Raw genomic sequence first — 56,509 nt, 5'->3', positions numbered from 1 at the left:
GTAAGGGGTCAAACAACACACAAGTTCCTAACTCACAAACTCTAAGGATTTTCAATTAAACAAGTAATCGGGTTTTCACGAAAGACGTGTAGCTCAATGGTACATGATGTTTGATAAGACTGGGTCCCAAATGATGAGGGATCATTCAATTTCTTATGTGAAGAAGGTGGTGAAAATTTATGGGTATGTTAAAGGATGTTTGAGTTTGTTGTTCAACAAAAGTGATATGGGTTTCAAGTCTGGCATGTTTTTTGTTTTGCTTTTTTTTTTCTATTTCTTCGTGTTAACTTTCTCACTTTTACGAGTTTACACTTTTGCTTGTAGTTCCATTATCTAAGGTCGAGGACGGGGATAGAAATAACGTTGTCGAGAAAGGGATGGAGCATTGGGAAAGGTTGCATGGCTAGAAAAGTTAGAGAATGGGTATCTTGATGTTTTTGTTGTCGAATTTTCCTGTTCTGTGTGATGTTCTTTTGGCAGCTAGAACGATGTTAGACGCTATTATAGATCCGTTTATCACTATAAACACAACTCAACAACCATGTTTACATTCATTACTGTGTAACACCCCAGCTTTAAACGAAATACGTCCGGGTGTAACGTACAGATCAATCATAAAAAATTAACTTGTTTTTTTTATTATATAAGATTTACATTGCATTTTTGAGTTTTTTATTTAAGGGTTTGGAAAAGAAAAAATAAGAAAATTTTCTTTTTTTCATTAAAAGAAAAGAAAGATAATGAAAAGAAAAGTTTTTCCTTCAAAACTTTTCAGCCAAATATGGTCTGATTCGGAAGGAAAGTTTATAGTCATGTATGATATTACTAATTTACCATATTTTTTCCTTCCTATCTAACTCAATAATAAGGACATAATTGTAAAGTTACAATTTTTTTTCTATCTTTTCCTTCCTATATAACTCAAGAATGTAATTAACACTTTCTTTTCTATTCTTTTATTTTAACTCGAGAATGTCTTTTAAATATATAATTTATTTTCCTTTCTTCCCATATCCAATCTTATCATTTCTTTTCTTTGTATTACAAACCCGAGAATGCAGTGTAAGTTTTATATCTTTTTTAACATGACCCCGCCTGATTCGAACCGGATCAACAAAATTATTATATAGCGATACATAAACGACCGCTATATATCTATGCCCCCCCCCTAAAAAAATTTATAGGTCCGCCATTACTGGACATATGCTCAATGATGAAGAAATACTAAAAGAAGTCCAACGAGTGCTGTTATTTTTTTCAAATATGTTAACTTGATGAATTCACTTTTTTTTATTTACTTACCAACCGAATTCAACGCACAACAAGTGTCGGGAAGTTACTAGTTTAAAACCAAAGCCGTTAACCAGCCCGCATCTAGTTTGGGCTGTTTGAGTTACGGTTGTATCTTGGCTGGTGTCTTAGAAAAGACACGTAGTAATAGTATATACTCTCTCAAATCCTATGCTAACGATACAAAGTTAAGATTTGTTGCTTAACCAGAGAAGCAATGCTCGCCGTTGGTGCTCTTGAACGTCACCGGACACGAGTTTGGAGAATACATGCTCGGGTTTTACAAATATTTATAGATGGGTCTTCAAAACGTTAAAGAACATCAAGTTTGTTTAACCTCAGTTGGTGTGGTTGGTGACGTATGTCGGGTTTTGGGTGACGAAATATTACCGTATTGTGATAGCATCATGGCACTTCTGCTTACGGATCTTGCTAGTTGCGAGGGTCTGTTAAGCCTCTAAGCTCATTTAAACTCGGATAGATTTAAGTCCAGATGTTTTTTATTCTAACCCTACCGAAGAGGCTCCTAATTTGGAATAACTTAAGTGTTCGCGAAATAGCTAGAAAACCGGACATTCTGAAGAAACAAGTACAACATTAGCAAAGAATATCGAATGTTGTTTTAAGGTAATGTCCTCTTACGCAAACCCGAGTCCTATGTAAGATGTTCATTTATGCATGCATGCTTAGTTTTTATATAGTTTTATTAAAGTTTCGTGTAAAATGGTTTGCTTGATATTTGACTTTCCTATAATAACATATTCAATAGCTTATAGTTTTTTATTTCAACTGAAGTAAGCATTCTGTAAATCTCAGGTTTATTATATGAAATTTTTACATATTTCCTCTTTCTAACCCTTGGAAATTACATATATTGTTTGGCCCAGGATGTTTGTTTTTTTTTTAATAATTTACCTACCTTTGTTTCAAAGTCATTATATCCCATTAAACTAAAACTCTATACAACACTACTTATATATGGACATCCAAATACAAGATAAAACCAATGTTAAATATATAACCTGAACAATTTTACTATATGGTTCTAAAAAGATGTAATGAAAGAGAGAAAGGAGGCTAAATGGTTACCATAACCATTGTATATTTGTATGTATCGCATTTAAAGCAAAATATGTAAATTTTTATATAGTTGGGTTTGTATTGAACCTTAGTATACCCAGGTAAAACTTGTGAATCGTATGATCTAAGGTCATATTGAAATATTTAGATAGGTTATATGAAATCTCATTCAGACAGTTAAGAAAGTCTAGACTATTACTATGTGTGTTTTCGATTTAAATTTGAACTTTTAACCATAATTTGTATACAACAAATCATAGCCTCTTTTGGTTGAAATGACACACTCCATCATAAAGTAGTGTTTCGCCTAGGCAACTAAATCAGTTGGTGCGAACTAATACGATTATTTTGTTGTGACGGGATATTTATTGTGGGTGCCATTCACTGGCTATTGAGCGAGACTAGAGGTGCACAAATCGGTTTTTTTAAAAAAACCGGTTCGGTTATTAACCGGACCGGTTTTTTTGGCCCGGAAAAAAACCGGTTCGGTTAATAACCGGACCGGTTAATAACCGGTTTTTGTATCTGAAAACCCTAACCGGTCTAACCGGTTAGGACCGGTTTAGAAACCGGTTAGAACCGGTTAATAAACCGGTTTTTTTATTAACCGGTTTTTTAATAACCGGTCTAACCGGTTAACCGGTTTTTTTTTTTTTTTTTAAATAACCATTATTTTTTCACAGTATAAACAAACCGGTAACTACAAGGCAAACCGGTAACTACAAGGCAAAACGGACTGACTCCATTCTTTGCTTTCGTTGTTAGGGTTCTTTGCTTGGAAGATTAAAAACACATAACTTTCATTTATAGCTTTTACATTAAAAATACAAACATTAAATCGTTATCGCATATTCGTAACTCAAAAATACAAACATTAAAGAATGCTTAGACACGATTACATTAACAACTTGCTGTTTCTTACTCATTATTTGCCTCCATGTTTGCTGTTTCTTTAACTAATTTTCTTCGCTACCTGATCCCGAGCTATTCCTTAGGTAATCGTCGTACGCGGCTTCTTCATCGGTCATTGGTTGAGTGTGTCCTTGATTGACCTCGTCTTCATACAAGCCCGCCTCATAGTCCATTTCCCCCTCGAGTGAGCGTTGATGTTGTGCCCTATCTAAAGAGTCCAAGTAATCCTTGTAGCAAATCGACATCTCTACAGCTGGTGGAGTGAGTCGAGTCCTCCTAATCGATATAACCCTGCCATAAACAGAAAAAGCAGACTCCGAAGCTACCGTGGAAGCTTGGACCGTTAGTAAATCTTTGGCCATGGCGGCGAGGATCGGAAACTCATCCTCCTTACCTCTCCACCAAGCCAGCAAATCAAGACTTCTAAATTCATCCGGAGTCATGTGTTTCACAAAGTTGGTACCACCATACCTTCCAAGTTCACTGCTTGGGGTGTTTACCTTTTGACGTTTACCGGCGTCTTCCCAAATCATGTAGTACATCCCCATTTCAAGGTCGGTTTGGGATTGGGATTGGGATTGGGCAACAGCTCTTAACGAGTCATGAATTTGGGAAGACGACCCGTATTTTGTAAGGTAAACATCATACATGTTTGACAAGGTGGTGTTGAAAGCATTCTTTAAAGTTTGGTTATAATAGGTGTGACATCTGCCCCAATCCGACCCGACCCAGGTACCCGTTTCTCTGACCCGATCTCTCTTTTATTATTTAATATTTATACTTGTATTTTATTTTTAATAATAATATATATTTCCTGCCTGCCTCTTTCTCCCTCTTTCTTTCCGCCGTCCCCTCCCTCTTCCTTCTCTCTTTCCGCCTTCTTTTCCCTCTTGTCGCCGTCCCGCCCTTACGCCCTGTTTCCCTCCTCTTTGCTTGTCCTTTGGTTCTTTCCGCCTAAGGATGTCTGCAGCTCCACGCGCCAGACTCCTTACATGGAAGCCTGCGTGAAGACATCTTGTTCCTGCGATGCGTGAAGAGAACTCTTCTCGCAGCGCGCTAAGAATGCATGTTCTTCCCGCAATGCGCTAAGAATGTATGTTCTTCCCGCGATGCGCTTAGAATTCTTGTTCTTCACGCAGCACGCTAAGGATTTGTGATTCTTCCCGCAGTGCGCTAAGGATTGTTGTGCCAGCCTTCGCGCTCGCGCACTCAGCCTTCCCGCGCTTAACCCTTGTATCTTCTGTTTAAATCTAGCCGTTTGCTTTTGTGTTGTCTTATCTTTTGAGCTGTTGACCTAATCTGCTTTATGTCTGAATAGTTACTTTCGGCGCAGCATGCGTACCAACCCCCATTGGTTGGTAGAAAAAGTGACTGACATTATCTTTTGAGATCTGCTTTTGCCAAGCTTTATCCAGTACCTTTATCTGAACCGCCCATGCCTGTTACTGTTCCCTGTCAGCTTTATCTTGCCCCCTGCAGCTGCCATATCTTTTGATATCTTTTGCTTTTGGATTCTTATGCTTTTTGATATCTTTTGCTTTTTGAGATCTTTTCCCCTTTTCTAGGATTGTGTTCCCTAGGGTTTCTCTATAAATAATAGTATTATTTTTCCTAACACATCACACACAAAACACTTAATCTCTCCTGTTCTCTTGCTCCTTGCTTTCTCTGCCGTCTTCCTCTCTGCCTCCGTCTTCCTCCTTGTTCTTCCTGCTTTTCCGGTAATATATATTATATATAATAGTTTACTTATTAATTATGCTAACTTATAATCAAGACTTAAAACAAATCATTAAAACAATAATCTTATTTATAGGTTAACTTGTGCTTGTTTAAAGTTGGTTCTTGCTTTATCTATCACCGCATCGTTTATCATGTGAGTTATCTCGTATCTAATCCCTTTTTATTTTAAATGCTTTGGGATGTTCATGTGTTCATACAAAACTTGAGTCTTAAACTTGTTTATGAACTTTAGTCGCGCAGTATCCCATGTGTTGAGGACGTTTACTTGGCTGTTTATTTGTATGTGTGTATCATTAACCGCTTTGTTCGGCCTATTCCGCAGTTCCGTTGGTACCATTAGTTGAACACGGGAGACCTATCGTTTACGGTTTTCTTTGTTTACACTTGCACAGATGTTTTCTCGTTTTTATGCTCAATTGGGAGCATGGATTGAACTATGATCTATGAACTATCTTAGGCTTGATCACAATCTGATTACACCCTTGTTAAACTCTAGACATACACGTGTTGCGCGCAGATTTACTGTGATTATCTATGATTATCTATTAAACTTGATTTCTCACCAACACGCAAGTGTTTGACGTTTATTTTAACACATGTTCAGGTTTGCAGTAGCTGTTTTGGAGCTTGTGGACACGTAGGACGTTTTTACTTTTGGACCTAGAATTAAAATGTATCAAGACAAGTTAATGTTGTTTGAATGTTATAATTTATAATATATTGATTTATGTTTGATTTATGTTCTTTATTTTCCCCGCTGCGCGTGCGCGATAAAATGTGTATTAATAAATATTGACACCAATAGTGTCGCGAGTAATGAAGCAATATGTGGCGCCCCGATGTATAATCCGCCTTTGGTCGGGGTGTTACAATAGGGGTTTTGATCGTCGTTTAACTCTAGCTCATCACAAATTTTTTCTATTAAAGCTTCAACACCACCAACATTGATGCAAGGGTTTAACGCAGCAGCACATGTCAAAACAGCGGGTAGTTCTTGAAAATATTTTCTAAATTTTTCTTTCATTTTTACACCCATATCAAAATAAGGTGCACCCCTACAATGAAGTTCACTCAACTTTGTGCACATGACAACAATTTTTGGTAAAGCAATGGGGCTTGTTGGATAGTAAACCCCGGATAAACTGGTTGTGCAAGATTTAAAAATTTGAAGGACCTCCGTAACGATCTCAATCAATAACCAGTTTCTAGGATCGTACGGTGCACATTTACCCCTACTTGACAAAATTTGATGAAACGCAATTAATGATTCTTTTTGTTGGATGGCTTTCTCAAACATATCACAAGTCGAGTTCCATCTTGTTGGACAATCCCAATTTGGCCCCAACCATTGACAATTAGCTTCTACACAAAATTTTTTGTATCTTGAAAATGTTGTATTGTTGCTAAAAACATCTCGTAACATTCTTTTAAAATTGTTTCTTTGCGTTTCGATCACGTTTAACCCATCTTGCACGGCCAAGTTGATAATATGTGCAATGCATCGGCTATGAAAAAACGCTCCATCACAAATAGGTTTATACTTTAATTTTAAATGGCCAACCGCGGCCGTATTGTTGGACGCGTTATCAAACGAAATTGAAAAGATTTTATGTTCAATCTTGTATTGTCGAATGACTTTATCCAAGAGTTTAAAAATATTTCTACCCGTGTGCGGGTAATCAAACAATTGAAACGCAACGGTTCGTTTCATCATTTGCCACGACTCGGGGTCAACCCAATGAGCCGTCACACAAATGTATGAGTCGGGCGAACCATTAGGTACCGACCACACATCCGTTGTTAAGTTTACACCAGTTTGTAAGTTTGAAAAGTATGAAATTAGTTCGGATTTAGCGTTTTTCCATGCTTTAAGACAATCTCTTCTAAGGGTCGAACGACTTACGTGTTGGTAGCGTGGTTGAACATACTTTTGCATCATCTCCGTGAATTGAGGGTTGTCGAAGTGGTTGAAAGGAAGTGTTTGTTGAATCACAAAGTTTGAAAACTGTTGACGTACCGCTTCAAGGTTGTACGTAAACACCGTTCCTTGATTCGTCATCTCCGGCTGCGAACTACTTCCCGATTCGTCCTTCAAGGCCTTGCAAAAGGGCCTTTGTACATGCGCTTTTAAAGTGGAGTTTGCATCTTTGCCATAAAACTTCAAACAATGTTTGCATCGAGCTTTTTGGCTACCGTTAGACATTTCGCATAGGTCGAAATGTTGCCAAACATCTTGGTTTCGTTTCGTGGGGATGACCCGAACGACCGTTTCTCCCGTGTTCGAGGCACCCATGTTGACGGATGAAGCAGCACTTTGGGAGGCCATGATAATCGACTACGAAATAAGAGCGTATGGAGTGGTAATGTGGTATAATTGAGCGTGAGATAACAAAATAATCGCGTATGAAATAAACGTTTAGAGCGTTTGGAGTTGTATAATCGAGTGTGATCTAACCAATACCCAACCTAAACTATATATAGATGTTTTTGGGGGTAAAATGGTAAAAAAAAAAAAAAAAAAACGGTCAAAAAAAAAAACGGCTATATAGCCGTTATACAACGGAAAAAAACCGGTTTTTAACCGGTTAACCGGTTATAAAAAAACCGGTTAACCGGTTTTTTTTATAACGGTCAAAAACCGGTTTATAAAAAAACCGGTTAACCGGTTTTTTTATAACCGGTTATTAAACAAAACCGGTTTTTTTTATAACCGGTTCGTTAACCGGTTTTGGTTCTAAAACGTGTAACCGATATACAAACCGGCGGTTTGTAAACCGGTCAAACCGGTTTTTAAAAAACCGGTTTTCTTAAAAACCGGTTTCCGGTTTAAACCGCCAAACCGGTTCCCGGACCGGTTTTTTTGACCACCTCTAAGCGAGACCCCCCTTGTCTTGACCGGTTAGCGAGACCCTCACTTCGGGTGTTACCACAAACTAAGCCAAGGGGTGTTGTGCCCTTGCTCCCTATTGTTCACCAAAGAAGGAAATAGAATTAGTCACCGACGAGTTTACAATCCGCACCTTATAACTCACAACGAAGCTTATTGGATATTCTTTTGCGTCTTAAGTAAATTATAATTAAAGAAAGGTTTATTGCATTTTAATAATCCATATTGACTGATATTGGCCGATAATAATCCCTATTCATTTTATCACCACTGGCGGTCCCAAATTTTAAAAAGTTGGCCCCCAATGGTCCCCGTTAAAAATGACTTAACGATGTTATAATTTTTTCCAAATTTCAAACTAATATTTCAGGGCTTTTGACCGGAAGGAGGATACGAGTTGATTGATGTAAAACTTCTTTCGAAACGGTGCTACAAAATGACGAAACAATGCTTCATTTCGGGTGTTTGAACTTACAATTAACAAAAATTAAGTCGTCTGGATCACCATTTCGAGTTAAGTTTTACATTAATTAACTCGTATCCTCATTCCGATCAAAAGCCCTAAAACATTGGTTTGAAATTCGGAAAAAAATATAACGTCGTTAGGTCATTTTTAATGGCGGACCATTGGGAGCCAACTTTTTTAAATCTGGGATCATCAGTGGTGATAAAATAAATATGTATTATTATCTGCAAATACCAGTCAATATGGATTATGAATTATTAAAATCCAATAAACCTCAAATAAATTAAGCAGATAACATTGAAATCAACTGCACACTTAAAAAACTTTACCACAGCAGCTTGCATATATAAAAAGTTGATATTAATGCAGTGATAAAATTAATTAGCAAAAAATATCGAATGTCAGAAGTGGGATTTGAACCCACGCTCTCTCACGAGAACCAGAACTTGAGTCTAGCGCCTTATACCACTCGGCTATCGTGACATTTGGGTTAGATCTACATAAGTATAATTAATGTTTTGTTTATAATGTTTTATGGTAAAAAAGAATTACTGTATACAACTCTGAATTATTTGCTTTCATTAAAAAAAAAAAGAAATTACATGGTTATATCGTTACCATTGCATAGATGGACTAATTAAAAACAACTTTTTTGTTATTTTTATGCTGATTAAAACATGTTACTATGCTAGCATATACATGATATTTATAATCTTTGTTCTAGATAGAAAAGCGAAATAACATGATTTTTATGATTTGTTTATCACATAACTCAGGAAGTTGATTGCACAATTAGTCGAGAGTTTATGGGATAAACATGACAAGATCGATTTATATGTTTCAAGATTTATAGAGATTCACATGGATGTTAACAATTCCATTCTACGTTCTCTCCTTGATTCTCTAATCGCAAGTTGCTCTGCTAACATTTATGTTATCCGAAAGAGATCACCGATACGCCAAGCGTCTCACTAGTTGAAAGGTGGTGGGTAACTTTGTACAGACATTAGACTGGTCAAAGGTAGTGACCGCCTTGTACATTTCATTTGATATTTTTTTTTACTTATACATAACTAAGCACACCCATGAAGTTCTTCGGGTTGCCTCCCATATAACACTAAAGTTAAGGTTTGTAACCATTCGTTTATGGTGGGTTAGTGTATATTTGCCTGCCAGATTTCCCACGTAAGTTCAGTACTTCACGCCTATCCAAACTTGTTTTCCCGTGGTGGGTACATCGATTGAATCATTGCAAGCCAGTTTCTTACTCAAATGCCCAATATCCTTTATCTTCATATTCCTATTCTTCGAGTTCAAACCAACATCCCTGACTTTGTTATTTGGATAGTAACACATGTGAGATGAGTGTCATGATACTTTAGAAATGTCTTAATCACTAATTCCTTATGAGGTATTGTGTTTTTATTTGGGCTTAAACATCCAACTTCATGCTTCAGAAGATTCAAAACCCCATATTCCATGTCATCATCAACCATAATACCAGTAGAATACTTATAAGGATATGTGGTTGCCACATCTATGCTAATTAGCCTATTCATGCTTTTAGTGTTGCGTGTGCTTTCTCCCGTAACTCTGGTGTAACACGCTTTAAAAATGTCATGACATCATCAAGGGTTGTTGAAGCATTCTATTGTTACCTTAAGACGGGTTATAGCTCCCTTAATCATAATTGCCATGTAGACTAACACTCTATCCATCATACCATAGAGTAATTTTGTAGGCTTCCAGCCTTCCACTATAAAATAAATTGATACATAACACATCGTTTTTAAACAATTACAAACCCTCTGAGGAAGCTACTCGTGTGTGGTTGCCCACCCCACATATAGGTATGCCTGCCCCTGCTTTGTATCATCTTTAGTTCACAACCGTTACAATCCCAATCTTGTCTAATATGGCAACCTCCAAATTACTCCTCAGGTTGATAATTGCTTTGATAAAAGCAGGGCCAACCCATGAACTAGCGGAATGAAGATATGGCTTTCGGGCCACACTTAGTTAAGACCTCTAAATTAAAAACAAAAATAACATCATATATAGATATATATTTAATTGTCGAATTAAAAACAAACATATATGCCTATTAGTCTGGTGGTAAACTTGTGTACTGTTATCTTGTAGGTCACGAGTTCGTAACTCTTAGAACTTTCTTTTGTTTTTTTTAAAAACAATTGTCATAAAAGGCCACAAAATCTCATCTTGATTTAGGCCATCAAAATCGTTATGCCAGCTCTGAATAAAAGTATCCTAGCTCACCATCATTTGACTAGTAATAGTCTCGGGAGTTTAACAAAGGCGGCTAACTGACAATGAAAAAAAAAAGATAGAACTGCCATCAACTAAATTACCATTGACATATTATTATCGACTAATAGGTTAGACCATGTGTTGTCGTTGAAGCCGACGTGTGAATTCATCCAATCATATTATGCCATGTGACGCTGACTAGACCCAACCCTTCAACCCTTATCGGTCGTGTCACCAGTGAACTCACCCCGTTGTCGTTCGTGCTCGCTGAATTCATCCATTCACAAGCGAACCCATCAGTTTTCTCCCTTTAGCCCAAACGAGCACGCTCACGGCGAGTGACGAAGCAAGGTGGCTCACGCCACTCGCTAAAGCCGGCCTCTCGCTTGCCACAACACATAGTCTTGTAATTGTAACGAAACTTAATAAAATTCCACAAACCTTTATGAATTTGAAATTTAAATCAACAAAGCATAATAATGGGCTACAAAACAAAACCCAATAACTTAAAAGCACAACCCATACACCTACCTACCTACCTACCTACCTACCTACCGATTAAGCCCAAGCAAAAGCAAAAGATCTTTCTAGAAGGTGATTTATGGAATACATATTCAATATTCTGAACAATTCTACACAAACAAAACCCTCCTCCACCCCATCTTTTTCAGTCCACCGCAACTCGATCTGCGCCTTCTCGTGGTACGATCTCTGTCCCACAACTCGTCAGATCGTAATTAGATTCAATTATTTGTGTAATTACTTCTCTTTCATTTGATCTGTACATGATCTGATGGATAATAATAATATAATGTTTTAGGTTTTCACAGATTCGTACAGATTTACCAGGTGCTTTAGGTTTAGCATTGCTGCTGTGATATAAACGAAGATCTAATTGTTGAATTCTTGTGTTTGATGTGTTAGTTAGGGTTACTGGCTGAATCTGAATCTGAATCATCTGATTAATGTAGTGTATGTGACGTCATGGTAGTTTGTACGGACTGAGGCTTTTTTTTTGTTTTATTTTATAAGTTGTTGATATCAAATTGGATCAGCCGTAACAGTAGGTTAGACTTTTAATTTAAACTAAATACCGAATCCGAAGGTAATGATACCGAATACATGAAAAGCCGGTGGTCGGTAAAAAATGCTCATCCCTAATTTAAAGTGCATATGTTAGAGGTGATAGTAGATGTTAATTTTTTGCTGTATTAGTTACGGTTATTGATAGTGTGTGTGACGTCATGGTAATTTGTACAGACTGAGAAGTTTTTTTGTTTGGTTTATGAACTGTTGATATCACACTTGGATTAGTCGTAACAGTCGGTTAGATTTTAATTTAAACTAAATACTGAAACCGAAGGTTATGATACTGAATACATGAAAAATCTGTGTTCGGTATTAAAATGCTCATGCCTAGTTTAAACTGCATATGTTAGAGGTGGTAGGAGATGTTAATTTTTTGCTGTAGATTTTTTGATGTATTAGTTACGGCTATTGATAGTGTATGTGAAGTCATAGTTGTTTGTACGGACTGAGAAGTTTTTTTGTTTGTTTTATAAACTGTTGATATCAAATTTGGATAAGCCGTAACAGTTGGTTAGATTTTTTTTGATTTAAACTAAATACCGAAACCAAAGGTTATAATACTGAATACATGAAAAGCCGGTGGTCGTAAAAAATGCTCTTGCCTAATTTAAACTGCATATGTTAGAGGTGGTAGTAGATGCTAAGTTTTTGCTGTATTAGTTTACGATTATTGATAGTGTATTGACGTCATGGTAGTTTGTACAGACTGATAAGTTTTTTTGTTTAGTTTGTAAACTGTTGATATCACATTCGGATCAGTTGTAACAGTCGGTTAGATTTTTTTTAATTTAAACAAAATATTTGATTTAAACTAAATACCGAAACCGAAGGATATGATACTGAATACATGAAAAACTGCTGCTAGTTAGGGTTACTGGCTGAATCTTAGTCATCTGATTAATGTAGTTAACAGATGGTTTATTGATAGTGGATGGTGACGTCATGGTAGTTTGTACGGACGGAGAAGCTTTTTTGTTTGGTTTATAAACTGTTGATATCAAATTTGGATCAGTTGTAACAGTCGGTTAGATTTTTTTAATTTAAACTAAATACCAAAACCGAAGGCCATAAACCGAAGGATTATGATACTGAATACATGAAACACCAGCGTTAGTTAGGGTTACTGGCTGAATCTTAGTCATCTGATTAATGCAGTTAATAGATGTTTATTGATAGTGGATGTGACGTCATGGTAATTTGTACGGACTGATAAGTTTTTTTGTTTGGTTTGTAAACTGTTGATATCACATTTGGATCAACCGTAACAGTCAGTGGGGTTTTTTAATTTAAACTAAATACTGAAACCGAAGGTAACGATACTGAATACATGAAAAATCAGTGTTTGGTAATAAAATGCTCATGCCTAATTTAAATTGCATATGTTAGAGGTGGTAGTAGATGCTAATATTTTGCTGTAGAATTTTTGATGTATTAGTTAGGGTTATTGGCTGAATCACATTAATATGCTATGCTTGATTGTGTACGTGACGTCGTGTTAGTTTGTGGAAAAAATAAAAATTTTAACGCAGATTGATGTTAAATTTGGATCAATAAAAACATTGCTTACATTTAAACCGGATATGCCATAGGCAACGGTAGATGTTATATTTTTGCTGTAGAATCTTTTGCTCGAGTTAAGTAGTTAATAATGCAAAAGGCCAGGATTTTGACGCTGATTGTTTTCTACGGTTATACAAGGCTTTACTATTTGCTTATATAAAATAAACTTTAATTTTCAAGCAGCATCATTTGACAATCTACATGAATAAATGATTGCACGGTTGATGACTTGATGACATATCTTTATACATTACACGAGACTTGGGTTTGTGTTCTACTTTTATGTGACCTGTACTTATTTCACGTGACATTCAGGCTGATTCTTGTTCTATAGGGTAACGCATTGAGTTAACAATTTACGCTACTTAACAAAGATGAGTGTGGTCGGATTTGATCTTGGAAATGAGAGTTGTGTTGTGGCAGTTGCCAGGCAAAGGGGAATTGATGTTGTTCTTAATGACGAGTCAAAGCGTGAGACTCCTGCTCTTGTTTGTTTTGGAGACAAACAGAGGTTTCTTGGAACAGCTGGTGCTGCAACCAGTATGATGAACCCAAAGAATACCATCTCCCAGATTAAGCGGTTAATAGGCCGTCCGTTTTCTGACCCCGAGTTGCAACAGGATCTCAAGTCATTGCCCTTTTCTGTAACTGAAGGACCTGATGGTTTTCCATTAATCAATGCACGATATCTTGGGGAAACACGAGCATTTACCCCAACCCAGGTTATGGGCATGGTTTTTTCAAACATGAAGACGATAGCAGAGAAGAATTTGAATTCAGCAGTTGTGGATTGCTGCATTGGGATACCTATTTACTTCACTGATCTTCAAAGAAGGGCTGTTATGGATGCAGCTACGATAGCTGGTTTGCATCCTTTAAGGTTGATGCATGAAACAACTGCAACTGCTCTAGCTTATGGAATATACAAGACCGACTTGCCTGAAAATGAACAGATCAATGTAGCCTTTGTTGACATTGGGCATGCTAGCATGCAGGTGTGCATAGCAGGCTTTAAGAAAGGCCAATTGAAGGTTTTGGCTCATTCTTTTGACAGGTGTCTTGGAGGTAGGGATTTTGATGAGGTTTTGTTCCAGCATTTTGCTGAAAAGTTCAAGGCAGAGTACAAAATTGATGTGTTTCAGAATGCAAGGGCTTGTTTAAGGCTTCGTGCTGCATGTGAAAAGCTGAAGAAGGTACTCAGTGCAAATCCCGAGGCACCTATGAACATAGAGTGCTTGATGGATGACAAGGATGTCAGAGGTTTTATAAAGAGAGATGACTTTGAACAAATTAGCGCCCCAATATTGGAATGTGTGAAGAAACCTCTTGAGAAGGCTCTTTCAGAGGCTCAACTTACAATTGACAATATTTATGCTGTTGAGGTTGTCGGTTCTGGTTCTAGGGTGCCAGCTGTCATCAAGATCTTGACAGAATTCTTTGGGAAAGAACCAAGGCGTACAATGAATGCAAGTGAGTGTGTATCCAAAGGCTGTGCTTTGCAATGCGCCATTCTTAGTCCCACCTTCAAAGTTAGAGAGTTTCAGGTACAGCAAGTGACGTTTGTTTTTGTGTCAGTTTTGTTTTGTATGAAAGAACCGAACCTAATTTGGACTTTTGGATTGTTTTTCTAAGGTACAAGAGAGCTTTCCTTTTCCAATCTCTTTGACATGGAAAGGTACCGCCGAAGATTCTCAGAATGGAAATGTGGAGAATCAACAGAGCAGTATTGTATTTCCAAAAGGAAATGCAATTCCTAGTGTGAAGGCATTGACTTTCTTCAGGTCTGGCACATTTACAGTTGACCTACAATATGCAGATGTCAGTGAATTACGGACTCCACCAAAAATCAGTACTTACACGGTAAAAGTTGATAGAAGATTCAATTGTTTTGATCTATACTCCTATTCTAAGTTATTATATGCAAATGGCTTTGCACAGATTGGTCCTTTTCAAGCAGCTAAAGGCGAGCGCGCTAAGGTGAAGGTTAAAGCTCGTTTGAATTTGCATGGAATTGTGTCTGTTGAATCTGCACAGGTGGGTTGTTAACTTAGTAAGTTAGTATGAAGTTTCAGACAATCAGTTCTTTTAGGTCTGTTGGTTATTTGTGTTGAATTGTAACGAAACTTTTCTGATTGATTTACATCATCGCAGCTTATTGAAGAAGAAGAAATTGATGTTCCGGTGACAAAAGAACCATCTAAGGAAACAACAAAGATGGATTTAGATAAGCCTCCAGCTGATGCGCCTACAACAAATGAAACTGATGTAAACATGCAGGATGCCCCTGGGGCTGAGAACGGTGTTTCAGATACAGGAGATAATGTTGCTCAGATGGAGACTGATGCAAAGGTTAGTGAAATGCGTGCTCTACTATTGCATTAATAAAAAAACATTTGATTATCATGCTCTTTATTGTCACTAATGAATTGGTATATTGTCGTGCAGGTGGAAGCTCCAAAGAAAAAAGTTAAGAAGTCAAACATACCCGTCTCAGAGTTGGTTTATGGATCAATGCCTGCTGCAGAGCTGCAGAAGGCAGTGGAAAAAGAGTTTGAAATGGCCTTGCAGGACCGAGTTATGGAAGAAACAAAGGACAAAAAGAATGCTGTTGAAGCCTATGTCTATGACATGAGGAACAAGGTAATTTATGTTTATATATCTTACTTTCCAATATGATACAGTACAATTTAAATATAAATTAAAACATACTGACCACTCTTGCCTTTGTTTTCCAGCTGCATGATAAACTGCACGAGTTTGTTAAGGAAGCAGAGAGAGAAGCATTTATAGCTAAGCTTCAAGAAACAGAAGATTGGTTGTATGAAGATGGCGAAGATGAAACTAAAGGTGTATATATTGCCAAGCTTGGCGAGCTCATAAAGGTTACTTTTTTACATTTCCCTTAATTTTCTTGATTATGATATTTAAACTGCTCTCCCATCTGACACCTGACAAAACAATTTCAGCAAGGTGATCCCATAGAACACCGGTACAAGGAGCACTCAGAGCGTGGATCCAATGTCGATCAACTCGTCAATTACGTTAACTGGTACAAACAGGCTGCCGCATCTAATGATTCCGCTTATGAACACATCGACTTGAATGAGAAACAAAAGGTAGTTATTGCAAAGTTATGTGTAACGAATTCACATTATTAATATATTTTAACTTGGGTGATGCTTTTTAGGTGTTGAACGAGTGTTCCGATGTAGAAAATTGGTTGAGGGAGAAAAAGCAACTACAAGACTCGCTTCCAAAGCATGCTGATCCGGTTCTTCTATCATCTGATATCAAAAAGAAATCAGAGACACTCAACAGGTAATATTAAGAAAAAGCTGGTTGTTGATGTTTCTTTGAAGGAGAATATTATCTGACAAAATAAATTTATATTTTATGTGTACAGGGTTTGCAGGCCTATAATGACAAAACCTAAGCCGGCCTCACCAAAGGCAGCTGCTCCCGAGACACCAGCTTCACCTGCACCGGCTCAGTCAGGCGAGCAGACTTCTGAAGGGGCAGAGAATGGCACAGGCCCTAACCCAAACCCGGATGCTCATAATAATGGCGAGAGTTGTGATGCATCATCGGCTATGGAAACAGAGAAGCCTGAGGCTGCTGCATGAGGCCGGAGGTTTTTTTGATTTTGTTTTATTTTAAATGTCTCTTTGTTGGTCTTGTGTTTTTATGCAGGACAAGGTACTTGTTTTATTACGTTTTATTATTTGTATACTCATGATATAGATATTGGTGGGCGAAAAAGGGGGGCACGGGCGTGTCTGGTTTGTTTTATTAAAGGTTATTCGATGGGTTTCTTTGTTGTTTGAGACCTTTCTGTACCCCGTGGCGTTTTTGGATGCTTTCGGGACATGTTTCGTTTTTCTTATTGGATTTTGGATTGTGTTCCTGAAAACGATAATTATTGCTCTAAAATGAATATATATACAAATGCTAGTTAGGAGATATGGTGGTGGCGGTTAAGCAACATGGCAAGCGAATAAATGAAAGTATGCTTCATTTTGTGCTCTCACGTTTTGACTTTTTATATGCCGTGTTTTCTGTACTATGGCCTACCTAACAAAATGCATGCCCTAACACGTCCTTAGTTCACTGCGGATGACGAAATGCTTAGGAAGATGAAGTAGGAGTCCTAAGGGCCAATCCCGCATGATATCTAGAGGCCGCTTTCTCTTAGTAACATATTGTTGGTTGTAGTTGGATAATCACAGTCAAACTCAACCATGATGGTTCTACGTGCCTCCTAAAATTTGACTGGTTGGTAAGGGTAATACTTAGGCTCATGGTATTGATTATGACGTGACTTTGTCTTCGGTTGCTTAAATGCAATCTGTGCGCATTTGCATTTCGAGTCATTAATCATTGGCCGTTCCAGTAACTTGACGTGAAAAGTGTCTTTCTAGTGTTTTTTTGAGGATGAGGTATTATGGAGCGCCAATTTTATTGTTGAGGAGGCCTTGAAGGTAAGCTAACTGCGTCATTCTTTATTGGCTTTAAGCAGTCTCTTAGAACATGGCTTGGCCAATTTTCTAGTGTTACGGGGGAGTTTGGGATGGTTCATAGTGCATATGATCACTTGTTCCCTTCGTATATATTGTTAAGGTTGATTCTTATAGTAGTTTATGCAGATGACATCATACTCACGGCCACACCATACATGGGGAAATGGTATCTCAAGACCACACCAAGTCGACGGATTTTGTATTTTGGGTCGTGCATGTACATTTTCAAAGGATGGGGATGGAGGAATATCAGGATTAATAGATGCACATTGGGTAGGATGCTCGGTTTCATGAAAATTTTGTCACTAAGTATTGTGTGTTTGTTGGACGGGATCTTATATGATATCTTGATTGAATGTTGAGTGACAAATTTCACATAAGAGATCATAGGAGTTCGTTGTATTCTGTATTGATTCACAATTGTTTCCTCGTAGATTTGCATTTGCACAAATATATTTATATAATTGGTATATTCTTTTGTTTGATTTGGACAAATGTTATGATTTTTGAATTTATTGAAAGTTTCGGTTTGATTTTTGTTTTCTTTATCTATTTATAGAAACAAAATGAAGTTGATTTTTGTTTTCTTTAAAGTTAAGTGGGCTATTGCAAAGGGATCGCAAATTGGTCACAAAAGTTGCCGATTACAAGCGAGGTTGCAAGATTCACGACCGTAAAAACGTCCGTTGAATTTGGTTGTAAAATAAGGCCTGTTGCATTTCGGCCTCAAAATCAGTTTTCCATAAGCATTTTTATTAATAAACTGTCAGTTGTAAATCTATCATAGATAATCTTTTATGATTGAATGAAATCATGAAAATATTAGTTGACAAATTACATTATAATATCAATAAAGATCATTTGCTTATAATTTTTAATGATTTAAAACTTATACATACCATTTTTATGTTTTCAGTTTTTTTTTCTTTGAATTAGATCATTCACACTCATGCATTTATTGTAACATCTCGGGAATACCCTGATCAATTTTAGGCTAAAAATGCAAATTCTGAAAGTTAAAGGGCTAAAAATACCAAATCTGGAAGTAGAGGGACTAAAAATGAAAATTCTAAACTTTATGCATCTTCGCGTATCGCAAAGATGCAAGGCTGAACAACTTCACGTATCACGAAGATGCAGACACACATTTCAAAGCTAATCCAGTTACGTGGCGACACGTGTCAACACGGGGTTGACATGCAAGATTGCGGGCTGTCATGCATCTTCGCGTATCGCGAACCGCCATAGCATGCATCTTTGCGATACGCGAAGATGCATAAATCGAGGCTATAAATAGGTATCTACGGGTTTGAACCCCATTCATCACACATTCACCATCACAAACACACACTTAGTGTTGGGAAGCGTGCTATCTTTGCCCGGAAGCCAAGATCCGTTTTCATGAAGTTTGTGCAAGTATTGAAGGGTTAGCGAGCTGAAGAGCAGTTGAGCAAGTTAGGGACGAAGTTCTGCCAACTAGCAGTCGTTCTGCCTTAGCATAAGTATTTCAAGCATTCACTAAGGTAGAATCTAAGTCTAAATTATTGTCAATTATATTATATTGAGCTTAGACTCAGTCAAGGCTATGACCTTTAACCTTGAAAGTATTTTCAAAAGCATTCACGAACATAATTCAATCAAACATTATTTTTATAAATATAATGTTTTACAAAACTATATTTTGACGGACATGTAGTAACTGGAAGGGGGATATCATTAGTAGACTCTTCTTGCCTAAGGTAAGTAATTCGTACACATCCCAATCAACCGCGGGACCCGTTTACTTACCTGGAGAAGTTTGTCAACGTGATAAACCCTATTAGGCCAAAGCATGCAATACCAAACGTCACACTAATACAATCATGATTTCAAAACATTCACAAACCTAATCAAGGTTAAAACCAGACTTAAAGTCTGCAGTCTAATCAAGAAACACCATCAAGATGATCATTCAAACCTATTTGTTTATAGGTTAACAATCAGCCGCAATCAAGAAAGGTTTTCAAACAATCACATCATCGATACAGGTGAATACGTTAAACCTTTACAATCAATCAAACAGATTTATACTCTATAAGATAGATAGGTTGTTGTCTTATAGAGTCAGTCAAACATTTACATGAGATTAAGTGATCTCTAAAACTTTATAATACAAAGTAGAAAATAAAACAACTCAGACCGAATACACATGTGTCTGGATCCAAATATAACTGTTAAGCCTAAACAGTCAAAGGCTACGTGGCCGCGGGCTAATGGTCATATATAGTTTCTCCAGGATGGGCTACGTGGCTCGGAGATTTGTGTGTGTGTAAGACAATGTTACATATACTAGGTATAGCAATATATCTGCTGAGATTGTTAAGAAAACTATATTTGTATTATCATTGTTACTTAAATGCTTTTAGAGTCATAACTATTCACGAGCACAAAGCTGACATATTTTAATCCCACTTGCAGGTAATTAGGTTTGATGGTATATAGCAAGGATTAGAGTCGTCTCGAAGATAGAAGTTCGCACCGCATGATGGCTCAATTTTGTTATAAAATCCTTGTAATAAAAATAATATTTTGTAAAACTTCAACTTAGGTATTTAATTCCCAAGTAAATTTTCAATGTAAATTAATATTATATTAAACCTTTAAAGTCTTCCGCTAAAATTTACCCAAAACTCTGAATATTTACAAAACAGGTACCAACTTTTGGTCACACTCCTAGCCCTAAATTGGGGTGTGACATTTATTTTAATAGTATGTTTTTGAAATATGTTTTTAATACATGAGCGTGGATAACGTAACTTAAAATAAATAAATAAACTAAAAACATATAAAATGGTTTGTATAATGTAAAATCGTTAGAAAGTTTAAACACATTATATTTATCGCTATTATAACGTAAGTTGTCAAGTAATGATTTCTTAATTTCGACCATAACTATGAGATATAAAATTTGTTTTCTTTCAAATTTAATAAGTTATGAGACTTTTATAATAAAAACACAAATTATGTTAGGTTTTTTATGTGCAAAATATTGTAAGTGACTTTTACGAAAAAAAAAAACAAAAAACATAATACGTTGGTTTTTATGTGCAAAATATTATTCATGGACTTTTACGAGAAAACAAAAAACACAAATGTTTTATTTATGGTATTTAAGGCCGGCCTAGATAGATGTATAAAAACGGGGTCTTGTTGTAATAAAGTTATCTTGCTTTACTCCAAATAAATCAAAATGTTGTCATCGTTTTTTGTGAATACAGAATTAATGCGGTTCCTCACACCATCCGAAACCTAATTTAGCTTAAACGCTGCTCAAATAGAATACATTAATCCAAATTATTAATTTGTTTTGAAAATTGAGGGTCGTAGGAAGTGAGGGGTTTAAAGCCCCAACTTCATTTCACTCTTCCTAGAGTCGGCCTAATAGTATTTACCTAAATATATTAATGGTTTAAAAAGGGTATTTGGTTACTCAAGTTTAACAAGTTTTTTTTTAATGAAAGTTAGTTTTAGACCACAAATCTACTATGCTATTATAAAACAATAACTTTTTTCATAAATAATATGCATTCTTTTAATTTCTTACTAATAAAATTATATTAAATTACATTCAACGTATTTTAATCTACTATACTATTTAATAATACATGTGTTCCTTAATGAGTTAGGGTCTTCCTTTTCAAAGTTTCATGGTAGTTATTTTTTATTTTGGTTTCATTTCGGTTTTTTGTTTTTGTTCGGTTTTAGGTTTTATAAATTTGTTTCGTTTCGGTTCGATTTTGTCTTTTTAGTTTCGTTTTAGGTGAATTTAACTTTATTCGGTTTTTCATTTTGGTTTTTTGCTCGGTTTTAGATTTATCGATTTTAGTTTTTTAGTTTCATTTCGGGTTTTGTTTTAGTTTTATTAGTATTTGGTTTTATTTAGGTTTTTGGTTTTGGTTTTGTTTTAGTGTTTTTCAATTTAGTTTCGTTTCAATTTGTATTAATTTCTTTGGTGTTTGATTTTAGTGCCTATTGAACAATGAAAGAATATGGAAGGTTCACAAATTAAGTGAAAGGCTCACATGAGTATCAACTTTCAAGTGGGTTGAAGTTATTGAAACTTTATATATATTTTTTTTATCTTCATAACCAGTAATAATGAATTCGCATTTGGTAGAAAGGATTTCAAAAGCTAAAAACGTTGTATGTGTTATTCTTTAATTTTCTTTTTAGTCTTAAAGTGTGTTATTTCAATTTTCATTTATGAAAATGGGTCATTTTGAAAATATTTTGATTTGCTTTGGCTCGGGTCAAAATGAGTTATTTTAAAGGGGTATCAGTTTAGTTATGGTCAACGAGGCAATATAAAAAAGGTATCGATTTCGTTCGGGTTTCAATGGTTTTTTTTAAAATCGTATTGATTTGTTTCAGGTCATAACGAGTCAATTTTAAAAGATATCGATTTGGTTCGGGTTAAAATATGTCATTCTCAGAACGCAACGATTTGATTATGGTCAAAACATGCCATTTTAAAAATGTTTTGATTTCGGTTTAGACGTACTTTTCACATGAAATGTTGTAACACCCTTAAAGTTTCGGTCAAAATTTGACAACTTATAAAGATGAAGGACCAAAAATATTCATAAGATAAGTAATGAGGAAATGAGATAAAAGTATCTCATGTTAAGGAAATAAGGAAAATTCATCCCACATGTAAAGAAAGAAAAAAATGGAAGCTCTTTATAAAGAAGGAAGTTTTCATAGTAATATTCTTATGTGGCTAACCACTCTCAGTAGTCCTAGTGGAAGGTGCGAAGCACCCGACGTGCACGGGCTCGGGCGATAGGTGCAATGTGGCGCTTTGATGGCACACTTTGCACTTCGCTTATATCACCGCAAGCCGCTTGAGAGCCGCATTAGTATTTTTGAACTATGGAAGACAGATCAAGACGTGACGAGCTACCAAAGTTCAGGGACTAAAATGAAAATTTTGAAATCTAAGACCCTTCGCGCGACGCGAAGGAAATAAGTAAGAAAGCTTCGCTATACACGAAGTAGCCACGAAGTAATCTTGTCAGGTGCTGACACGTGTCACCACGTGGCGACACGTGGCAAGTCTAGGAGATGACACACTAGACCTACCTTTGTCCTTCGGGCGATGCGAATGACTATCCAATAAAACTTCGCGATACGAGAATGAATAAAATATTCTGAGGCAGTTAGTTTGCCTTCGCGCTACGCGAACGGTGAAAATGAAATGTTTCGCACTACGCGAAGGAGCACATTTCAGCCTATACATAGGTAGCCTTACGGTGAGGTCCACTTCATCCACCCACACACTCACTTTACCTTGAAATATATGCATGACGTTTTGATGTGCTCGTTGTCTTGAAGTACGTGCAAGTAGTGGAACCCCTGTCGGTTTATTCATTTAATTTTCCAACGATAAGTAGAAGTACTGCCCACATCAAGCTTAAGCTTTCGTATTGACAAGCCATAAAAGGTAGAAGTTATGCCCGGTTATTTTATTATATGTGGCTTAGACCCTAGCAGGGGTATAGCCTATACCTTGATCAGATAATTAAGTGAAATATAGTTTTCATAAGACAAAGTTATTGATGGAATATTATTCTTTATTTTATATAAAGATACTTCTTATGAAAGAAGAATTTGATATACACGTTTCTTCATGAAAAAGAAACATAGCGTATAATTGTTAAACTTATGTTTTATAAAAGAAATGGATATCAAGGTAAATGTTATGCAAATAGACTAAAGGTCTAAAGCTAGATTGTAGATCTAGTTATTTATAAAATATAATTCTCGTACTATAGGTCCGAGGTAACAATCAAACATACATCAGTTAGATACATTGATTATAACAAAAGATGAATACGCTCAACCTTTTTGAAACATGAATATGTTTAAAGTTTCTTTATAACGTGAATACGTCTAATGTCATGAATATGTACTATCTTTTTAAAGATATTTACTCTTTTACATTATGGAGGGTTATCCATATGTAAAAAGTTAGAAAAGTATTTACATGAGGGTTGGTTCAAATACTCTAAAACGTTTTGATACAAGGTAGTACTAAACACTCAGACTAAAATACACATGTGTTTGGATCCTTACATATATGATCTGTAGTGGGCGCACTACAGACATACTAACCATGAGACAAGTGACTGTCTCTAGGGCGAGCAACCGTCCAACTAAGTGGTTTGTGCGTATGTTTAGTTTCGATGAGATGGGATTGAGACCCACTTAGTTGTTGAACGCTATTGGTGTTGTGTCATAATGAATTATGAAAACCTTTTATCGAGTCAGCGTATTCACCAGCATATAGCTGACGTATTTTTAAAAGTGTTTTCAAGTAATCAGGAGTAAGATATAGAAGTGGATATGCCGGTGGAGATAGAAGATCGCTTGGCATAGAATACAGTTGATGGCTCAGCTAAATTTTGTAATGAAGCATATATGAAACTTGTTTTTAAACAAGAAATTTTATAAATGAAAAAGGGTATTTAATTCCCTGTGTTATGAAAGTAAATATTTTATTTAACATTTTTCGCTGTAAACTTTGATAAATTGACATAATTGGTACCAACTATTGGTCATACGGCTAGGCCCGAAGGCCGGGTGTGACAAATGTAAACACAGTTTGCGTAATCAGTTAGTCACTGTGTTTGTTAGATTGGTATATGAATCTTTATACGTAATCAATTTTATTTTTACAAACAGCCCCCCTCCAATTTTGAGTTTTATAAAAATAAAGCTTTTTCTATTCGACTACTATTTTGTAACTTTTGTTTATTAAAACTACGAGGTTTAATAAAAAAAAATCAAATGATGGGGGTATTATATATATAAAAAAATCAGTGGTGACCGTAGCTTTTTGGAAAAATACCTCGGGGGTGACCGCGGTTAATACCTATAAAATTTTTAGGAAAAATCATGAAATTTACCATACTAACCGAAAAAACGGCAGTGATCGGGGCCACCTCGGGTCCCAAAAGAGCTTCGCCCTTGAATGTTAGTGAAATTTGTTTGTTTTCTGTTAATATTATTTTTTAAAGTTTATGTATTAAAGTTTTAACTTTTCTTCATAAACATTTTACTATGTAAAGTATTCTTTGTAAGTTTATGTATTTCAATACTTTGTTTACGTATGATATAAATTGCAAGTGAAAATCATGTTGCTATCTCAAAAAATTATATTAAAAAATAACTTGCTGTTTGAAATTATATATGTGTTTACTTGATGATTTATATATTTTCATCCGTGTCGTGTACGAGCCAATAACCTAGTTTGTCACAAATCGGAATCACGAAACCGACACTAGCTATATTTAGTAAACGTACTGTTACATAAATAGGCCATTATTAAAATAAGATTATTGATTACAATATAAGATGGTATTTTGGTTATTTTACCCAAGTTTAACCCTTTTTTTTTTTAACAAAAGTTTGTCTTAGATCTTAACTTGTTATAAAATCGAAACCACCAACCTGATACTTACAAGTTTTAGACTTTAGTACCCAATACTTGCAAGTTTTAGATTTTAGTACCCAAATATGACTTTTCGCTGACAGGGCTTATCGATACTTTAATTTGAATTTGAGTTTGGTAATTTAGTGTTAATCTAACTTCATGACTACATGAGAGAATAATGAAAAATAGAGATGTTGGAACTTGGAACAAGAGATAGGAATGAAAATACTTTTGGAGATTTTTTAAAATTGTTCTCAATATCTGAGTGGGTCTTTTTAAGACGGGATGCCAATCGCTCATACTAATTTTGACGCTCCAGATTTGACTCACACAGGAACACCATCAAACAGAAAACCCACCAGTACCGTGGAAGAATCTTCTTGAGTCAAGGTTCGAACATGAGACCTCAAGGAACCCAAGTTTAACCATCACCCACATATCATTGAACCAGAAGGTCAACTGCGACAAAAAGAAATGGAAATAGAAAGGGAAGGACGGAGAAAGAGGCCATACTTGGGAGAATACGAAAACCGAACCAATAATATTACAACAAGCAGCACGAAACCTTTCATTATCTGCAACATTTCGTATACAACGTAATTTACATAGCTATCATGTTCAGATATTTTGGATATTTGTTGTTTTATGTCTTGGATTATAATGTGGATAACTTATGAAATTTGGATAAATATTTGGATATTATGTAATATGGGAATTGCAATGAAAAAACATGTTCTTTTTTCATAAAATCATGGTCACTAAAATGCCATCGCAAAATAGTCGTTAACATCACGTCACAAACGTTGCTAAAAAGTGGTCAGTAAAACACCGTCGCTAGGCTAGATATAAAACCAAAATTTTCGGTCACACTTTTATTTTAAGAAAATGTTTCTTCACATTCATATTTCTTAAATTTAGATGCAATACAACCAATACATCTAAAAAATAATGGGTTCAAAGTGTTGATAGAATTGCATGTTTTTTGTTACAAAGTTAAATTCATATTTCCGGGCAAAGTATAAAATGAAAACCCACTTGAGTTGTGAAAACCCGTGAATACCCTATGTAACATCGTTTTTTTTTTGTTACATGTAATATATGTTGTTACATTTAATACAAAATATCGAAAACATAAAAAAATGTTTTGCTATTTTTTTATATTTCTTTACTAATTTTTATATATGTTTTCAGGAGAGAGAAAATACAAATTAACTTATATATTTTTTTATTAACTTTAATTGTGGATCACAAGATTTAATCTTTAATTAAAAACATGTGGTTGAGAATGCGTTTCTAGAGTTTTCACAACTCAAATGGATTTTTATTCTAATCTAACCCCATATTTCTAAATGGTTTAAAATTAAAACTAAAAAACTAAATTTTATGTTCTTTTTGTTTTTTTAACTAAAAAACTTAAAAGTTGACATATTGGCATAATCTCAATTAACTTTTTAGTTTGAAAAGACGACTTAATAAAAAGTATTGCTCTTTCATTTTTTTTAAGGCTATAACTATCTACACACCCTTGACTTATGCACACACTTTTTAATATACGATCGTATAAACCCCTATATCATCGTATGTAGGGTGTGTAGATAACCAAAGGATGTACGAATATCATATCCCTTTTTAATAAAAAAGATGGGTTATTTACCTTTAATTCTTTAAAATTGGTGGTTATTTGGATTTGATTGTTAAAGAGTGTCGTCAAAATGAAATTTAATTGTACAAATTAGTTTAGTTGTTTCATGTTTATTAATTCGCTTATAGTAAGTATATAATAATATTTGTATAATTTTAAAATTCTATATAGTTTTTTTAGTGTCAGTCTCAATATTTTACTGGCTGGATCCATGTTCTGTACCTAGACACGACATTGGCTGCAAATAGCCATTTTCGACAATTATCAGAGGATACAAATACGGATTTTCAAGGGACACCGGCCCGATTGCTAAAACACCGCCCTATACGCCGCGTATAGACCTATACGCGGCGTACGCGTCGGTGTTTCTAGAAAACACCACCAATTTTGTCTTATTATGTTTTTTATTTTATTTTTTTTCTTTGTTATGTTGTTATTATTATTATTATTATCATCATATATTAATTATTTATTTAATATTAAATATTATTTCGGTGAAAAACAGTTAACACATATATATACCAAAAATCATTGTTATATTGTTAATCTGTACAAAACAAAGAAAATACGACAACTAAAACATAAAAATCTACAGGAAGTCCTCCATGTTAATGTCCATGCCGTCGTCGTCGCCCCTGAACGCGGCGGCAACGTCGACGTCGACGTCGTCCTCTCCCCTGCCCCTCGGCCCTGAACCGTCCGTGGCATCCACGTTGTCGCCCCGTCCGCGTCTCACGCCAGATGTGCTCGCCTCGTGGTTAAAACTGGGAGGGGGTGGCGATGGCACGGTGTACCGCTGTCCAGATAGCTCCGCTACTCGACTTCTAACAAGCCAGTCGATCTGGCACGACATCTGCCTCATCCCCAACTCAAGAACCTGCAACCTAGCGTCGGTGGCGGGACCCAGACGCACCGCGCGATATGTGCGTGGAACGTGCTGCGTCAGCCCCTAACAACAAAACAACAGAAATACGTTTAATACGAAGACGAATTAAAAGAAACGATAAAACGATAATATATTAAAACGTACCTGAGATGCGCCCGGATCCTCACGTCCGTCACCACCGTCATCCGAATCCCCGCCGGCCCCCTCCCCCGTGTCGACAGGCTCATGGACAAGCTCCACCTCCGGTGCCGCGACCGGGGAGGCTCGACTAAAGGCACCAGGACGTAAGGCACACGTGCCCCCGCCCCGGCCACCAGTCGGTCGTGCAGGCCATTGGTCCTGGGGAACGAACGCACAATGTGCATGCCGCCGCAACGGATGCGGTCCAACTCGCTCGAAGGGGTCGGAGCGATACGCAGGCCGTTCACCAGGGCTCCATGGCACAGAGATATCGCAAGCTGGGGGACGTACCCGCAACCCATCTAGAACCCTCGTCCCTGCCTGAACTGGTAGCCGACAAAATAGTTTGCAAACCCCCTAGCGAGGTTGCAGTGCGTGTGAGTCAGCAGACACCTAAAAAAACGGGTCGCGCAGGCTGCAGTGCTCCGCGCCTTGATTGCGACCCACGATGGACGTTGCAATCAGCATGTGAGGTGCCTGTGTAATATAAGATAAGTGGAACTTCGGTCATTGCTTCAGCTTAACAATAATAATAATATAATGTTATATTGTATTAATATAATATAATATAATATAATATAATATAATATAATATAATATAATATAATATAATATAATATAATATAATATAATATAATATAATATACGTTATACTAAACAATACAATACATTTTAAGAACATACCTGTGGAGCGGGTCCCTAATAGCCGAGACTTTGGACTTGGTGTCCAAGGGCCTATCCCTGAAGTCGTGATCGCTGATGGCCCTCCACTATACCCGCAGGACGTCCTCCGGCATCTGGTGGATGTTCTCCATGTATATCGGGCTGCGTACCTCCTGCGTGGTGTATAAGCCCATAGCAACCGCGAACTCCTCCATGGAGAGATGGACGTCTTGCCCGAACATGCGGAAGTAAACCTCCGACTGTGTCGTATCGGCGCCTGGCACCCTAATCTGAATCTCTGGCGTACCAGACGCGCGGGGCCTGCAATAATATAATATAATATAATATAATATAATATAATATAATATAATATAATATAATATAATATAACATACCATTATATAATATAATATAATATAATAAATATATTAAAAACATAACAACGTGGAGTAAACTTACGTAACGCGTATTGTGGAGTAAACCTCCAGTGTCAGCTCCCGGTGGGCTGATAGTGGCTTACTGAAGCATCGGCTCCAGGGCATATCCTGTCCGATGTACTCAGCCGCCCGTTGGTGAGCGTCACAGGACTCCAAAAACGACCAGGAAATTATCGTGCTGGGAAATGGGTGCATTTGGCGTAGGCGAATGTATCGTGTGTGGGCGTCAGAACCCTCAGCGAACTGCACATGAGGGTAGGTGAGCAACACGTCGTCACCCGGTGGGGGTCCCCGGCCCCGACCACGGCCCCGCCCCATCTGCTGCTCGAGCTCCTCCTCAATCTCGTCCTCAAGCACATCGTCCACAAACTATAATAATAACAAATAATAATATTAATAATAATAAATAATAACAATAATAATAATACCTATAATATTAATAATAATAATAATAATAATAATAAATAATAACAATAATAATAATATTAATATTAATAAATACTAACAATAAATACTAATAATAATATTTATATTAAAAATGATAATGTTAATAAATAAAAAAAAATTATATATCAGAGGCGGCGTATAGGGCTATACGCCGCCGCTGATAGTCACTGAAAAACGACGGCCGGACTCCGACCGATGGTTTTATCTATCCACACAACAGCATCATCATCATCTAAACATAACCATCATCATCAACATAATATTAAAAAATTACCTCCATGTCGTGTCGGTGTCGAGTCAAATCTCCTTGGCTCGTGTTGTAATCCGGTCGGTGTCGGTCCAATGTAGACTCGTGTTTGGATGCTCGGATGCTGATGTTTTGGTGAAATAATGTGTGTTAAGTAAGTTATATCGTGTATTTTATGTGTTTATATGTCTTGGACACAACTACTTTGAGTGGTTTTACGTTTACATGTGAGTGGAGCTTACAGGGGATTAAAGGAGCTAAATTGGAACATATGAGATGGAATGGAAATTAAGATTTTATTGAATGGAATGATAGAGAATTTGAAGACGAAGACGTGGCCGAAAACGGTGCTTAAAACGAAGCTATAACGAAGAAGTTATGGGCAAAACAGTGCGAGGGGGCTGTTACCGTAAAGCAGAGTCTAATGACCGTAGGCTACGGTCCCACCGTAGCTTACGATGGGGAGACCGTAGGCTACGGTGGTCTTGGCGGAAAAACGCGATTTTTAGGTTTTTGTTGACTATTTTAAGCCCGGTTCAACCCTAGGCCGCCTATGCTTCATACCCTAGCCCCCCTTGGACGATTTTGGGGCCATTCTCCACCATCTTAACACCTCCCAATCACTATAATCATCCATGCCATCATCCATTCAAGAATCAAAGAAGCTATTCAAGACCACCATGCTAGGCTAAACCACTCGTGACCATCTCCGGGTGTAGGGTTGAGTTGTTCATTGGATTGTTGGCACTCTAAACCTTACTTTTGGATTTTGTTTGTGTGCTTGAACATACTTTTGGGTAATCATTGAGATTTGCAGTTTATCAGTTACTGATTTTGGTCATCAACGATTAGGATTGAGTTTTTAGTGTCATTGACCTAGTTATCTTTAACCATAAAACTAATATTTCGTCATTGCCTAAGATTACAATCAAGTAGATTATGGCAAGTGTCGAATCCACAGGGAATCAGTGGAAAGTGCTAATCAAGTTTGATGACTTTTAGTTAATTTTATTAAGGTGGACAAACGATGTCAAGCGGTTTAAAAAATTTGTATTTGTAAACAATGATTAAAAAGCAACCAAACTCCAGGGTTCAGGTTTTGAAGCCAATTGGATAAATAAGTTGTCTAGATCTACGTTAGAGGGTTCCCTTCGCCAACCCGTGCGTATCTGTTCGTACTCCTCCATACGTTGTCCGTACAGTGTTTTCCATTCGAGGGCCGTCCGTACAGTGTTTCCCAATTAAGGTTTGGCGTAGGCATTGGGAAATCTCCTACCAGTTTGATATATATCCAGTGATCACCTCCCCAGTTAGCGATGCCTATAACCACTGGATTCAGAATCAAGTCAGGACCGATTCTCAATGGGAAGTAAGATTCGGTCTAATTGCCAGCTAGGTTGACTAACACACACGCGTATGTCTGAGCAGCCACGTGCCCGTGACCGGGTAGGCTGAACCAACGACTCGGCGACACCGGTTTAACTGTGTTGGAGTACGGAATGCTGGAATGAACCCAGCCGTACAATCTTTCATCCTCTTTGCTGAACATCGCCCTCCACCACCCTTCGTTGGTTTCCAGCTTGTTCTGCATTGCTCGCCTAATATCCGGCCAGAGTTTCTCATGTATCTCCAAACCCACGGCGATTGATCGGAAACCGCAGTTACCGTCTGGGCGTTCGTTTTTGATGTCTGCGACGAACGGATGAGCCCAGCCAGGAATGACGGTCCTAAACATTTCTATCGCCGGTACTTGCGCTGGCGAAACCATCAAAGGAAACCCGAGGTGAGCTCCTGTAGGTTTCGATGTCTTAGTTCGTCCCCGACGAATACTAAATCGCGACGCTGACTGGGACAACGAACGAGACAGCGAGGATGGGGTGGGGGTTTCGTTGCTGGGCACCTGTGACAAGAATGGGGTGTAGGAGCTATGTCTGGGGAGATCTGGAGCGGGAGTGTAAGAGCTGTGTCTCGGGGGATCTGGTTTTTTGGGACGCCCCCTAGGATCCTCTCTTTTTTCGGGTGACTTCTTTTTAGATCTCCCTAGAATAGCAGATATGAGCTTCACAAAAAAACTTTTCTTCTGATTAGGGTCATCTATGAACGACAGCGTATCGTTGATTTCACACATACCTGCTTCGTAGTCTGGCTCTTCGTTCGGCGGATAGGCTGGATCAAAATTAAGCCTCCTCCAGAACGGGTCAACATCCTTTATTGGGATACACGTGTCGTTAACTATGTTGATGCAACGATTGTCGTAGTCCTGTATCGTCGGAGACTGATACAGGACCTTCCACCAGTACGCAAAGTCCGTCCCCATATCCGTCCTATATAGGCCCTTAAATTTTCTCCTTATATTCTCGGATATGTGCCACCTGCATAAATTTTTGGTGGCATTAGGGAAGACCGCGTCGCAGGCATTCATGAGGGCCTGGTCCGCGTCAGTCAGGATCACGCCTGGCTCCATGCAGTCATCGAGCATTTGTTTAAGTTTCTCCAGAGCCCAGGTGAAGTTCCTCTGCCTTTCCCTGATAACAAACGTGGTGGCGATACAAAACGACTTTGATGTCGACGTCACACTGATAAACTGAACCAACGGCCAGTCGTACATGTTGGTGTTGTACGTCGTGTCAATCATCAACACCTCGGGGAACGCACGCCACATCTTATTCGACTTATTATGACAAGAAAATTTCCTCCGTCCTGTCGTCGGTATCACTCTCCCGGGTATAGAACGTGAAACCGTTACTTGCGAGAAAGTTTTCCAGCGCCTGCATTGGATGAAATAAAACTTTAGTAAATATTACAAGCACGTCAAGTACACATTAAAACTACAAATGTTTTGAACTACCTTCATAGGGGTGTCGCCTAGTAGCACATCCCTCCTAATCTTGGCGGTGTGGTTGTATATATATTTTATTACAGGTCGCACACCGGGAAACTTTTTGCGGAGGGCTGCTTCAATTTGTTGCTGTTTAACGCCGGTCTTGTGTAAACTCTCAACCATGTCCAGCTGGTCGCTATTCATTTTTCTAAAAGATGCACACCCTTCCTCGAATTCAACGGGATCGTGGTTGTGAGTCTCGTTTACCACTTGAACCCTCCAACAGGCACCCCTCGAGTTGTACCTACCCAGGATCTTAAACGGATAGCATTTTTTATGTTGCCAGTACGTCTCATCGTAGCCTTATTTTGGGTTCGCCCCCACGATTGCATGCAAAGTCCACAGCGTTTTCCTTGACCGCTGGACCACAACAACAAACCCATGCTCCCGTCCTCTAATTTTTACCCATTTCTCCAGCTCCTCGTGACTCTCAAAAATCTGAAACAGTTTTACGCTATTTATTAAGCCGTTTATTAAATAACATACAAATAAATAATATTAACTTAAACAAAACACATGGTGTCTTACAGCATTTGTTTTATACGAAACCTTCACTTCGCGTATGTAGTCGTCATCGTACTCATCTTCGTTATTTAGGTTTGGCCCAGCATGATCGTTTCGCATGTTGTACGATGAAGACTCGGTTCCATAAAAAGGATCATTTGCTACTGGTGGCTAGTAGGATGACGAAGCCTGACCTCCATAATCCGACCAGGCGACAGGTGACGGGTACGCCGGCTGAATACCGTAATCCGACACGAAGTACTCCTACAATACATAAATTAAAAATTCAAACAATAGTGCTAGTTATAATAATAAATAATAATAACAGCTATAACGAAACCTGGTTCAAGTTTGGCAAGCCCGGCGAGCCAGTGTCACCATTAAACTGTTCGGGCTGACAATAAAGTTGTTGGGGCTAGGTATCATAACCGACATACTCCTGACAAAATGTAATGTAGCATGTGTTAGTAAAAAAAAAACTACCAAATTCATACTAAATAACTATATAACGAAACCTGGTTTAGGTCGGGTAACCACGACGTGCCAGGCTGATCGTTAGCGGCGTAACCTGGCTCCTCCTCCGGAAATAAATGGTTAAACCAAGACATTCTGGGTATATATAGTACAAATGTTATATTGTTTTTTGGTTGAATGTCGAGACCAACACACACATCCTTTATAATAGAGAAAGGAAAAAGGGGAAAGGAGGGGAGCCGGGCTCCAATAATTTAGCAAAAGTAATACGCCGCGTATAGATCTATACGCGGCGTATAAGGTACGAGTTGACAACCTAGCCCACTTTTACAGGGCAGGTTGTAATCAAACTAATATGCCGCGTATAGGTCTATACGCGGCGTATTATTGAGCTTTTCTAGAAAAACCCACCAGTTTGTCTTATTATGTTTTTTGTTTTTTTTCTTTTCTTTTTTTTTGTTATTTATTGTTATTTATAATTATTATTATCAATATTATTTTATTTATGAATAACATATTATTATTCACAATTCGGAAAAGAGCGTACAGTTGCAGGCCTTATAAGGAAAAATTGACATTGCGAAACGACCCTTCAATTTATTGGCTGCTATCGTTATGGACAGCTTGAATCAGTTACAGTGATTACCTTGCTAAGAACTGACAATGCCAAACGAACCCTTTCTTGGATGCTCTCGGTATCGGCATCTCAAATCTGCCTCTTCGATATCTTCAAACTCCAACGGTCTTGACCTTGGGCCACCACCGGCAACCGTAGTTGTGTTCACTCAACACATATCAATCGTCACTAAGCTTAAGCTTAGGCTTGTTATTAGTTTTATTTTTAGTTGGGGGTATTCTAAGTTGTTCATGTTACGTATATTAAATAATTATCAGCTTATATATATACGTATATATATATATAGTAGATGTGCGGTGTAAGAATTCATTGCGCCTACATAACCAGCACCAAATCGAGATACTAGTTTGAATCTTTCAGATCCGCGGTATCCGCTAACAGAAACGAGAACGAGAGCCCATGCTTTGGACAAATAAGTGGAAATTCGGTCATTGCTCCAGCTTAACGAGCACCAGACTGAGATATTACCTGGGACTTACCTAAACCGGTTGACACGTATGCTAACGTGGATTTAGACTCCGTGTTGACGCTGATATTAACACGTTTGCACAATACACAATGAAAGCACAAACTCAAACAAAAATCCATACAATAGCAATTCTCTTCAACGACCAGTCAAACAAGAAGAAGAGAAAAATAACGAAGACAATTGCTATTGTATGGATTGTTGTTTGAGTTTGTGCTTTCATTATGTATTATGCAAACGTGTCAACGAATGCTGTAAACAAATGTGTTAATATCCGCGTCAACACCGAACCTAAATCCACGTCTGCATACGTGTCAACCGGTTCAGCTAAGTCCGAACTAATATCTCAATCTGGTGCTCGTTATATTGGAGCAATGACCGAATTTCCACCTATCTCTCCAAAGTAGGGGCTCCCGTTCTCGCTGCCGTTAGCGAATACCGCGGATCCAAGAGATTCAAACTCATCAAACTAGTATCTCGATCCGGTGCTGATTATGTCGGCGCAGTGAATTCTTATACCGCACATCTACTATATATATATACGTATATATAAGCCGATAATTTTATAATATACACAACATGAACAACTTAGAATACCCCCAACTAAAAATAAAACTAATAACAAGCCTAAGCTTAAGCTTAGTGACGACTGATATGTGTTTGAGTGAACATAACTACGGTTATCAGTGGTGACCGGCGGTCAAGACCGTTGGAGTTTGAAGAAATCGAAGAGCCAGATTTGAGATGTCGATAACGAAAACAGCCAAGAAATTGAAAGTTCGTTTGGAAATGCCAGTTTTCCCAAGTAAACCACTGTAACTGATTCAAGATGTCCATAACGAAACCAGCCAATAATTTAAAAGTTCGTTTCGCACTGTCAATTTTCCCAAATAAGTCCTGCTACTGAACGCCCTTTATCGAATTTTGAATAATAATATGTTATTGATAATTAAATAATATTAATATTAATAATAATCATAAATAACATTAATAATAACGAAAGAAAAGAAAAGAAATAAAAAAAAGGAAAAAAACCATAATAAGACAACACTAGTGGGCTTTTCTAGAAAAACTCACTAACATAACCAGCACCCGTTTGATATAATACAATATAACATAATACAATATAACATAATATAACATAACATAATATAATATAATATAAATAATAATAAAATAATATTATTATATTATATTATACAATACAGTATACGAACGTACCTCCGAACGTCTTGCGTCGCCGCCTAACCCTGGCATCTGAATCTCTGACGTACATCAGGTACCTAATAATAATAATAATATTTTAGTACTAATAATAATATAAAAATTAAAGCATTAATGCTTTAATACTAACAATTATATGTATAGAAAAATAATAATAATAATAATAATATAATAATTAATATTATAATAGTATTTTAATATTATTATTTTAATAATAATAATAATAGTATTTTAATAAATACAATAATAGTATTTTATTTTATTAATAATAATATTTTCATAACATCTTAATGATAATATTAATATTTTAATAGTAATAATACAATAAAAATTTTAACAATAACGGTAACAGTACGGGAAATCTATTTTAAGTTTGGGAGGCCCGGCGAACTGGGGTTACCGTAAAACGGTCGGTGCCTAGACAAATTTCAAAAGTAAACCATTCACCAAATCTCTGTCCTAACATCTACAACTATGTCCTAACATTTACTAAATAAAGATAAAACGAAACCTGGTTTAACTCCGACTGACTGTTAGCACCGTCCGACATCTCCTCGTCCGACTCCGGAAACATATATGGTTGTTGGTGTTGGTTGAATGAAGAGGGTGAGGGTTAGGAAAAAAAAAGGAAAAAAGAAATGGTGGAGAGGGAGGGGAGGGAGCCGGGCTCCAATAATATACAAAACCCAATACACCGCGTATAGGCCTATACGCGGCGTATGAGGGTACGATCCGACAACCCTATGACAGAGCTAGGCTAGGACGTCAAATCGTACCCTAATATGCCGCGTATACGCTTATACGCGGCGTATTCATGGGTGTGGTCCTAATAGGACCCTACACCCCTCTCTGGTCATTAGAAAATCATCCCAATCACATTCACATAATTAATAAAATCATTTCCTTTATTGTTGTGTTTATCAATTTCATTTTAGTTGTATTTATATCGATATTCAATTTCTATCAACAACTCAGTAAAAAGATAGCCAATATGATACAATACCATCAACAAAACCGATTAGAACCAAATCTATAATAACAACTGTATCCAGTAAATCTCACAAATAACAAAAGCTATTGGTAGGGTCTGAAAAGGATAAGATCTAGGAAAACTTTACTTCTATAATGAGAAGTTTCTTTCAGAGAGACCCTCAAATTTGTTTTTTTAGAATTTATTTATTCATATGATTTCTGTTAGTTATGTTATTTTTCCATTTAGATTTCTAGATATTTCCATTAGACATTTTTTAAGATAGAGATTTATATAATAATGCTTCATTCATACAAAAAAAGCTAAAGTAGGTCAAATAAAGAAAAAAAAAAGAAATAAGAAAGGCTTTCAAATTCTAGAAAACTTAAAAAAGGTATACTTCTTACTCAAGTTTTCAGTGAAAACCAAGTAAAACTTTATTTATTGTTTCTATCTTCCTTGTTATTTTTATTTAAGTTTTATGATTTCTTTATTCAATTATGACATAAATGAAATGTGAAATTTTTGAGTGAGTTAAATAAGAGTAGAACCGTATCTACCTTCTCCTAACATTGCTAGCCGATCAAGTCCTTGCTTCCAACGGTGCGGATTTTTGTAGCAAACCAGACTATAAAAACTAACACTTTCCCTTCAGGAGGGATGATGATAAATGGTATTATTGGCTAAGAGTAAGGACCATATGCATGTGCCAAAAATACCTCATTTACGTGGCTAATATATATGGACATAGACAAATGCAAACAGACAACCATGACCTCACATTCTATAACTTTCAATTTGCTTCTACTTCAAATCTATTCCATTTTGGAGGTTTTGCTCAGTTTTTTGGAGTTTTCAAATTGGAATTTATGATAATGTTAATAATTTCAAGCATCTTTCCCTCCTGTATTAGACTCAATGATTTAGCCAATTTGATCTTTCTTTGGAGGAGGATCTTCCTTCTTATTCGAGGCACAAATGTGTCGGCTGTGTGTCGTTTACTCGATACTTTAATGCATCCTTTCAATATTTATAATCTTACATCAAGACAAAGATCCAAAAACAGTTGTTTGTTTCTTTATGCTCTCTCTTTTCATACAAACATTATCCTCATTATTATGGACAAAAAATGTTCCATACACTTATTCACCCAACCTGTACACCGCTATGATCGTTTGCATCGGTGAATCCATTTATAGGTGCACATAATCGGACCGAAGACAACGCCTTGTTGAAGTGTTTAGCCTTTGCACCAAGATACTCGCTCCATGTAACCGGTCGGTAAAGAGGAGGGTGAACTTTGTCTGTTAGTTTTGGAAGAGGTGAGATTTGAATATTAGAAGGTGGTCCATAAAGATAAGCCACTGACAAGCGGTGTTGGGTTCGGTTCACCATGGCTCGGTGCAAGACACTTATGTACAAACCATTGGATAGTATGTGAAAGAGGTCACCTACATTGACAACAAGTGCATGGTGTATAGGTCGGACTGTGACCCAACCGGTTCCTTCTTTATGAGCTTGGAGTCCACTTGTGTTGTTTTGGTGAAGGATGGTTAAAAGGGTTGAATCGGTGTGATCCGCTAGACCCATGGCTCGGTCTGGATCCGGACACGCTGGGTATGAGTTTAGTTGCAAAGCTGGTGATGTTCCTTGTATGCTAGCCCATTTTACATCATCCTTTGTCACACCCAAGGATCCCAACATTAATAACATGAGTCTTTGCGCAAACTTATTCATCTCATTTTTATACTCTTCAGTCACATCACTGCAATAGATCAATCACCAAAAATCAATATCATATGTGACAAAACTGGATCAGGTGACGAAACCAGAACCTTTTATTCTAACGTTTTCTTCTCAGTTTTCTATGCATAACATGTGCTTTTTTTTTTCTTTTTTCTTTTAACAAAAGATCATAAATTTTTTTGTATAAAAATCCAACAAATTCCGGTGACTAGAGGGTTATGGTTGTAACACCCCGACCAAAGGCGGATTATACATCGGGGCGCCACATATTGTTTCATTACTCGTGACACTATTTGGGTGTCAATATTTAATAAATACATTCATTCGCGCACGCGCAAGGTAAACATAAGATAACGTAAATCATCATAAATCAATATATTATAAATCATAATATTCGAATAGCAAAAACTTGTCTTGATACATTTTAATCTAGGTCCAAAATAAAGAAAACTTCCTACGTGTCCACAAGCTCCAAAACAGCTACTGCAAACCTGAACATGTGTTAAAATAAACGTCAAACACTTGCGTGTTGGTGAGAAATCAAGTTTAATACAATACATAGATAACAATAAATCTGCGCGCAACATGTGTATGTCTGGTTTTCAACAAGGGTGTAATCCGATCGGGACCAACTCTAAGATTCATAGACTGCCAGTGCTCACAATTGAGCTCACAAACAAGACAAACTGTGCATGTGCAAACAAAAGAGAAAATCATAAACGATAGTTCTCCCGTGTTCATCTAATGGTACCATGAGAACTGCGGAATAGACCGACAAGACGGTTAATGATCCACACATACAAATAAACAGCCAAGTCTACGTCCTCAACACATGGGATACTGCGCGACTAAAGTCCATAAACAGTTTAAGACTCTAAGTTTGTATGAACACATGAACATCCCAAAACATTAAAAGCAAAAAGGGATTAGATACGAGATTACTCACTTGATAAACGATGCGGTGTAAGATAAAGCAAGAACCAACTTTAAACAAGCACAAGTTAACCTATAATTAAATATTATTGTTTTAATGATCTGTTTTAGGTCTTGATTACAAGTTAGCATAATTAATAAGTAAATTATTATATATAATATATATATATTACCGGAAAAGCAGGGCAGAACAGGGAGGAAGACGGAGGCAGAGAGGGAGGCGGCAGAGAGAGCAAGGAGAACAGGAGAGATTAAGTGTTTGTGTGTGTAGTGTTAAGAAAAATAATACTATTATTTATAGAGAAACCCTAGGGAACACAATCCCTAGAAAAGGGGAAAAGATCTCAAAAAGCAAAAGATTCCAAAAGCAAAAGATATCAAAAGATATGGCAGCTGCAGGGGGCAAGATAAAGCTGACATGGAACAGTAAAAAGGCATGGGAGGGTCAGATAAAGGTACTGGTCAAGCATGGAAAAAGCAGATCTCCAAAGATAATGTCAGTCACTTTTTCTGCCAACCAATGGGGTTGGTGCGCATGCTGCGCCGAAAGTAACTTTTCAGACATAAAGCAGATTAGGTCAACAGCTCAAAAGATAAGACATCACAGAAGCAAACGGCTAGATTAAACAGAAGAAATGACTCAAGACATAGCGCGAGACAGCTTCAAGCGCACCGCGGGAAGAATCACATTTCTTAGCGCGCCGCGGGAGGAACTATGATTCCTAGCGCGCCGCGGGAAGAACTATAATTCTTCGCGCGTCGAGGGATGAACTACGATTCTTAGCGCGCTGCGAGAAGAACTACAAATCCTTAACGCGTCGCGGGAAGAACTACCGTTCCTCGCGCGCTGCGAGAAGAATTACAATTCTTAGCGCGCTGCGAGAAGAGTTCGTCTCGCGTATCGCTGGAACAGATGGTCTTCACGCAGGCTTCCTTGTAAGGAGTCTGGCGCGTGGAGCTGCGCAGACAACCTTGGGCGGGAAGGAACAAAGTACAAGCAAAGAGTTAGAAGAAAAAGAGGGAAACAAGGCGTAAGGGCGGGACGGCGACAAGGGGGAAAAGAAGGCGGAAAGAGAGAAGGAAGAGGGACGGGACGGCGGAAAGAAAGAGAGAGAAAGAGGCGGGAAGGAAAATATATTATTATTATTAAAAGTAAAATATAAGTATAAATAAATATTAAATCATAAAAGAAAGAGATCGGGTCAGAGAAACGGGTACCTGGGTCGGGTCGGATCAGGGCAGATGCTACAGTCTCCCCTACTTTAAGAAATTTCGTCCCGAAATTTATCTCGAAGTAGGTTGCGCAGAGAACAGGTGCGGGTACTTGATCTTCATTTGATCTTCCCTTTCCCATGTAAACTCGGCTCCGCGCTTGGACTCCCAGCGAACTTTCACGATAGGGATACGACTGCGCTTGGTTTGCTTAACCTCGCGATCCATAATCTCAACAGGCTTCTCGACGAAATGCATGGATTCATCAACTTGAACTTCATCAAGTGGAATGTGAAGGTTCTCGTCAGCTAAACACTTCTTGAGATTGGATACATGGAACGTTGGATGCACATTACTGAGCGCGGGCGGCAGGTCTAGTCTGTAGGCAACTTTTCCTACACGCGCGAGAATCTTGAATGGACCAACATAACGAGGAGCAAGCTTACCTTTCTTCCCAAAGCGGACAACACCCTTCCAGGGCGACACTTTGAGGAGAACAAGATCACCAACTTGAAATTCGAGAGGCTTTCGCCTACGATCTGCGTAACTCTTCTGTCGGCTTCTGGCAGTCAGCAGATGATCACGGATCTTGGCGATTTTATCGGTTGTCTCTTGAACAAGTTCGGGTCCTGTGATTTGAGTTTCACCCACTTCGCTCCAACAGATCGGGGAGCGGCACTTACGACCGTAAAGTGCTTCAAATGGGGCCATACCGATACTGGAATGATAGCTGTTATTATAAGAGAACTCAATCAAAGGCAGGTGTGAATCCCAATTACCTCCAAAATCAAGAACACAAGATCGGAGCATATCCTCAAGAGTTTGAATAGTTCGCTCAGACTGACCGTCAGTCTGAGGATGATATGCCGTACTCATGTCCAAGCGAGTTCCTAGCGCAGATTGGAGAGATTTCCAAAAGCGAGATATAAAACGGCCATCGCGATCGGATATGATGCTCAAAGGAGTACCATGGCGGCAGACAATCTCTTTGACATAAAGCTGCGCGAGATGCTCAACACGGTAGTTTTCACGAATGGGCAGGAAGTGAGCAGACTTAGTCAAACGATCCACTATTACCCAAATGCTATCATGTTTGCTTGCTGTCAAAGGTAACTTGGTAATAAAGTCCATTGCTATACTTTCCCATTTCCACGTAGGAATTTCTGGTTGTTCGAGCAAACCAGATGGGCGTTGGTGTTCAGCTTTTACCTTAGAACAAGTCAGGCATCTAGCTACGAACACAGCAATATCCTTTTTCATACCGGGCCACCAATAAGTAATGCGCAAATCCTTGTACATCTTATCAGCGCCAGGATGAACGGAATACCGAGATTTGTGTGCTTCACTCAGGATATCAGCGCGAAGATTCTCATCAAAGGGAATCCAGATGCGATTAAGATAGCAGAGAATTCCACTCAGATTAGGCACAAAATGTGCTTCCGCGCCACACGCTAACTCGGCGCGAAGGTTACTATTACTGATGGATGCGCGCTGCGCGTCACGAATACGCGATTCAAGGTTGCTTTGAATCGGCGCGAAGTGAAGCTGCGTGCGCGGCAAGATACAGTTAAGTTGGCAGGGTTTTCGGCTGAGCGCATCGGCTACCACATTAGCCTTACCAGGATGATACCGGATCTCACAATCGTAATCGCTGATGAGTTCGTTCCATCGGCGTTGCCTCATGTTAAGTTCCTTCTGATCAAAGATATGCTGAAGGCTTTTATGGTCAGTGTAGAGGATACACTTAGTACCATAAAGGTAGTGTCTCCAGATCTTCAAGGCAAAAACAACTGCACCAAGTTCGAGATCGTGAGTTGTATAATTCTTTTCGTGAACCTTGAGTTGCCTCGATGCGTAAGCGATAACCTTGCCTCGTTGCATAAGAACACAACCGAGACCTTGGTTGGAGGCATCGCAGTACACGACAAAATCATCATTACCCTCAGGTAGCGCAAGGACAGGAGCTTCACACAACAAACGCTTGAGCGTTAGAAAGGCTTCTTCTTGCTTCGAGCCCCAAATATACGGTTTACCTTTGTGCGTTAGAGCTGTTAAAGGCAAAGCGATCTTTGAGAAGTTCGAAATGAATCGCCGGTAGTAACCAGCTAAGCCCAGAAAGGAACGGTTCTCGGAAGGAGTAGATGGCGTAATCCAGTTCTTGATTGCTTCAATTTTGGATGGGTCGACATGAATACCCATCTTGTTCACAACATGGCCAAGAAACTGTACTTCATCAGACCAAAATTCACACTTGGAAAGTTTAGCAAAGAGTTGCTCGGCTCTAAGCTTTTGCAATACCAAACGGAGATGTTGCTCATGTTCGGCCTTGGTCTTAGAATAAATCAGAACGTCATCGATAAACACAATCACGAATTTATCCAAGAAAGGCCTACACACCCGATTCATTAGATCCATGAAAACGGCGGGTGCGTTGGTTAAACCGAAGGACATGACCAAGAATTCAAAATGGCCATAACGAGTTCGAAAAGCAGTCTTCGGAACATCTTCATCGCGGATGCGCAACTGGTGATAGCCAGAGCGGAGATCAATCTTGGAGAAACAAGAGGCACCTTGGAGTTGATCAAAGAGGTCGTCAATACGCGGTAAGGGATACCGGTTCTTAATGGTGAGTTTGTTCAACTCGCGGTAATCAATACACATGCGAAACGATCCATCTTTCTTTTTAACGAACAACACCGGAGCACCCCAGGGCGAAGAGCTAGGGCGAATGAATCCTTTAGCAGTCAACTCTTGAAGTTGGCTTGCCAATTCTTGCATCTCAGCGGGCGCAAGACGGTAAGGAGATTTGGCTACGGGGGAAGCACCAGGGACAAGATCAATACGGAACTCGACTTCACGAGCGGGAGGGATACCAGGAAGATCATCAGGAAAAACTTCAGGGAAATCACGCACAACAGGGATATCGCGAAGCTTCTTCTTTCCTTCATCGGGTTTGACCACATGGGCTAAAAATGCAATACACTTCTTCCGCATGAGTCTTTGGGCTTCGGCGCAAGACATAAGCTTAAGACCGCGGGAGGGTTTCTCGCCGTAGATATGAAGATCACCATTTTCTCGAGGTATGCGAATCATCTTCTTGGCGCAAATAACTTCGGCGCGATTATGCGTAAGCCAGTCCATACCAATAATAACATCAAAGCTTCCAAGAGGCATGGGGATGAGGTCGATCAGAAAATCGTTTTCGTTAAGGTTAAGCGTGCAATCTTTAATCACAGAGTTAATTAAAACAGTTTCGCCATTAGCCAATTCAACTGAAAAATCTTCTTTTAAATCGTTGCGCGGTCGCGCAAGCTTCTGCTCGAAGGCGCGAGAGATAAAACTTCGATCGGCGCCAGTATCAAAAAGTACAGAAGCATAAAATCCGTTAAGCAAAAATGTACCATTAACTACGTCATTATTCGTTTGCGCTTGGTGCGCGGTTATGTTAAAAGCTCGTCCACGCGTCACTTGGTTTGAAATCTGGTTCACCGGATTCGCTTGCGTAATCTGAACTTGTAGCCTTGGGCACGCGTTCTGGAAATGACTGGGATCACCGCAGTTAAAGCACGATCTGGGTCGTGGGTTTTGGTAGGTTGGTTGTGGGTTCTGCGGGTAGACTGGTGGTGTTGGCGCAATTGGATTGGCGGGAAGGACTCTACAGTTTTCTGTAAGGTGACCAGCGCGGCCACATCGGTTACAAAGTCGACATGGGACTTGAGGTGGGTGGTGGAGTCTACAGGTTGGGCAAAAGGGGTGGTTTCCTGTATAAGGTTTCTTAAGTGGCGGGGCAGGGAGTGCGGGATTGGTTAAGGCATAGTTGTGGGCTACAGGAGGTGTTGGGTAGGCTGACAGTGGGTTAGGAGCGTAAACTGGAGGTTGGTAGATGGGTTGCTGGACTATGGGCGGGTTGGTAAGCGCGTAAGCTTGTCTGCGCCTACGTTTCTGGTTATGGTTTGAAGGTTCAGGTTTGGTTTCTGCGGGTTCAGGGACAGTTTTGGTGGGTTTGGTCTTCTCAGTTCCTCGCAGGAACAGGGTTCCTGCTCTGACATGGTTGTCGCTGAGCACAGCGGCCAATTCGATGGCGTCAGAGAGGGTTACTGGGTTTCTGGCCCATACAGAATCTTGAATTTCCATGGGGAGACCCCCAAGGAATTTCTCTATGGCTCGGCGGGAAGGGGTAACAAGGTGAGGGACAAGCAGGCTCAGTTCATGGAAACGCGTCGCGTACTCGCGCGCTTCACCGCTGTATTGCTTAAGATTCCAAAATTCTTCCTCCAAGCGCTTAACTTCGTTGGGAGGGCAGAATTCTCGCGTCAGAATTTCCTTAAATTCTTCCCAGAGCATGCTAGAAGCAGCTTCTGCGCCACGCGCATGAGCTACTCCATTCCACCATGTAAGCGCTCTAGATTCCAGGACACTGGAAGCATATAGGGTTCCTCTGTCAGGAGGGCATTGGGTGTGGAGGAAAGTGTTTTCTATTTTCTCAAGCCACTGGAGCATCACGGTGGCTCCTTCAAGACCTGTGAACTTTGGAGGGTTACCCGCGTTAAAGGACTTAATGTTGTAACCAGAGGTGTTGGTACTGTTTTGGCTCAAAGCTTGGGCTATTGCGGCGGCCATTTCCTGGGAACGTTGCTGCGAACGTCTGCGCGCGACTTCTTTCTTCTTGAGATGGCGACGAGATAGCGGAGGCATTCTATAAAAGTTTTAATTTTAGTTAATATATTGGTTTTAGCGTAAAGTATAACCTTATAAAGCTTGGTTTCGCGGAGTTAGTTACTGTCAAAAGTTAAAGTAAAATAAATGACCCTAAATGCAGACTTAATAAAGGTAACAAATTCGAATCAAGAAATCGACAATTCATGTATCACCATGACTTTCCGAATTCCCAATTTAAAATATACGAGCAAACGAGTATTGGAGATTGACGATTCATGTATCACCATGACTTTTCAATCTTCAATATAAAACATACAAGAAAATGAGTATTGGAGGCTGACAATTCATGTATCACCATGACTTTTCAAGTCTCCAACCTCAGAACATAATCGTAAATGGAAATTGAAAATCAACTATTCATGTATCACCATGACTTTTCGGATTTTCAAATCCAACAAACGAGTATGTAAGTAAAATCAATAAAAATCGAAATTCAACAAAAATCGAAATATCGCGGAATAAAACATAAAATCATATACTGCGCAAGCGCGAGCATATTCATAAATAACGAGTAATTAACAATAATCGCGCAAACATGAGATTTCTCTCATGCGCGAGAAGGGACTCTTAGGTATTCTAGGCCGTTACGTCTAACCACCTATCCTAAAGTCAACGAGCTCTGATACCAATCTGTAACACCCCGACCAAAGGCGGATTATACATCGGGGCGCCACATATTGTTTCATTACTCGTGACACTATTTGGGTGTCAATATTTAATAAATACATTCATTCGCGCACGCGCAAGGTAAACATAAGATAACGTAAATCATCATAAATCAATATATTATAAATCTTAATATTCGAATAGCAAAAACTTGTCTTGATACATTTTAATCTAGGTCCAAAATAAAGAAAACTTCCTACGTGTCCACAAGCTCCAAAACAGCTACTGCAAACCTGAACATGTGTTAAAATAAACGTCAAACACTTGCGTGTTGGTGAGAAATCAAGTTTAATACAATACATAGATAACAATAAATCTGCGCGCAACATGTGTATGTCTGGTTTTCAACAAGGGTGTAATCCGATCGGGACCAACTCTAAGATTCATAGACTGCCAGTGCTCACAATTGAGCTCACAAACAAGACAAACTGTGCATGTGCAAACAAAAGAGAAAATCATAAACGATAGTTCTCCCGTGTTCATCTAATGGTACCATGAGAACTGCGGAATAGACCGACAAGACGGTTAATGATCCACACATACAAATAAACAGCCAAGTCTACGTCCTCAACACATGGGATACTGCGCGACTAAAGTCCATAAACAGTTTAAGACTCTAAGTTTGTATGAACACATGAACATCCCAAAACATTAAAAGCAAAAAGGGATTAGATACGAGATTACTCACTTGATAAACGATGCGGTGTAAGATAAAGCAAGAACCAACTTTAAACAAGCACAAGTTAACCTATAATTAAATATTATTGTTTTAATGATCTGTTTTAGGTCTTGATTACAAGTTAGCATAATTAATAAGTAAATTATTATATATAATATATATATATTACCGGAAAAGCAGGGCAGAACAGGGAGGAAGACGGAGGCAGAGAGGGAGGCGGCAGAGAGAGCAAGGAGAACAGGAGAGATTAAGTGTTTGTGTGTGTAGTGTTAAGAAAAATAATACTATTATTTATAGAGAAACCCTAGGGAACACAATCCCTAGAAAAGGGGAAAAGATCTCAAAAAGCAAAAGATTCCAAAAGCAAAAGATATCAAAAGATATGGCAGCTGCAGGGGGCAAGATAAAGCTGACAGGGAACAGTAAAAAGGCATGGGAGGGTCAGATAAAGGTACTGGTCAAGCATGGAAAAAGCAGATCTCCAAAGATAATGTCAGTCACTTTTTCTGCCAACCAATGGGGTTGGTGCGCATGCTGCGCCGAAAGTAACTTTTCAGACATAAAGCAGATTAGGTCAACAGCTCAAAAGATAAGACATCACAGAAGCAAACGGCTAGATTAAACAGAAGAAATGACTCAAGACATAGCGCGAGACAGCTTCGAGCGCACCGCGGGAAGAATCACATTTCTTAGCGCGCCGCGGGAGGAACTATGATTCCTAGCGCGCCGCGGGAAGAACTATAATTCTTCGCGCGTCGAGGGATGAACTACGATTCTTAGCGCGCTGCGAGAAGAACTACAAATCCTTAACGCGTCGCGGGAAGAACTACCGTTCCTCGCGCGCTGCGAGAAGAATTACAATTCTTAGCGCACTGCGAGAAGAGTTCGTCTCGCGTATCGCTGGAACAGATGGTCTTCACGCAGGCTTCCTTGTAAGGAGTCTGGCGCGTGGAGCTGCGCAGACAACCTTGGGCGGGAAGGAACAAAGTACAAGCAAAGAGTTAGAAGAAAAAGAGGGAAACAAGGCGTAAGGGCGGGACGGCGACAAGGGGGAAAAGAAGGCGGAAAGAGAGAAGGAAGAGGGACGGGACGGCGGAAAGAAAGAGAGAGAAAGAGGCGGGAAGGAAAATATATTATTATTATTAAAAGTAAAATATAAGTATAAATAAATATTAAATCATAAAAGAAAGAGATCGGGTCAGAGAAACGGGTACCTGGGTCGGGTCGGATCAGGGCAGATGCTACAATGGTCATGCATGCAAATCTTAGTGTATGCATCAAGATATTAACCCTTACCAAAATTTACTATAATAACTAGGCCAGAGTTTACGCGCATGTTCATATGGTGATCCGATAATGGTGAACCCTTCGGACCACATAAGTTTTGGGAAAAACGACGCTATCCTTGCGACTCCATAGCCGGAAACGCCATTTGGAGCTCGAGCAGCTTGGAGCTTTTAATTATGAAAAAAAAGTATATTTAATGTTTTACCCTAATTATATAATAACTAACTTGGTCAAGTGGCGAAGGGGTATGACTCCCAATTAAAAGGTTGTAGGCTCTAGTCTCACTTAAAAAATTTTTAACCTTATTTTTATACAAAAAGTTTACCAAGTAAGTTCATTTAAAAATTTAATTGTTTAAACCAAACAAAAAACCATTTACAAGGCCTAAAATTTTTTTTGCTTATATTATTTCGTTACTTGTTAGGGTCTACATTCCTTTTTATTTCGGCTCGGCCGAGGCATATAAGTTCTCGGAGACGGCCTAGGATAGTTGGACTAAAGTGTCTATGGCGTTTGCCACGTGATCCAGCTCGTCGGTACCTTTCCGTCCATTACTTACATATGCCCTTGTAACTTCATATACGGGTTAAGTTACGCTCTTTTTAAGTCGGGTAATTTTCATCTTTTTAGATAAACTCAGTATTAGAAGCCAAACAAATTGATGAGAATCAAATATTTATAACTTTATGTTGCTTCTAAGTGGACAAAGACTTTACCAAAACTCTCTTCTCTTTTACCACTCAACCCAAAAGGCATACACATGTTTTTGTCATGCTAAAATCTAATGTTTTACATGGTTTAATATTTTTTAGAAGTTTAATATTAGTATCGTGAAAACGAAACACGTTTACTAAACGTATAATAACTGCATGGTAGGGATTATATTATAATGATTGATTATATAAGACATATTACCTTTACGTGGTAATGTTCTTGGGCCGATTTCATGCATTGTGAAAGGCATGGCATATAGTTAATCTGCTAGGGACTAAAATATATCTAAGCTTTTAGATAGAATCAATGCCAACAAGCTTTAGCTCAACTGATATTGGAGGGCAAGTAAGATTTGGGCAGTAGACCGTAAGCTTTCGAATCCGATTACAACGTACCGACTTTACCGCAGTGGGCCTTAGTGCGGTGGGTTTTTCTCAGAACAAAAGATGGCGGGCTTAGGCTAACTACCACTGTCTGCAATCGTAGGTGTATGAGTTTGTCTTTTACCACTGGGTTACCTGCCGGGCTTTGCTCGCTGGTCGTTAAAAAAAAAAAAGATAGAATCATCACTTCCCTTTGTTTATATATATTTATCTATACAATTACTAATTTGCACTCGTTAATAAAAACCTACAATGTTTTGCTACTTAATTATTACTTCTTTAATAAAAACCTACAATATTTTGTCACATAATTATTACTCCACATAAGCATCACAATTTAAAATCAACTATACCCTAAAATCATTCATTATCATTTATTAGTTAATTGATAACTACTAAATACTAATTTGAAGGACGAAAATAACTAAATAAATACTTAAATTATTTTAAACACTACTGTAGAACAACTATCTCTTAACAATGTATGATAACTTTATTGTTTTTTATATTTTTCATAATTTTTAAATATTATTTTTTCATCAATTACCCGTGTAGTGTTAGCAACAAATATTCGTTTAATTAACAACATGCTATGTGTGTTGTAGGGGTAAGTTTTGATTTAGGATGATAAGGGGATAACATTAGAAAGAACCAGATTGTCCTCTTATAAGTAAGAAACAAGCCTCTATTAATTTTTATCATGTGGTCTTGTCTTGTCTTCAAGCATAAATGCAGAAACACATCTGTATCATTTGGTATTATAAGGCTAATTAGAATTGTGTCATCTTGTATAAAACTCATTTGTGGGCTCATTACTATCCCCTTTAATACAACACTACTTGACTCCTACTTCATCTAATTGTTTCTTTGTTCTTTCTTCAGGAACCCCTTCCATCTTATGTTCCCTAAACTACGAGTCATCGTCATGTAGACTGAGATTCTTACCCTAAATTTGGACCTTTAATTAACAAGTCGCTATTGATAAATTAGACAAAATATAGGTTATCCTAAAGGAACCTCCTCTTTTCAACCAATGTCACATCAATTAGACAAAACTTTCAAGTGGTGATGCAGTGGTAAACACCTAGTTCCCTTTAACAAAGTTCTTAGGTTCGAATTTTACTTTCACTAGTTTCTACAATAATCTTTTGAAGGCAGCGTGCTCAACACATCTATAATTTACCTGATCTCATTGGTTGCAGAGTACAAGGGTCTCGATTCTCGTGAGTTTTTCAGTAACTGGGTCTCATGATTAAGAAAAAAACATAAGACGCCAGACAATACGTAGAAACGTGGCTCCAATTTTGGCATAACTTTATGTTTCTTGCAATTTAGAAGAACTAGCTATACGAGTCACCAATCTTGATTAAAAGAATGCACGAAGATTATATATACACAACTAAATTAGACACATGTTGCTACAAGGGAGACGTAGACTGATTATGGGACTCGGAAGGGCCTTCATTTTAGCTGGACTTGATTGATTGCCCGCTAATAACAAAACCGCCGTTACTCTGACCACAGAAGGAAGGTCTCCTTCGATCAACCCATCTTTACTTGCTAAACATATTATTTTGGTAAATGGGAATCCTTTGGCCTAAAAATAATATATACTTGTTTCTAAAGCTACAAATTGATGTTTTCGGTAAGGTAAAATACATATTCTCCAAAATATTAGTGGTGCTTGATTTTTTAAGGGTTGTATTGAAACTTGGACAAACAAATAAGAACAAAACTTGATATATTAAACGAAATACATGCATAACACATGTTTTATGAGAAAATGATCAAAATGAGCATGTTGCACATATTTTTTACAAGAATAGGCAAAGAAGTCAAGCCTTACTAAAAATGCAAACCCAATAAGAGAGACACATAACCCTTTTAGGTTCCATTAGGCAGTCTTTTAGCCTAACCCCTAATAGTTGTGTTAACTTCATCGGATACACAACACAAGACTTTGTGTACTTGTTGTATGCTGATGATATGCTAGTAGCTTGCAAGCATGTGCAAGAGATCAAGGCTACAAAGAAGATGCTGATGAAGCCAAAAAGATACCGGGTATGAAAATTCACATGGAAAGAAAACTTTGGGATCTTAAGTAGATCCAAAAACTATGTCCAAAACATTTTTTTTTCTTGGATTAAAGCAAAAACTATGGCAACTCCATTTGTCCAACACTTTAATTTGTCAAGTATGGATTCACCACAACACATTTTTAAGTGAATGATATGTTAGATGTACACGCCAATGCAGCGTAGAGCCTATGTATCTGATGATGCATACGATGCTTCACGTAGGCTATGTTGTCAATAGGATGTTGGGGTTAACCCATTTTAAAAAATAGGTCGTCTTTAGGTTAACCTCTTTATTAACATGTTTATTAAATGGTTCATGAAGTTGACCTATTTAATAATGGGGTGGTGTTCATATTAACATTAACATATTTAATAAGCATATTGCTTAACCTAGTCAAAACCTTTTAATTTCAAATGTCATGTGTGTCGTGATGAATTGCGTATGTAATACCTCCCATGCTATCAAAGGCCATTTGGTCTAGTGGCAGCCCATGACTTTCCTTGTGGGAGGTCGTGGGCTCGTATTTTGCCTGGAGCATTTTGTTCCAACTTGAGTCAGGGTTTTTTTTTAAATTGTAGGTTTCCTTCTGGGTAAGAGGGCCAAGTCATAAACACTTGTTCCTTCGGGCGAAAGGATGATCTATTTGTCATCATAATCTCCATTATTTGAGCCTTTGGTGTTATATAAAGAAATAAAAAACTTTCCATGTTAAATACAAAATTGGTCCTAAAATTAAGTGAAAGCCAGATAGGGAAAAGAAAATAATATGTGGTGACTCGTCCTTTGGGTTCTTCCAGGTGTTAAAAGCATTTTGCATAAAAGGCTACCAAACTCAAACCCTTAACGTTTACTTGAGGAACTTCCATTTATCTTGGGAGTCTTTCATCATTAATTTATTTTTGATTCTTTTTTAACGGTGGATAAACAGAGAATTGCTTAGATATTTTATACGGGATGACTTAATGGTAAAAGACCATCGTTAACTGGCCAATCTAGCCGTATGTAGGCTTTAAAAGTCTCAAAGTTATCTCCAGTTCTGGAGAAAACTCACCAGCCCAAAAGCCTACTGGTGGTACCCCTCAAGATTGAACTAGAGATCACAAAGATCTCAATCTTCCTTCATTGAACCACCCATACCCCTTCAAAGTGTTGTTTATGAGGATTGGTCCTGAGTCTCCATTGAGAAATCAGACTTACTACCACTACACCACGTTGAAAAGGATAAGGAAAATTGGAAATAAATAAAACCACTTTTTGTGTATTGGCCGATAATAATACCACCTTTAAAAATCACTACCAATGGTCCCACATTTTAACTATTTTTGTCTCACTGGTCCTCCGTTAAAAATACTTAACGTCGTTATGTTTTTTCCCTAGTTTCAAACCGATGTTTTAGGGCTTTTGATCAGAAGAACGATACGAGTCGACCGATGTAAAACTTCTCTCGAAATGGTGATCCAAACGACGAAACAATGTTTCAATTCGGGTGCTTGAATTTCCAATTAACAAAAATCATGCCATTTGAATCACCGTTTCGAAATAAGTTTTACATCAGTCGACTCATATCGTTCTTCCAATCAAAAGCCCTAAAACATCGGTTTGAAACTAGGGAAAAAAACATAATGACGTTAAGTATTTTTTAACAAAGGATTAGTGAGACAAAAATAGTTCAAAGGTGGGACCATTGCTAGTGAATTTTAAAGGTGGGATTATTATTGGTCAATACACAAAAGGTGAGATTATTTATTTTCAATTTTCCAAAGGATAAAAACATGCTTAAAAATGTCTCAAGTAAAACTAGAACCCACAACGTTTTAGTTGAAAGTCATACCTAATTCCCTAGAATATTAAAAAAATTTGATCTTTAAATTTAAAATAATGATAAATTCTTTTAAGTTTTAATGTATTAATATTTTATTAAATACCAGCTAGGCTCTATCCTTTGAAAGAGAGGGATAATTTAAAGTAACTACAATCATAATTCATAATTGATGGAAGAGAATAATTAAAAAAATCATTTGTGAATTTTGGCATGTTCTAGAGAGTAAGAGCATTTAAATCTATCCAGTGTAATTTGTGACGGATGTTTTTATAATTTAAAGAGTGGTTTATGATATTGTAAGTAGAGGAAAAAAATATAGTGATTTTTCTGTATATTTTAAAAACTATTGTTCACCTCCTATAATTTTTTAACTAGTATTGGTACCCGAGCATTGCGACGGACGCGTTAATCCATGAAATGGGTCGAGTTTGCATTCCGTGTTTTGAATACGCGGAAAGTTCAATATGTAACAAACTCTAGAATGCCTTATGCCTTATGCTTCGTTTTAATAGGAAAAATCAGCAATAGCACCTTCATAATACCCGAAAGCAACATAAAACAACTATCAATCTGTGCGTCCAAAATTGTGTTCGTATACGTATATATAGTATAATTCTTTAATCAATGATGAAATCGTAAGATGATACTTACGTGACTTTGAGTTATAAGAAATCATGTATACAATAGTAGTTAAAGAAAAAATTTGTTTTTGTCTGTTTTTTTTTTGAGTTGAAGGTTAATTTAACTGTGGCTATTATATATGTAATTTAGAAGACCCAAACAACATACATAAACCCTAAACCCAAATTGCTGAGAGACGTAGAAGTCGATTAACACCTCAAAAAAACAAAGAAGAAACCCCAAACAATGCAGACAATCGGTATCAGGTCTTGCGGGAAAAAAAGTAAGTTTAAAAGAAGTGGAAAAGGATGAAAAATGAATAAAAAAACATGTTAGGGAGTTGCGAATCTGGTGTTGGTTGTTGCTGGCGAATCGCCGAATGATGCAACCTTTACTAAACGACCGGTCGTCATCGTTTGCTTATGGCGTGTAAACCAAACGACCAGAAGAGAAGTAAAAAATAATAGAAGCTGATAACCATCATTAAAGCATATGGTAAAAACAGACAAAAGGTGCATACAGTAAATAATTTCTAATATATACAAAAAAATTTCAAGGGGCCTATATGTACAAAATAAATTGAAGTTTAAACTACCGATGTGAAAAACTAATTTCTTTTTCCCACATGTATAAAAATTAATGGTTAGTGTTTATGAATTGTAACATTTGTGAGGTAACTAACATTTGCTTTTTATAATATATATATATATATATATATATATATATAAGGTGGAGTTATAATAAGAAATGAATTGTGTCTAAAAAGTGTAAGAAGTAATCTGGTGCGTTAGATTTAGTGATCTGATGATTTAGATGGAAATAGTGTTTTTTAGGCGGTGTGTTTTATTTTAATACTTGTTTTATAACACTCAAAGGGCATAATTGTCTAGTGTGTTGTATTATATATGGAAACAAAATTAAATTACAACACCAAAAACAAATCGTAATCTGTATTACAGTGTGTTTTAAAACACAACACCAAATATTAATCCATATTTAGAACACAACATCAAGAACACCAAGAACTAAAACACACCAATAATTAAAACATAATTAGTATTAATTCTAACTACAAAAAAATATATATTAACTACATAATTAGTATTATTCTATTTTTATGTAGGTTCGTTCAAAATATCATCATTTTTCTCAATCGTTCATCCAGGCTCATCGTGTTATTTTTTTATGTGTTTGTTGTGTTAGAATTCCAGATTGTTGGATTTTTGAACACGCAACACCCGATCTCCCATCGGAACTGAACCTCGTCTCTGTAGTGCTCGAGTAACGCTGTTGTTCGGCCTTAGGGTCATTGCCGGAACGTCGGTTCACAGGCAGAATCCTAGTTCGTCGGAAGAAACAAAACAACCAAGAAAAGCAATTTAATAATATTAATAAATATTAGAAATTAAAAGGCAATCTACTTACATCACCAAAATTACAAATAAAAAGTCAAACCTCATGATTCCACATCGTCGGATTTTTGGACATCATTGCTGGATTTTTGAATTTTTTGTTTAACACATGTGCATCTCATCTTTATTTTGCAAAAATTAATTTGATGCTGATGTTTTTCTTAACATACGGTTGCTAAGAATAAAGAATATTATAACCACAAATTAATTCCAAAAATAATACTAAATGCTTGTTATAATAACTCATAAATTAATTTCAAAAATAATATAATACCTATGGACCATCCTACCCTCCTATGTTATATTTCATCCAATGGTCCGTATCACTTCTTACATTTTTTAGAAAAAACCACTTCTTATTCTAACCTTGCTCTCTCTCTCTCTCTCTCTCTATATATATATATATATATATTATTCTAACCTTGCTCTCTCTCTCTCTCTCTCTCTCTCTCTCTATATATATATATATATATATAGGGGTATATATATATATATAGGAGATGAATCATGCGAGAAGTTAAGTTATAGCGAGAAATTAATCTGGGCCATTGATTACATTAATCAATGGTATACATTGATAATGGCAAACTGGTAATTATTAATAATCTCATATACATGTTTTTTTAATGTTAAAAGGGTATTTTTGTATTTTAAATGTATACACTCAATAATGAAACTCCCACTTGTGACTCCTAAAATTAAGCTAAAAGCATTTATAATTATCAAAACATAAACGATTTAATATTAGCTACATTTAATATTCGTTCTTTTTGAAATGGGTATAATATTTGTTCTTTGTTAACGTTCTTTAACTAACGATATAGGGAAAAACAGATTAATACTTTTATGGATTCTATGCCATCGTAATATACACAACATCAATTTTACATGCGCTACATTATTAATTATGACTACACAACATTTGAAAGTGTGTCTACACTACATTGGTTTTATCTACATTACGTTAGTTATGTCTACACAACATTTGAAAGTGTGCCTACACTGCGCTAGTTTTGCCTACACTACATTAGTTATGACTATACAACATTTGAAAGTGTGCCTACACTATATTAGTTTTGCCTACACTACATTAGTTACGACTACAGAGCATGAAAGTGTGCCTACACTAAACTAGTTTTGCCTACACTATAGTAGTTATGACTATGCAGTGTGCCTACACTATATTACTTTTGTCTACACTAAATTAATTACAACTACTTAACATCTGAAAGTGTGCCTACACTACACTAGTTTTGCCTACACTACATTAGTTATGACTACAGAATATTTGA

General features: G+C 37.6%; 3 protein-coding genes and 1 non-coding gene across 4 annotated transcripts; 1 reads left to right on the top strand and 3 right to left on the bottom strand.

The window, feature by feature from the left end:
- Positions 1–8,777: 8,777 nt before the first annotated feature.
- Positions 8,778–8,861, bottom strand: TRNAL-CAA (transfer RNA leucine (anticodon CAA)). The gene has a single exon. It is a non-coding gene; the product is annotated as a tRNA-Leu (tRNA).
- Positions 8,862–13,661: 4,800 nt separating this feature from the next.
- LOC143540223 (heat shock 70 kDa protein 15-like) lies at positions 13,662–17,143 on the top strand. The gene is made up of 9 exons (XM_077033342.1): positions 13,662–14,839; positions 14,928–15,155; positions 15,234–15,329; positions 15,447–15,644; positions 15,741–15,935; positions 16,031–16,177; positions 16,262–16,411; positions 16,483–16,613; positions 16,699–17,143. Exons 1-9 carry the CDS (start codon positions 13,670–13,672, stop codon positions 16,916–16,918), a joined length of 2,535 nt encoding a protein of 844 aa, XP_076889457.1. The 5' UTR covers positions 13,662–13,669; the 3' UTR covers positions 16,919–17,143.
- A 14,026-nt stretch (positions 17,144–31,169) lies between these two features.
- Positions 31,170–32,450, bottom strand: LOC143540176 (uncharacterized). Its single transcript, XM_077033311.1, has one exon. The coding sequence runs from the start codon at positions 32,448–32,450 to the stop codon at positions 31,170–31,172; it is 1,281 nt and encodes a 426-aa protein (XP_076889426.1).
- Positions 32,451–38,038: 5,588 nt separating this feature from the next.
- Positions 38,039–48,351, bottom strand: LOC143540211 (gibberellin 3-beta-dioxygenase 1-like). Its single transcript, XM_077033334.1, has 2 exons — positions 48,196–48,351; positions 38,039–38,709 (listed from the first exon to the last, which is right to left on the bottom strand). The coding sequence occupies exons 1-2, from the start codon at positions 48,276–48,278 to the stop codon at positions 38,091–38,093; spliced, it is 702 nt and encodes a 233-aa protein (XP_076889449.1). The 5' UTR covers positions 48,279–48,351; the 3' UTR covers positions 38,039–38,090.
- Positions 48,352–56,509: the final 8,158 nt, after the last annotated feature.

The sequence above is a fragment of the Bidens hawaiensis genome, unplaced genomic scaffold (genome assembly GCF_021521415.1).
Source record: "Bidens hawaiensis isolate Kalapana, Puna unplaced genomic scaffold, B.hawaiensis_p1.1 tig00012182_1, whole genome shotgun sequence".
NCBI classification, from domain to species: Eukaryota; Viridiplantae; Streptophyta; class Magnoliopsida; order Asterales; family Asteraceae; genus Bidens; species Bidens hawaiensis.
This window is presented reverse-complemented; position numbering and strand designations above follow the sequence as displayed.

Coding starts and splice junctions, on each gene's coding strand:
- LOC143540223 (XM_077033342.1), top strand. CDS start 13,670: ATGAGTGTGGTCGGATTTGATCTTGGAAATGAGAGTTGTGTTGTGGCA. Junction 15,330..15,446: donor TGTCTGTTGAATCTGCACAG/GTGGGTTGTTAA, acceptor ACATCATCGCAG/CTTATTGAAGAAGAAGAAAT. Junction 15,936..16,030: donor TCTATGACATGAGGAACAAG/GTAATTTATGTT, acceptor TTTGTTTTCCAG/CTGCATGATAAACTGCACGA.
- LOC143540176 (XM_077033311.1), bottom strand. CDS start 32,450: ATGTGGCGTGCGTTCCCCGAGGTGTTGATGATTGACACGACGTACAAC.
- LOC143540211 (XM_077033334.1), bottom strand. CDS start 48,278: ATGTGGTCCGAAGGGTTCACCATTATCGGATCACCATATGAACATGCG. Junction 38,710..48,195: donor AGTTATTATAGTAAATTTTG/GTAAGGGTTAAT, acceptor GATCTATTGCAG/TGATGTGACTGAAGAGTATA.